Here is a 72,089-nt window from a genome sequence, read left to right on the forward strand (position 1 = left end):
CTTTGCCCACAACAGAAGAATCCACCACAGAATCCCTACATTGCAGAAGGAGGTTGTTCAGCCCATTGCGTTTGCACTGACCCTCCGAAAGAGTACCCTACCTAGACCACTACCCCAATCTATTCCCGCAATCCTGTAACTCCACCTAACTTGCATACCTTTGGACAGTTAGGGGCAATTTAGCGTGGTCAATACATCTAACCTGCACATCCTTGGATTGAGGGAGGAAACCAGAGCACCTCAGGGGGTGGGACTTATACCCCTGGGGTTGTTGATCCTGGGGGAAGGCCCAGTGTTGGCCTTGCAAGTGCCTGAATGGAATAAAATGGAATGGGCCTTCCCTAAAATGGGCAACATAGGTTCTCCAGCTGGTGGGCAAGATCCAACCACTGGTTTCAATCATTCCACATCCTGGAAGGACAGCCTACTGCTGCAATGGCATCAACATCCGAAGCCAGGACATTCATCTTCCATTTCATAATTTAATGCCTATTATTTTTACCCCTCCCCCTCGCTCTGTGTTTGTCTATCTTGTGTATGTTTGGGTAGAGGGTGGGACAGTAAAAGGGGGGAGCAGTAGATTAACTGGCCGATATTCTAATTATTGCATGTCTTGGGCGAAATTCTCCGACCCCCCGCCGGGTCGGAGAATCGCCGGAGGCTGGCGTGAATCCCGCCCCCGCCGGTTGCCGAAGTCTCCGGCACCGGATATTCGGCGGGGGCGGGAATCGCCGGTTGGCCGCTAAAATGCCTGTCCCGCCGGCGTAAATTAAATCACCTACCTTACCGGCGGGACAAGGCGGCGCGGGCGGGTTACGGGATCCTGGGGGGGTCGCAGGGTGATCTGGCCCCGGGGGGTGCCCCCACGGTGGCCTGGCCTGTGATCGGGGCCCACCGATCCGTGGGCGGGCCTGTGCCGTGGGGGCACTCTTTCACTTCTGCCTCCGCCACGGTCACCACCATGGCGGAGGCGGAAGAGACTCCCTCCACTGCGCATGCGCGGGAATGCTGTCAGCGGCCGCTGACGCTCCCGCGCATGCGCCGCCCGGAGATGTCATTCCCGCGCCAGCTGGTGGGGCACCAAAGGCCTTTTCCGCCAGCTGGCAGGGAGGAAATTCGTCCGGCGCCGGCCAAGCCCCTCAATGCGGGGGCTCGGTCCCCAAAGATGCGGAGCATTCCGCACCTTTGGGGCGGCGCGATGCCCGTCTGATTTGCGCCGTTTTGGGCGCCAGTCGGCGGACATCGCGCCGTTTCCGGAGAATTTCGCCCCTTATCTCTATTTGTGTTATAAATAAACAGTTGTTGTGTTTCACTTACAAGGCTGGTGCCTGTAATTCATTGGAGCAGTCAAGGGTCAAAGATCTTAGGAAAATACACAAAATTATTGGTTAATTCACTTGTGTTAGGTCTCCGGGGTCTGTGGGGCTGGAATCGACTGCGCTCTCGCCCAGGGTGTCGTAACAATATGAATGTTTAGTACGAGCCCTGATTTATACAGATTGTGAGGTGGGTCTGGCGCATTAAACAGACACTTCATCCAAATACTTGTGTCTCAACTCCTAGCACTGACCCCCACAACTAGCAGTCCTCACTATTTTCTGATCATGTTCCTTGTGGTCCTCCTACCACTCTGTGGATATAGGGGGCGGGATTCTCTGACCCAGGGGCCGGGTCGGAGAATCGCCGCGACCGGTGCGAACCGCGCCACACCACCCCGACGCCGGGACGCGATTTTCTGCAGAGTGGAGAATCGGCGGCATTGGCGCTGGCGCGGTCGGTGTGGCACCAGCTTGGGGCCATTCTACAGGACCCCCCCCGGCGATTCTCCGCCCGGGATGGGCCGTGCGGTCACAGCGAAAAACCCGAGTCCTGCCGGTGCCGTTCTAACCTGGTCTTCCCCAGCGGGACCTCGGCGTGGAAGGGTCCGGGGATGGCCTGTGGGGGGAAGGTGGGGTCCGACTCCGGGGTGGCCTCTGGTGTGGCCTGGCACACGATCGGGGCCTATCAATCGGCGGGTCGACCTCTTGGGCTGGGGGCCTCCTTTGTTCCACGCCGGCCCCTGTATCCCTACGCCATGTTACATCGGGGCCAGCATGGAGAAGGAAGACACCGCCCATGCGCGGAAATTGCGCCGGTCCCACCGCACATGCGTGGACCGGCGGCGCTCATCTGATGCCGGGATCAGCAGCTGGAGCGGCGTGGGTCGCTCCAGTGCTGTGCTGGCCCCCTGCTGACGGCGTCAACACTTAGCCTTAGGATCAGAGAATCCCGCCCAGGACATTTCTTATCCTTTCCACCTTGTCTACAAAGACCTACCATGCAGGAGCTGAACAAAATCATGGCCACTCTCCCCATTGTTGATTCTTGCACAGTATGCTATTCCCATTGGTCTCAACACCTCCAGCAACCACAATGTACTATTATGAGGTGCAGGCTCAATTAAGTCAGAAGTAACCACATTGGGTCCCCTACTGCTGCATCCAGCACAGTTAGAAAATTAGCAATAATATTAGGAAAATGTAAAACACCACAGGAGCTACTCTTAATGTGTGATACATAAATTTTTCAAGGGAATTCATTGAGCCTGCTATTTGTGTCCTCCCCAAGCTATCTGACCATGTCTGCATCAATGTGTGTGATATTTCATTTCTGTTGAGGTATTGCAATGTCCAGAGGAGCCGAACTGATCACTGGCCTGCAAGGTTTTCTGGATTTATTTCAATGGAAGTGTTAGATGCTATTGCTGTTAGTTCTTGTGTCCACCTTATTATCAGAGGCCAATAACATTGAGTGAGCATAACTACATTGTTTTGCAATTAGCTGCAAGGTCCAATTTTTAAACAAAAGGCATTACACATGAATGCCTTCGCTTACTGTTGACAGAATCAATTCTCGTGAAACAATCTAAGAGTCCTTGAATGCTCATGGGGATGTAGGAGCTGGTCCTGCTCCATCATTGCCAAATTAATTAGAAAGAAACTGAAAATCTTTTCTTGCAGTGTTGTGGATTGGCCAACAATTCGGCCATATATAATCCCAGTTTGGTACCTGACATTCCTAGTGAGGTTGAATGAGGTCTGTCTTCCCTAAACAAGGGAAGACAGCTGTTAATGTTGGGGATGTCTACAACCTAGCCCCAGGGTTACTGGGTGGACCATTGGTGGGCTGGTATTTAGGGTGAAAGTAGATGCTTATGAATGGCAGATGCGGACAGCACTTAAGAGAGATCACTTTCAGGCCCCAGGATCACTGGCCTGGACATCCTGAGGAAAAGAGTATTTTTTATTGCTGTTTGAGATCCTTTTAAAATGGGGGTTATGGAGACACTGGTGACCGCTATCTGGAGAAGGCAGAGCAGCGAACCTTCTCTGGCTTCTTGTCACTTAAAGCCAGGAGGCACCTATGCCTGATATTTGACCTCAAAATACAGGGACCAACAAAACTTCTTAACCATAATCCAGAGAGCACTCCCTACTCCATCATTCCGATATTTTCTCCATTCCAATTGAGCAGCTGTTCCAAACCTCACGAGACCCATGGGGACACCCCAATTGATCGCCCAGTAGACAGAGGCCCGTCAGCCGGGGCTCCTAAACACCGCCTCATAAAAGCCAGCCTGGTGAGACTGGTGAGAGCAATAGTCCTGATTGGGACCTTGGGGCCGTCAGCCACGTTGTGTCATTTACTTTTGTTGTCGAATTAAACTTCTTTTGGATTTAGTTTCACGGACCCCCTGAGCTTTTATAACAGCCGTCCCGAGGCATTCCCAAAACTTTTCTCAATTTAGTTCGGATATCCCAAGTGGATTGATGCTCACTTTTTAGATAGGATCCTTACAGTCAGCAGATCTCATTGTTCTGTGCTACAATGTAAACCTAGGCCTCAAATTTGAGCCCACCCCACTCCACCAAGAGCAGATAGTTTCCAAAAGCAGGCTGAAACAGAATGTGCATTCACTTTACATCAACAAGTAATGCCAGCCAGGATGAACACACTGCTGTTCTGGTGGTGTGTACAATTACTCATGCAATCAATTTGTTGCAGCTAAATAACTACCTCTGCTTTATTCTGAACGTTGAATACAAACTACGTTTTTCTAAAGTATAGTTACTTTGCAGCTAATGTACCCGAGAAGTCCATTAGCCACACAGAGGATAGCTTTACCAAATAGACTGTCACATTGTAAATTATACAGAATTTCATCCCTCACAGGCCAAAGGTCAGTACAATGAGCTATCTTTGTCACTCACAAACGATCCGCTCAAAATGACACGTGTTCAGCAAGTTGATTATTTAATTATAGCCAGAGCCTTTCTCTGTCACATCCAATTTCCCAGCATTGCATGTGGTGATGAGTAGGAAGCTACGCTCTTAGGTGTGATCGACATTGTAATGCATTGGATAGAAACACTAAAATTGAACTTTCAAGCTTATCAGTGAGTTCTCACTTGTCATAACTGTACTCCAAACCAGTGGATGACATTTCTGACCCAGCTTGTTTGAGAGGGGCTGATTCTGCTGCCAGGATTAACCAATCTCACTGAAAATCAATGGACTTTTGGCTGGGCGGCCGAATCTTACGCGGTGAGCCCTTCCAAGGCCGCGCCAGGAAATCTAGGCCTTCGTCATATACTTTAAAAGCTTTCCACATGTGTCTCACAACTTGGTGTGAGAGAAATTGTCTGAGTGGTGGCAAAGTGTGGATCAGCGATACCTTTAATAAAAATGAATGGAATTGGGGCGCTGGATGAAATTCTGCATTCATTGCAATGTGACAGTCTAGTAAAGCAATCCTACGAGGCTAATGGATTCTACTTAAACGGCTTGGACTTGGATTGATCGAGTGACACAGTGAATTGTCACACCCGTTCACTGCAGATAGAAATACCATTTGTACATAGGAAGAGTTCCTAATTTCCGTCCAGTGTCTGGAGTAAGGTTAAGGCTGCCAATTTTAAAATTGAATGGGGATATCATTTGGGCAGAAGGCAGAATCACAATGGTTGCTTCATGAGTACTAGAAATTCATAGAAAACCATATTGACTGGCATCTACATGTTTTTACATTCAGGTGAGCAGGTGGCAAAAGGCTCCCGTCTTCTCCCTCTCCTATTTTGGCTGCTACATTTCTATTCAAAAGGATATATTTGTCAATTCTGTGCATGGTTAACTGTTTATATTGTTAGCGGGAATGAATCCAGAGGAATCACTGAACACTCGGGTATGCTTCAATGACAAATGGTTTATTACGCTAGCGGGGAGCAGTCCGCTGGTCATACCATGCGCCCGTCTGTTGGGCATGAGAATCCATAAACATTTATACAGTTACACAGCCTATGTCGGCTGGACAAAATTCCACAACAAACATTGGTTGCTAGGCAGTGCAAGGCAGTGCAGCCTGTTCAGTAACAGCCGGAATTTTCCCTTCTCAGCTATCCTTGAGTTCCCTTGATACCTATAGACGAGGACTACCCCTTACCTGCATCTCTGTGTTACAATCAACATTCCGTAAGGGCAGCTGCTGATAAAGATTGTCTTGCAGAATAAGTGTGAGTCCATGGGAATAATGATTTACATTTGTTGCCAAACTAGTTGGCTAAAGACCCCATGATGCCTCACAACCTGTTATGTTCTGTTTGGAAGCAGGGTTTAAGATTGTGTATTGCATATATTGATCGTGTATATTTATGGCTCGTGTGTGTATGTGATTACACATATATTAGTATGTATTTATCACAATTATATTTACACTGGTATACATTCAGTACACACACATATATTGCAGGTGTCTCTGCCTCAGGCCCATGCCTATAATATGCTGTGACCATAAAATACATTGCTGTGACAGCTTTCCTTGAATATTTACCAAATGTAATTAAAAGAATGAGAAAGATTTCAACTTTCGCAAACACAAACATTTGGGTTTTTTTGCACACACACACACACACACTACAGAGTAGGGAGTAGATTAAGTAGTTTAGAGTCCAGGAAAATTAAATGAGTATGTGGCTCTTGAAGTTTGTTGATGTGGCTGTCTTCAAGTTGAACTTAGTGGTTCTGCTGCTCTCATTTAGTGGTGCTCCTGCTTTTGGTGTCAAGGCAGTTTGAAGATGTGGATGGACAATTTACATGTTCTTCAAAGACAGTAGTGTCTTTTCAAAATCTCTGTCCTCAGCACCTGGGTTCACAGGTTCATCATACAGTTGGATGAACGAGAGGGAGGGACCTACCCCTATGTCATCGATTGCCACTTAAGTGTTACTGAAAGTTTGGAGCTGCGAGTGTGTTGGTTAATATGGCTTTCAGTCTATCAAATATTGTTTGGAAGTTTTCTGACTCCATGACCTTTGCTTTTTCTGTATCAAGTCTGTCAATGGGCCAGCTGCAGTGCTGAAATTTGGGACACGCTTGTGGTAGCACCCACACATCCCAAAAGTCACATTATTTCCTGTTTGGTTGTGGGGAAATCCATCAATGCCTGAGCCTTCACTGGCCTGTGGGCAGCACACGCCCTTGACACACAACATATTTTGCTTGGTTACCTAAGCTTTAGCAAGCTCATTCTTTGTGTAGTTTATCAGCAGACTATAACCTTAAGAATGCAGCTTCCAGTTGGTTTAGCTAGTCTCTCCAGGAGCCACTGTACTACCAGCAGATCATACAGATATGCTACAGATGTGTGGGCCAATTGCTATCTTGTTCATCAGCCTTTGGAAGATGGCTGGGGCATAACTTGGTTCTGGAATAGGCCACCTGGTGTGACGACAACAGAGATCTCTTTAGCTCAGGTGAGCGGAACGGTAGCACAGTGGTTAGCACTGTTGCTTCACAGCGCCAGGGTCCCGTGTTCAATTCCCGCTTGGGTCACTGCCTGTGCGGAGCCTGCCTGCTCCGGTTTCCTCCCACAATTCCCGAAAGACGTGCTTTGGGTGATTTGGGCATTCTGAATTCTCCCTCTGTGTACCCGAACAGGCGCCGGAGTGTGGCGACTAGGGGATTTTCACAGTAACTTCACTACAGTGTTAATGTAAGTCTGCTTGTGACAATAATAAAGATTATTATTATTCAGAGAACTTGCCAGTATCCTTTTAACAAGTCTATTTTCATTAAGCAAATGGTGTTTCCAGCTCGATGGGTACAGTCTTCCAGACGAGGAATCGGGTAGGAGTTAGCTCTGGCCACTGTATTAACCTTTCTGTAAACAATGATGCAGAGCTTTGTTGAGGCATTGGGCTTTGGTACAAGCACCACTGGGGAACTGCAGCTGCTCTGGATGGGTGCAATCAGGTTGTGCTCTCAAAAGTATTGAATTTCATCCCGAAGCTGGGCCAAGTTTTTGGGACCTAGGCAACAGAGGTATTTCTTTATAGGAGGTGTCTCTTCTACATCCATATCTTATAGGGCTTGGGTCATGCATCATGATTTGTCACTAAAGATCACTTCAAATACTGTGAGCAGCTTTTTCAGATCTCCACTCTCCTCTGCATTTAAATAACAAAGTATGATGTGAAATCTGGGGCGTCATTCTCCGACCCCCCAGCGGGTCAGAGAATGGCCATTGGCCGCCGTGAATCCCGCCCCCGCCGCCCGCCGAAGTCTCCGGTACCGGAGATTGGGCGGGGGCGGGAATCGGGCCGCGCCGGTTGGCGGGCCCCCCCGCTCAATTCTCCGGCTCGGATGGGCCGAAGTCCCGCCGAGAAATTGCCTGTCCCGCCGGCGTAAATTAAAGTAGGTATTTACCGGGATAAGGCGGCGTGGGCGGGCTCCGGGGTCCTGGGGGGGGGGGGGGGGGGGGGCGCGGGGCGATCTGGCCCCAGGGGGTGCCCCCACGGTGGCCTGGCCCGCGATCGGGGCCCACCGATCCGCGGGAGGGCCTGTGCCGTGGGGGCACTCTTTCCCTTCCGCCTCCGCAACAGCCTCCACCATGGCGGAGGCGGAAGAGACTCTCCCCACTGCGCATGCGCGGGAAACTGTCAGCGGCCGCTGACGCTCCCGCGCATGCGCCGCCCCGAATGTCATTTCCGTGCCAGCTGGCGGGGCAACAAATGCCGTTTCCGCCAGCTGGCGGGGCGGAAATCCCTCCGGCGCCGGCCTAGCCCCTCAATGTCGGGGTTATGTGTAAGATTAATGTTGTACAAGTGATTCAGACCACGCAATCAAAAGTAGCAATTTGCTTTTATTGCCTCATAGCAGAGATCAACACATTACTGTGTTTAGGCATTTACAGTACCAGGCAGATCATATATCACCCATAAGGAGGCCTCTGCCTTGTCCTGCTTCTTATTCCTCTACCTCTGTCCTCTTTTCAAATGCAATGCAAGTGTTAGGCTTCAGTCTATTTACTTGTTCAGTCAATGGACCTTGTTCTGTTCCTTCCTATCTCTGCATCATTCATTAGAAATCCACTCTCCCTTATATCTGTGTATTTACCATCTGAGCTGATAAGAATCCAATCATTCTTCCTCTTTCTCAGTTGTACCTCTCTAAGCATACACTTTTCACACTTGCCTGATTCCTAGGATACATAATTCCTGGGCATTCTGTTTTTCTGCCCTTTTGTGCCTTGTGGTCATAGCTGTCAAGTCGAACAGTCACTCATCGTAATGTTGATCAGTTCAGCCGAGCAATTCCTTCATGAGCAATGGCAGCTGTTTATGCAGTTCAGAAGTTTAAATCAATCATGGATCATCAATGCATCTTGAAAAATCACCAACGTGTCTGGATAATGGGTTTTTAATAGCTTTTGTCCAGACAAGCAGTTTTAAACATTAAAAAGAATCACTTGAACATCTGCATTTTAAAAATTACCCAAATCATCAGATTGGAACAGGCATTAAGACAAATGCGAGTTAAATAAGTAAAAGGATTTTTAGTAAGCAAATCAATCCATGATAATCTTACATTTGAACACATGTCCTCTACCATTGAGAGATGGGCAACCCTAATGCGGAGCCAAATGAGGTAGATCACTGAGTGGATTTTGGAGCCATACATTGGCCTCCGTAATGTCACATTTACCTGAAGCAATGATGAGTGCTGAGTTTGCATGATGACCCAGAGTCATTGCAGCCCACTGCCAGGTGGCTCCTCATACGCTGGGGAGTGTAGGTGGGCCAAGAAAGAGCCAGGATGACTGAACGCGATGGGGGCTCTCTGTCCAACGTACCCCTAGCTTATTCAATGACTGCTCAGCTGCTTACGTCCCTTTAGCTGTGACATTGAACGCTGCTTCCAGCGCTGTTGACAGACTGCCCCTCAAGATCACTACAACCTAGAGGTCATCTGCCACGGGCATCTAACACACCACAGCAGTAAGGCCAGCAGGTTGATTCCACACCAGCTCCATGGTGCATTAGTTGTCTAAGGGTGTGGCTTTCTCCCTCATTGGGGAGAGGTGACTGCTACAGGGACTAAAGGGAGTCCCCATTTTGAGTCCTTTGACTCTTCATCAGAACTGGTGGGGTGGGGGGGGGGGGGTGGCGGGGGTTGCATTGAGGCATAACATGTATGGAATATTAAAGAAAAAAGAGGGTTGAAGAGAGGGGAGAAAATTCAAAATCTAAAGTTGCCAATCTTAAAGTTGAGATCTGAGAGCTGCAACGTGCCCAACCAGAAGATGCGATGCTGCTCGTCCAACTCGTGTCGGACTTCACTTGAGCATGGCAGCAGGCCAAGAACGGACATGTGGGCTGAGAGCAAGGTGCTGAGCAAAGGTGTTCTGCAAAGCAGTCACCCAGTCTGGGTTTAGTCTCCCCAATGTAAGGGAGACCACATTGGGAGCAGTGAATACAATAAACCAAATTGAAGGAAGTGGCAGTGAAACACTGCCTAGTCTGAAAGGAGTGTTTGTGGGTACTCTGACACACAGACGAACCAACACGGTTGCGTATGGTACAGAGCAGTTTTATTTCATTGAACTATAAACATAGTAAACTCTGAGTGGCTGGCAGTGAGGTCTGCGCCCTGAGTTCTCTCCTGCTCGAGTGCCCAGGAAGTGTCGTGTTCCCTGCTTTGTACTGTGTATACTCTTGTCCAGGATTGGCTGTCGTGTTGTGTGTGTTGATCGGGCCGTTGATCTGTCCATCATTATGTGTGTGTGTCTGTGCTGTGATGTTCACATGAATATCATGACAGGGGCCTTGAATGGTGAGGAGGGAGGAGGTAAAGGGGCAGGTGTTACACCTTCTGTGATTGCAAGGGAAGATACCCTGGGAAGGGGATTGGGAGTTAGGCATTTTGGAGGAGTGGACCAGGGTGTCACAGAGGGAGTGGCAGGGGGTTGAGGGAAAGATGCATTTTGTTACAGCGTCACGTTGGAGCTGGAGGATGATCCTTTGAATTCGAAGACTAGTGGGGTGAAAAGTGATGATAAGGGGAACCTTATCATGGTTCTGGGAGAGAGGGGAAGTGCAGACGTGAGGGAAATGTGCCCTGATAACCACAGTTGGAGCTCGTATCCACAAGTCCCACGGGGAGATCAATTGGGGTGCCCCCGTGGGTCTCATGAGGGTTATTGCAATGGGTTCAATGTTTTTTTTCTTACTTGTGAGCCTCTATGGTATTTGGCTCTGGGCCTCGTATCTACTTTTCCGTTTATCAACAACAACTGGGGGACTGGGTGATGCATTACTTCTTCATTTCAGATCTGACTTATCTCTCTTTGCTGTCTTTAAGGGCCGATGTTACAGGTTTGAGAAATCTTTTAATTCTCAAGCACAGAGTGATAGTACAGCACTAGCTGCAATTCAAAACTAAATGGGTAATCTCAGTCAGAGGGGATACAGAAGACTGACGTGATACTGACAATGGGAATCTGTCACACTCGTCTTTTTGGATGTACTCATCTGAGCTATATGTTTATTTAATCCCCAGTAACTGGCAAGTGTTTTCTTATTCTCTCTAAACCAGAAAATGTAATTTACTATTACTTTACTAAATTAGTATCTTATATTAGACAAACCAATTAATTGATAAAACTAAAAATAATCGATTACATTAAAATTCATTAATAAACAAATCAATTCATTGAAGATCAGGTAGACATGGCAGGCAAGCGATGTGCTGTAGCAAAGCATGTGGACGTTTGTGGAATACATTGCAGTGCTGGACAATCATAATCACAGTGAGTCTGCACCTCAATCAGCTGGAGTCGCAGATGCAGACATTGGTTGGACATGAGGGAAGTGAAGAATGAAGGGCAGTGATAGAAATTGACTTTCTAGTTAGCTATAGATGATATAGTTAAAAGGTTTAATTGAGAACTCATTAAGAGTGATTAACTAAATCATATTAACCATGAGAGTGAGGAAAGCCGAATAGCTGGGAACATTTTGCAAATTGCTTGAGACTTGCTAGAGACTGAAGGAACAGTGACGTCAGCTGGCTGAAAGGCCCCATTGTGTGAAAGAACAGACAGTTCCATTTCTATGGAAACAGCCAGTCTAGAGAGATACTTCCTTAGGAAAAACTGTGTTTTTCAATAATGTTTAGATGCATTTGTGGATAAGTTGGAAAATTGGCAGGCGATGGTATGGGAAAATTTGTACCAATATATTTAAATACATATCTCTCTTAAATTGACGGACAGACAGTTTGGCCGAATTGAGTGAATTATAAATTAGTTAAAGCCAATCACAGCTGTAAAGAAGGTGAGATCTTAAGATAATAATCTCCTTAAAAATCACTTGTCCGGATGGAAAAATTTATTCCGGAATCAATCTAGCTCTTTCTGAAACGTATTTTCTTTGCTTGCTTTTGCTAAATCGCCATCTTTCTTTTGTTTAAATCACTCAGTCATTTTATCCTGTGTATTATGATTTGAAGAATTACCACGATTTGTAATTGAATGAAAACTCAACTACTGTATTTGCTAAAGACAATCAATCTGACCTAATTTTGTATTGATGTGGAGATGCCGGCGTTGGACTGGGGTGAGCACAGTACGAAGTCTTACAACACCAGGTTAAAGTCCAACAGGTTTGTTTCGATGTCACTAGCTTTCGGAGCGCTGCTCCTTCCTCAGGTGAATGAAGAGGTCTGTTCCAGAAACATATACAGACAAATTCAAAGATGCCAAACAATGCTTGGAATGCGAGCATTAGCAGGTGATTAAATCTTTACAGATCCAGAGATGGGGTAACCCCAGGTTAAAGAGGTGTGAATTGTACCAAGCCAGGACAGTTGGTAGGATTTCGCAGGCCAGATGGTGGGGGATGAATGTAATGCGACATGAATCCCAGGTCCCCGTTGAGGCCGCACTCATTTGTGCGGAACTTGGCTATAAGTTTCTGCTCGGCGATTCGCCGAGAATCGCCGAGCAGAAACTTATAGCCAAGTTCCGCACACATGAGTGCGGCCTCAACCGGGACCTGGGATTCATGTTGCATTACATTCATCCCCCACCATCTGGCCTGCGAAATCCTACCAACTGTCCTGGCTTGGTACAATTCACACCTCTTTAACCTGGGGTTACCCCATCTCTGGATCTGTAAAGATTTAATCACCTGCTAATGCTCGCATTCCAAGCATTGTTTGGCATCTTTGAATTTGTCTGTATATGTTTCTGGAACAGACCTCTTCATTCACCTGAGGAAGGAGCAGCGCTCCGAAAGCTAGTGACATCGAAACAAACCTGTTGGACTTTAACCTGGTGTTGTAAGACTTCGTACTAATTTTGTATTGACAAATAAAGTTTACCAGTGGCACAAGCTGACAAATAAAGTTCAATTGAACTTTGCCAAAAAGCACAGACCTGACCTCTATTATTTGGGAACTAAGAAGTGATAACGGATATCCAGGGTTCTGAATAGACACAGAAATCCATCAGCTAGCACGGTGTGGCACAGAGGTTAGCACAGCTGCCTCACAGCATTAGGGTCCCAGGTTCAGTTCCAGCCTTGGATGACTGTCTGTGTAGAGTTTGCACGTTCTCCCTGTGTCTGCATGGGTTTCCCCTGGGTGCTCCGGTTTCTTCCCGTAGTCCAAAGATGTGCAGGTTTGGTGGATTGGCCATGCTAAATTGTGTCTAAGGATGTGCAGGTTGGATGTGGTTACCAGGATAGGGTAGAGGAGTGGACTGAGGTAAGGTGCTCTTTCAGAGGGTTGGTGCAGACTCTTGTTTTTATTCTTAAAATTTAAAAAAAAAATTTTGAGTACACAATTAATTTTTTCCAATATATGGGGCAATTTAGCGTGGCCAATCCACCTACCCTGCACATCTTTGGGTTGTGGCGGCGAAACCCACACAAAAATGGGGAGAATGTGCAAACTCCACACGGACAGTGACCCAGAGCCGGGATCGAACGTGGGACCTCAGGGCCGTGAGGCAACAGGGCTAACCCACTGCGCCACCGTGCTGCAGGGTCGGTGCAGACTCGATAGGTCAAATGGCCTCCTTCTGCACTGTAGGGATTCCATAATTCTACTTAGACGCTTTGTTCCAGAAGGCAGTCACACCCCTGAAGTTAGGTAGAACTTTGGAGTTGGTCGATGGTCGGGACAGGAGACTGATGCAAGGGCTTCAACCTTTCTTTCATTCTTTCACGGAATGTGAGTATCGCTGGTTAGGCCAGAATTTTATTACCCATCCGTCATCTCCCGTGATGGAGTGGTGGTGAGCTGCCTTCTTGAACTGCTGCTGTCCATGTGGTGTAGGTACACCCACAGTGCTGTTGGGGAGGGAGTTCCAAGAATTTACCCAGTGGTAGTGAATGAATGGTGACATAGTTCAATTCAGGGTGAAGTATGGCTTGGAGGAGTATTGAAGGTACTGGTGTTCTGATATGTCTGCTGCCCTTGTCCTTCCAGGTGGTAGAAGCTACGGGTTTGGAAGATGCTGTGCATCTACCAGATGGTGTATACTGCTGCCACAGGCCAAGGAGGAAGGGGTGCAAAAGTGATACCACATGAGGCCCCGTGTGAACCGGCAGCGCCTGTCGCTCGAGGACCTGCCGGACCGAACGTGCCGTCAAAGACTGCAGCTGAGCAGGGGGTAATGCGACATATCTGCCAGATCATGGCGTACTTGGCACCACAGGGGATTGGGGGAAGGACACTTACTCCTGATGGCTGCCAAGGTGACGGTCATCCTAAACCTCCAGGCGCCGAGTGGAGATATGTTCGAAATCTCACAGAACTCGAGGCACAGGTGCATCCGCGCCGTCACGAAGGCCCTATCACCGATCACCACAATGCGGCCCGGCAGGATGCCTGGGCAGCAGGGTTCGCCATCATCACCGAAATGCCCGAGGTCCAGGGGGTGATCGACGGGATGCATGTCGCCCTACGAGCACGGCCCACGATGGACCAATTTCGCAAACCAAAGAGGGTTCCACTCGATGAACATGCAGCTGCTGTGTGACCATGAGTTCACACCGAGCCCACCAGGAAACCCGGGAAGTGTGCACCACACCTTTATCCTGGCACATTCAACGGTTCCTGATCATTTCGAGCCCCCCCACCCCCCCCCCACCCCCTGGCCCGGCTGAGGTGTTGGCTCCTGGGCGGCAGGGCTATCCACTGCGGTTGTGGTTGATGCCGCCTAGCCGGAGGCACCAGACCAAAGTGGAGACCCGCTACAATGATGCCCATACAGCGACCAGGGCGTGATCGAGCAATGCTTCAGCCTCCTGAAGATGCGGTTCAGGTGCCTGGCCCACTCTGGAGGGGCCCTCAAGCATAGCGCTAGGGTGGCTTCCCACATCGTGGTGGACTGCTGTGTCCTCCAACAACATCGAGCAGCAGAGGGGCGATGTGTTGGAGGAGGGAGATAAACGCCAGTCCTCGTCCAATGAGGAGGATGCAGGGAAGGGCAAGGATAGGGGATGGGCGGGTCATGGCGCCCAGGCAGGCACGGAAGGCCTCACAATGTCTGAGCCAGAGCCGCTGTTCACGGAACACTCTCATCACCTCCAGGTTCACCAACTAGGGGGACTTGCCAGCGGCAAGGACATCCCATTCCGCCCACCCACCCCGGCTGACAACCCCCTCCCATAAACACCCTCCCTGCGCAAACCCCCACCCCACCTAGCAACCCCTTCCATGATTCCTACCTGCCTCACTATGGGGTGCGGGCCCTGGGTTGGCAGTAACAGTGGGCCTGGTTCATGGGATGGAAGATGATGACAACCTGCTTTGCGATGAGCTCTGGTGCTCCACATCGTTTGACAACCTTTCCACGGTAGCACTTTCACCTGGGTGATCCCTGCATGCGAGCTGGCCATTCCATCACATGGTCCCATTGAATTCCTGGGATGTCGGAGGTGGGGACGGTGGTGGTGGGGTTTGCCGGGGTGGGGGGTTTGTGACACTGGAGCGCCAAACCCCTGGGCCAAGCCCACCTGTTTCCGCCGCCCCCCCCACCCCCACCCCCCACCATCTGCAGCCCGCCCAGACCAGCCCATCCCAAACACCTTTCTGACAGAGCACCGAGGCAGGATGTAACATTATACACAGGTGTTTAATGTGAAAACATATATACAGGTTTGTGCCCTAGTCCCTAACGCTACACTGTGCCCTGCACCGATGTCTACATTTCTGGCCTTACGGGCCCTGATGGTACGCCTGGGTGTACCCCCGGGGTGTATCCCCAGGTGGTATATGAGGAGTGGAGACGGCCTTCTGCGATTACTGCCCTATGACCTGGGTCCCCTTTGGCGGCGTCTTCTGGGGCCTCTGGGCCTGGATGAGCCCAGCTGTAACGCGGGTTTCCCAGGTGGCATGGTGCCACCCTGCTCTGCCCGCTGCCTACCAGATGGCCCAGGGCCAGGAAGGCGTGGGGGATGTCCGAGGGGCTGTGCACCTCCCCTGCGGGAGTCACTGGCACAGGCCCTATCACCTCCTCCTCCCTCGGGGTGACCAATGACCCCGAGCTACTCATTGGGATGGAGGTGCGAGTGGAGCAATCCCCTGAGGCTCCCCCGCCACCTGCCATTGTTAGTCTTGGAGACCCACGCCCACCCTGACCAGGGTCTCTCTGCTCGCAGCCATGGAGCACAGGGAGTGGGCCATCTACCTCTGGGATTGCGCCACATCACGCTGCAACTGTATCACCAACTTCTTGATCGGTGCCATATCAGACAGTCACTGCGCCATCCCCCTCTGGGTCTGTGCACCATTGGCCAGTGCCTGGGCAATGCCGCTGACATCCTCAGCCATTGGCCGCTGTGACTGGGCCACGGTCAGCATCACCGCTGCAAAGTCCAGGTGGCCCTGGCTCATGGCTGCTTGTGAAAGGGCAGTCTTGTCCTGGGCCTCAGCCAGCACCCACACAGAGTGCCCTGGACCTTGAACATCTTGTTCCATGGCTGAAAGTTCATTCCCCAGGGCCTCCACCGCGCTCGCCACCCTTGCTGTGTTGCCTGGGTGGCACGCATGGTTTGCAACATCTCCTGCTCTTGTAGGTGGCTTGACTCCTCCAAATGCACATGCAGGTGCTGGATGGTTGCCAAAACTCCTGCATGTAGTCGCAGGCTCTGTGACTGCATCTCCACTATCAATGGGGCCACCCTTTCCAGAATCCCAAATCCATCCGGACTGCAGCTAGTCCCTGGGTTCAGGCCGCCCTCCAACTATCTGTCTCCTCGGGGGTTCCTGCCTCCACCTGCTGTACCATGACATGTGTGTGGTGCGCACTGGATAGTGTGCCAAGGGCCTCTTCACTAAATTGCCCAACTGAGGCGAGTGTCTCTGGGATGGTGGAGGGTATTGGAGACAGCTGTGATGGAAAGTCAGTGACGTTCCCATCCCAGCGCGTCCCGGGCTGCGGGTCAGGGGCTCGCGTTCATGTCTGCATTATCCTCCAACTTCTCGCTGCCCCCCTCTTGGGGCTTAGGTTGTGGTTGGGGTCAGGGGACACTAGAAGGGCCTGCGACATTGCCTGGAGATGCTACAAAGCACATGGCAAGACGCATGATTGGACCACGGGTTGCGGTGGCGGGTGGTTGTGGACAGGGAGGTGTGGGGGTGGGGGTGTTGGGGGTGGAGGGCACAGTGTAAGGGGGTGTAGTGTTGGTAGAGGGGGCATAGGTTGTGGGGGTGTGGAGAGGTGGTGGTGGGTGTGGGGGGTGTTGGATGTGGAGAGTGCAGTGTAGGGGGGTGTAGTGTTGGTAGAGGGGGCATGGGTTGTGGGGGTGTGGAGAGGTGGTGGTGGGTGTGGGGGGTGTTGGGTGTGGAGGGTGCAGTGTAGGGGGGTGTAGTGTTGGTAGAGGGGGCATGGGTTGTGGGGGTGTGGAGAGGTGGTGGTGGGTGTGGGGGGTGTTGGGTGTGGAGGGTGCAGTGTAGGGGGGTGTAGTGTTGGTAGAGGGGGCATGGGTTGTGGGGATTGTGGAGAGGTGGTGGTGGGTGTGGGGGTGTGTTGGGTGTGGAGGGTGCAGTGTCAGGGGGTGTAGTGTTGGTGGAGGGGACAGTGGGTTGTGGGGGTGTGGAGAGGTGGTGGTGGGTGTGGGGGGTGTTGTGTGTGGAGGGTGCAATGTAGGGGGTGTAGTGTTGGTGGAGGGGACAGTGGGTTGTGGGGGTGTGGAGAGGTGGTGGTGGGTGTGGGGGGTGGTGACACAGGTGCCATGGAAAACTGTGACTCTGCAGGGTCTCACTTGCTCACCCGATGCCAACCTCCACCTCCGTGATTGACCACTCCCCGGGCCCTGTCTGATCAGGTCCAGAACCCGCTTCTCTGCTGCGGTGAGGGGCTGCAGGTCTGGCGGTCCCCCTCCAGTTTTCTCCCGCTCCTGGCCGTTGTGTGCCGCCTTCTCCTGAGGGGGAGGGGGACAGGGAGAGACAGAAAATGCAGTATTAGACAGTAGGATGCATGCAGCACAGGGAGTGGGTGACCAGAGCACCCAGCCATAGTGGTCGATACGGGTGCTGGCAGGTGGTGCAGGGTGGGGGTTCAGTTGCCCTCTGGTGGGGGAAGAGAGGTGGGGTTATGAGTGTGTGGATGGGGTTAGCGCCAGGGGCACAGTGTAGCCTATTCATCCTGGCTGCCCTCAGTAGGTCGCGCAGTTTCTTGTGGCACTGCTGGCCGGTCCTGGCGGTGTTGCCCACCCTCGCCCAACTGCGCTCAGGCCCGGTACATGGCGGCAGGTGGCAATCACCTCCCCATCCCAGGTACAGGGTGGCCCGCCTCTCCTCCACTGCAACTCTAGGGTGTCCATCTCGGCATTGGTGAACGACGGTGCCGTTCTCCTTGCGGCCATCTTGTTGGCTGGGATGAGTGTGTGTGGGGAACAGAGTGCTTATACGTAGCTGCAGCTTGTCAGCCTCTCGAGGGCCAATCCCAAATCCGACAAATCAGACACCATTTTCTCTTTGAATCAGTTGTGCTCCATGTGGTGCCGACGCTAGCTCCTTAATGTTCGGTGGATTTGACAAAACATAAATTTCTTTACCCGTCAGTCTGGCCTCAATAAAAGTCGAGATGGATTTGTAGGCACAGCATTAGTTATTTTATTTGACTTGCAAGCCTGACTCAGTTCACAGCGGTACAAAGCACATCTTGCTTTCTGTACCTCCGGAATCAAGTGAGTCTGTAGGACAAAGGAATCTCTACTGATACACACAAATGGCATCAAGTTTCACATACACGATTCCCATAGGTCATCCTATACCCCTCCTGACCTGGCCATACATCCTAATTGGCTCACATCCAATTTCTTCCTCTGGCCCCCTATTACCCAGCATCCTTTTCCCCTCCGTAGCTGGACACACCTCCTCCTTGCTTTGCCATGCGTTCTGAAATCCTTTGTCTGTGAACTCACCAAAATGAGACTGGCCTATCTCTACATTACAGTAACTAATATCTCTAAAACAATTATTTTATATCGTATTCGTCAGCTTGATCCGGAAACGGTGCCAATTTTGCTACCGTAGAACACCACCAATTCCGTCCCAGTGTCAACACTTAGTTTCTAGTGGGGCGAATTCCGCCAGACGTACTTGCTGCCTGTATGGATGAGAATAAAGACGGTAAGGTGGATAAGCTAATCACTTGGTACCAAGTTGCAGGAGGTCATTCAAGCGGGGAGTAAAATGGAATGTGGTAGTGCTAGAGGACAGTACAGTCAGTGTCAGGGCCCTTCCCGCTGATTCCCTTATTTCTTATACTCTGTCATTATCGTCTTTTTGATTGGGTATCAGATTGGATCCTGCCAGCGGGGTTGTTTTCAGAGAACCCAGCAGAAAGGTCCTGAACGCTGAGGGGAGAGGTTGTGTCTTGCTCTCTCTCTTTCTTTCTTTCTCCCAAATGTTTCCTTTCTGCTGGTTCTGTGTTTGCAGTCAGGTTTTGAGATGCCTGATGAAAACATTACAGACTGAAAGCGGACATCCAACTAAAGGTCAGACTGAAGAAAAATCCAGCTGGAAGGCATCCATCTGAAAGAGAAACTTTTATCCTTTTACTTTTAATATTTTATTTACACCCCTCTTTCCCCTCTGTGTTTGTCTGCCTTGTGAGTGTGTGTGTATAGAGGGTGGGGTGAGTTAAAATGGGGAGGGGGGTTAGAAATTAGATAATAGTGAACCAGTTTATTTGCTGTTTATTTAATTATAGTTATTATTCAGAAAACTTGATAGGGAGGCACGGTGATGCAGTGGTTAGCACTGCTGCCTCACGGCGCCGTGGACCCGGGTTTGATCCTGGGCCCAGGTCACTGTACGTGAAGAATTTGCACATTCTCTCCATGTCTGCGTGGGTCTCACCCCAACAAGATGTGCAGGGTAGGTGGATTGGCCATGCTAAATTGCTCATGAATTGGAAAAAAAAAATGAATTGGGTACGTTAAATTTATTTTAAAAAAATTATTAAAAATTGATTGCATTTAAATTTATAATCCTGGTGACTAGTTTTTGGGCAGCCAAAGACTGTGGATATTTTGAAAAACTAAGAATTATTTTCAACTATGTTGCGACTCTGGATCAGGTGGGGCTGGAATTGACCACACACTAGCCCAGGGTGTTGTAACATCAGGGAAATAAATGCAGTTCTCTATAGACATGAGCAATGATTTCAAAACTTATGTTACCTGCCCAGTGCCAGTGTAAAATATATCGCCTCTTAGAACTTGAAGAACTTGAGAGTGGAAGGGGGATGATCCAGCTGTCATGGCTCACCTGAGAAACAAAGACATAGGAAGAACAAGGAATGATCTAATGAGAGAGAATCATAGAATTTACAATGCAGAAAGAGGCCATTCGGCCCATCGAGTCTGCAGCGGCCCTTGGAAAGAGGCCCACATCTCCACCCTATCCCTGCAACCCATTAACCCCATCTAACCTTTTTGGACACCAAGGGCAATTTAGCATGGCCAGTCCACCTAACCTGCACGTCTTTGGACTGTGGGAAGAAACCGGAGCACCCGGAGGAAACCCACGCAGACACAAGGAGAACGTGCAGACTCCACACAGACAGTGACTCAAGCTGGGAATCGAACCTGAGACCCTGGAGCTGTGAAGCGACAGCGCTAACTACAGTGCCATCGTGCCGTTTAGGAGTTAGGATCCAAATTAAAAAGCAGAACCTCAAAGAGAGATATGTTTGACTCCCTCTGTGGGATTCTCCCTCGGCGGGATCCTCCACTTCGCCAGCAGCAGACCCATGCCCATGGGTTTCCCGACGGCTGTTACCTGAGACATATACCAATTGGCGTAGGGCTAAACAGATTAGAAGGTTCAATGTGTGAGTGGAAAAATGGTATGGGAGCCAGGGTTTTCACTTCATGGACCACTGGCAGTAGCACTCGGAAAAGGGAGAACTGTTCCATCGGAACAGGCTCCACTAAACTAGCCTGGTACTTGTGCCACGGAAGATCGAATAGCTCAAGCAGTAGACAGGACTTTTAAACAAATGAAGGGGAGGTGATGAGCGGATTCAGGAAAGGGTAAATTTAAAAGCAGCAAAGGAAATGTCAAGATTCTAACAGAGCAGCAATTTGAGTGGAAATCAGCAGAAAGGGTCAGGAAGGGCAAGTGGGAGTTACAAAGATATGAGGGCATTCGAGACTCGGATAGTGTCACGGGACGATTAGAAAAATGTCAAAGCTAACAGCCTATATCTGAATGGTGAAACATTCACAACAAATTAGGTGAACTAGAATTTTATAGGCGTGGAGTTTAAGCTCACTTTAACACAAGAGTTCAGGTAAACAGCACAATGACTGTATATGAATTGCCGTAAAGTCTGTTCCACATATGCGAGCCACTTCAAATTCAAGACAGAGATCAAACAAGCAAAAACCTTTGTTGAGTGCTTCCCTTATATTGATTATCTTCCCTACATATTTGACTGGATAGCAACACTATCAAGTAAAAACAGAAAGGAAGTCTCTTAGCAAGTATTGGAAAAGTTAAGGCACTACCAGGATTGGGATCACAGCCAGTCCCACTTTGTATTTCAATTCGAGGTCACACAAAACAAAGTTCAAAGTCAGGGGGCGGATTCTCTGTCCCGCCAGCACCGTTTTCTGGCGCGCCCCTCGCCAGCAGTGGGATGCTCCGTTCCAGCTGCCAGCCACATGGGATTTCCTATTGTGACCATCCCACGCCATCTGGAAACCCTCAGGCGTGGGTGCGCTGCTGCCGAAGCGGAGGATCCCGCCGATGGAGAGTCCCGCAGAGGGAGCCAAACAAATCTCAGGTTGCTCACCAGGTAGTGATCTGTTTACCTCTAAGGCACTTAAATGGCCCCTTTACCTCTGCATGCACTTATACAGCTGTTTATGCCCCTTCTTCTTTCACAACATTTGAAAAGGCTTGATATCCCCAGAGATCCTTTGAAATGTTTAGCATTTGTTCAATTTCACAGTGCAGTACCTTTAACTTGCCTTTGATTAACAGCTTAATGGTTTAATCACAGCTTCCAAGAAGTTTGTTTATCTTTTCCTTCACATTTAAATTCATCTGGAGTATCCCCCAATGATCCTGACCATAATGTTTTAAACATTCTTGTTATGATTGACAACTTCTGGCCACTTCAAAGCAGCTAAGTGGTTTCACTTCCTCTTTTCTGACTGCAGACAGCCCTTAGTGGTTTCAAAAGAATAGGGATAAGGGAGCAGATGTGAGGAAAGAGAAATTGTCCCAGGCCTGGTGTTGGAGGGAAGAAAAACCTCAAAGTCTGTTCCGGACCGTGTGGTGTTGGTAAAACTTTGTTTAATTCGGAATAGGTGTGTGCACACAGAAGAGGCAAGTTCTGCTCCTAGCTTTAGCTCGCAAAAGTCAGCTCTGCCTGCCCTCAGAATTACATGCGTATATATTTAAAGTTCTTCGGAGTCACAAGCAGGTATTGACATCACTGAATCATTCGGAACAATACAAAGTGATCAGTATGCATATTTTCTGGTCCTCGTAATGGGAAAATGATTAAAGAATACAATGTTTCCTTACAATCTCATGGGTTTGTGCTTAACATATTTAACTTCTAGAAGAGGTGCGAATGTGTTGGCCAATGGATCCCTTAGACTTACTGGGGCCTCCTGTGTTTCCCTTTTCATATTCAAATGCTCTGTGAGATGATTAGATCATTTCCAATGTGGGTGACCTTAACCCCTTGCTTGCTGGTTTTCCCTTGGTATATATTTAACCCCTTGCCTGCTGGTTTGCCCTTGACCTGTGCTATTACAATACTTTGAGACATCATTATTATACCAATCCTGACACGTATAGCAATTTCTTCCGCTAACACTCCCCCCTGATGGCTCTTGGTAATATACATACCCAAGAAAGCCATATAAACACTCCCTTCTCTCTGTGTGCTTCCTTTGGTTGAAAACATATTTTATAGCTATCTTGTGGATTTATCATGCCTGCTCGCCCATGGGTGACTTCCTACCATTTTACTTATTTGTTGAAGACACCGACCGCACCTGATCCCACCGGGTGGCCAGCCCTCCGGTTCCACGGAATGTGTCCTAAACAACATGGCTGTAAATTCCAGCCACTCCTTTCTCCTCCCCTCCCCCATCTCGGACGAATGCCATTGGGATGTACTGAGGGGCAATTGACCTTTCCCCTGCCTTTCTTTGCTTGCAGCTTGCAAAGAAATTGTAAGAGAAGTCCCAGTCGTAGATAATGGTAGAATTCAAGCGATCTTTGTTTTCCAGTACAATGTCCAGGGTTTCCTTGGAAATCATGGGTGAGCGATTATGGGTAAGAAGGTTCACATAATTAAACAAATCTTCCATGACCTCACAGAACACCATCATGTTCTTTGTGGAGGTTGGAGACCGCAATCCTGGCAGCCCATATTAGTACAGCACATGTCCCCAGGGTTATCCCTAACCTCACTGTCTCCCATATGCCTTCTGGACGACCCCCTCCGAATATGTCCCACCAGTGGTGTGCCCCTGAGAGTCCTATCCTGATGGCGGTCTGGAGCGCTAAGTTCACCTGAATTATCCCCTTGCTAGTTTGTTCTGCAGACTGCCTGGTATAATCCTGGGCTAATTCTGTGGCGCGTTTCATTGCCTCACGAATTATACTGCCCGGTGTCTTGTCAATGTACAGGGAATCGACCCACCAGGCTCCGAATAAATACCCTGATGTGCTCCCTGGCAGGTGAAATTTTCCCTCTGTCAATGAGTCTGTGACTTGCAAAAAAGAAGCTATGGCTGCCACCACAGAGTAAACCCCCTGAGATGATCTCCGTCTCCAGCGTTGTGAGCACCACTGTATCGGCCCCACCTGTATAGCTTTGAAGGCTTCCCGTAAAGGCAGTATGTTGACCATCACTTTCCTGCTTTTAGACAGGGGCTCGAGGGTTTTACATGCACACACGATATAATGCAGCACGGTAGCCTTGTGGATAGCACAATTGCTTCACAGCTCCAGGGTCCCAGGTTCGATTCCCGGCTTGGGTCACTGTCTGTGTGGAGTCTGCACATCCTCCCCGTGTGTGCGTGGGTTTCCTCCGGGTGCTCCGGTTTCCTCCCACAGTCCAAAGATGTGCAGGTTAGGTGGATTGGCCATGGTAAATTGCCCTTAGTGTCCAAAATTGCCCTTAGTGTTGGGTGGGGTTACTGGGTTATGAGGATGGGGTGGCGGTGTTGACCTTGGGTAGGGTGCTCTTTCTAAGAGCCGGTGCAGACTCGATGGGCCGAATGGCCTCCTTCTGCACTGTAAATTCTATGATAATCTATGATGAATGTATTGATTCTGAACAGCACTTCGCGGTGCTTATGCATGCCAAACCTTCGCTGTGTGCAATGTATCCCCTGGAACCAGTTTGATAGACCCAGCCCTTCTGCACTGTCCCCAGGGATTCGAACCTGTAACTGTCCTCAAAGGTGCCCTTTGTTAGACTTTCCTGAGGGACCTCCGACAGCCTGGTGACCACAAGCTCATGCCTGTCCCTATGTAAATCTAAGAGATTTAGCATGTGTAGGGAGGCGAACATATGCCGCGGGATGGTTCCAAATCGTAAGTCTGTGATGTCAGCTTTGATACCGTCAATTGCATCCCTTGCCAATGTATCGCAAGCCCTGCTTTTCGCTTGCTCTTCTGTGGTGTTAATTATTCCTGCTGATAGCATATCTAAAACTCGCACTAGCCCTTCTCCTTGTAGGTTTACGGCAGTCAGTGCATATTCAGTCCCATAAGCTCCGTCTTGCAGCCCCTTTCCTACTTCGACACTGCTACCCAGGAGGCATAACTGTTGGCCTCCGCTAACTGTGCTGAATCCATAACAGCTGCCAAACAACCCACCAACGTCCCCGAGGATACTGCGTTTGCTGCGCCTGTATAACTTTGATTCTGGGGCGATCCTGTAGGTATAGTCGTCTATGGCTCCCTGCAGTCTGGTCTCTGCCCAAATTATAGCACTAGGGTGATCATAACATTTGGAGCGCAAAACGTCCAATAACCTTGTAACGTTATATGTGACTTCTAGCGATACCATGGTGACATGTAGTAGTAATTTTGGCTGCCCATTCCTAACTAACCCATCCGGGGGAAGTTTAACCATATGGGGGCATTTTGTGGGCTTTTGATATCCACAAGTGCTGAGATGTAGCATCTTACATCTTTACATCCTAATCTGTCTATGTGTGCAATATTCCTGACAGTACAACCCTCCAAGGCCAGGCTTCCACACAAAGGGGGCAGACTGGCCCATCCGGCTGTTACATTTAAAAACAGACCAAATACCCAGGCTTCCCCTTGTGATCCTGTTACATTGCATGTATATCCCCACATTCCCAAACCCGTGTGTACATCATAAATCCCCTTTATGAGCAAATGTCCTTCAATGTCCAGTTCAGTTTTTAGTCCCAAGTTGGAAGGGGTGGCAAACCACCTTCCTCCCGCCCGTGTCTTCAGAAAGTGCCATCCTGTGGGTCACTTAATGCTGTTTGTCCCCCAGTTGGCGTTGGCCCAGTCACAGCCTGGATCTTTCAGTCTGATGGGTGTACCTGGTCTTTCAAGGGGCATCAAGACTGTGCGCTCTGCCACCATCCTTCCCCATACGATCGTGATCACTTGGGTTCGATGGCTCTCCGGTGTGACCCTCTTCTCCGAGATCCACATGGTCAGTTTCTTCATCCATTCCCCCGTTCCTTCTGTGGGGAGTTGCACATATTGCCCCGGGTGCAAGCATGTGTGGTCCTGATGAATACGGTGGGTGCTTCCCAGGTCTGTCCTAGGCGTATCCATGGAAGCAGGAATCTGTAACAAAAGATGGTATGAACCCCTCATAACCGGGGGAAGTTAAACCTCCTTTGGTTCCTTGTGCATTTTAATTTGAGCATAAAGCTTCCACTTCAGCGTGCCTTTCATTTCAATTAAGGCACATGTATCCCCTGCAACAATCACTCCATGCGGTCCCAACCATCTGGGCTGTAAGCCTGCCCTTTCTGGAAGTACCTTAATCATGACTCTGTCCCAGCCTTTGGGGTCTGGCTGCGGATGCAATCCCATTCTTTTTCCCAATCTCTCGCTCTCTGCGTGTCTATCACTTCTCCCTTTAAACTGTGCAGCTGCTCCACTAGGAGCCTGATAAATTTACACACTCTCCCTTGCAATACAGCTCTCTGCGCGCCCTGTTACTATGTCCTCTGGGAGTGCCATAGCTTTCCCGGTCATTAATTTGAATGGCGTCAGTCCTGTCCCCCTTGCTCTTGTGGCCCACATTTTCATGAGTACGGCGGGTAAAATCTTTACCCAACCCTGTCCTGTGTCTACTAAAGCTTTTGTCAGACCGTTCTTTCACTCATGCTGGAACTCTGGGGGTGATACGGGACGTGAAATCGCTGTTTGATTCCTGGCAGGGCACAAGCCTGCTTCATTAACTTGCCCATGAAATGAGTGCCCTGATCTGAATCTAGTTGCAGTGGGACTCCCCAAAGTGGAATTACTTCTTCTGCCAATATCCTGGCCACTGTCCCTGCTGTACAATCCCTGCAGGGGAATGCCTCCACCCACCAGGTGAATCTGTCTATAATAACTAAGCAGTATCTTTTATTTTTTGACTACGGGAGTGGTCCGGTGAAATCTATCTGCAGTTGCTCCCATGGCCCCTGCGGTCTGGGCTGAAACCTCATTCTTATTTTTGGGGATTTCCCTGGTTCGCATTGGGCGCAGACTATACACTGCTGGCAGTGTATTGCTATCTCTCTACCCATCTCTTTCCACCACCAGCACCTATACATTTGTTCAATCATTTTGTCCCTACCAATGTGAGCTATTCCATGGTAAACCTTTAATAATGTCTGCCCCTCCTTTCTCCAGATTCATCTGGATCGTGTTTTTGCCACACCTCGCTTCCCCTCCTCTTTCTCTTCCTCCCCCGTTGTTGCCTGTAACCTTCCCATGCTGTCTGGGTCTGGTTCAGGCGCTGCAATGGCTGACACTACTTCCCCTGGTTCCTCGGGGATCTGCTGGGTAAGGGCCTTTGCTGCCCTATAGGCTTAATCATTGCCTTACTGTTGTGGGGTTTGTATCTTTTTATGGGCGGCTACTTTGATGATGGCAGCTTCTGCTGGGGCTCTGGCTGCTTCTACCAGGTCTAGTATGTGCTGTTCATGGTGCACGTGCCCCCCTGATGAAGTTATGTAACTTCGCCTAGCCCAAGCTACCATATAGTCATGAATCACTCCGAAAGCATACCGACTGTCTGTATATATGTTCACCTTCTTTCCTGTTGCTAATCTTAAGGCTTCTGTGAGGGCAATTAATTCTGCTACCTGAGCTGACCAAGTGTCCGGAATCTGGCTTCCCCTTAGTACCGTGCCTGTTTTATTCACTACTGCCCATGCGGTGCGGGGCACCCCCTCATGATATTTCCGGGACCCGTCCACAAATAATTCCCATACATCTTCCCCTCCCAGGGCTTCCTCTGCTTCCCACCACTCTCGCTCTGATCGACCTCCTCCACACAATTATGCTCCGTACCTTCTTTAACCATCATGGACGCAGGGTTAAGGGTTGAATCTTTAACTTTCTGGATTCTTTTGTCTGCCGGGAGTAAAATGCTTTCCCATTTAGCTCGGCGACTATCTGAAAATGTCCTTAATTTCCCTGCTTCTAATAGCTGTACTATGGAATGAGGGGAGTGAAGGATAACGGATTCTTCGAGAGTCACTGCTTCTGCTGCCTCTATCGCCCAGGGCCTGTGCACATCGATGTAAGCCTGCCACCACGGGACCCCATCCACATGAGTAATAGGCTACTGGTCTCATCTTGTCCCCGTGTTTCTGACCTACCACCGCTGTATAATGTCCCCCCGATTGTCACAGTAGAGGTGAAAAGGTTTAGTTGAATCTGGCAACCCGAGGGCTGGGGCTAAAGTGAGGGACTGCTTTAATTTGTTAAAGGCTGTTTCTTGCTCTGGGCCCCACTCGACTCGCTCCCGGGACTGTCTCCCTCCCCTGGTCAATCCTTGCAATAGCTCCGCAAGCTCGGAGTAATTCTCGATAAAGTTCCTACAGTAGTTGAATAGCCCCAATGCATGCCTAATCCTCTTTTGGTCTGGGGGCATTTTGTGGGCTAAACTAGTAACCAGGGGACACTAGTTTTCCCGCTCTCTGGGGGGATGCAGACTCTGAGACAGTCAGAGCCTGTGAGCAACAACTAGAACATACACCATGTGGTAGTAAGATAGTCTGGTCAGGTTAGCCTCAGGTCTCCAGTCAACTCAGCATAGTGTCAACACACAGTTCAAGCATGTTTAATAGTTAAGAATTTAATAAAATAGAGTTGCATTTCTTCAAGTGTTGGAAGCCTGTCTCTCTCTCTGCTACAGTAAACACAGTCCTCGCAGACCCAGCTTACCCAACACATCATGGTACCAGTGAGTCATGCTCGAGTTTGACGGACCCACCTTGAGATAGTCTGCCTTTGACCAGCGATCAGCCATCCGGGAACATGGACAGCGACCGCCCTCCCCCGCAGCTCCGCATCGCCGGCAACCTCGGTGCTAACTGGAAAATTTTTAAGCAGAAGTTTCAGCTGTATCTTGAGGCCATCGACTTTGAGGCTGCATCGGATAACAGAAAGATTGCCCTCTTCCTCTCGGCAGCCGGGGACCACGCTATCCACATTTTTAACTCCCTCACCTTTGCTGAAGGTGAGGACAAGCTAAAGTTCAAAACAGTCCTGCTGAAGTTCGACAGCCACTGTGACATCGAAGTCAACGAGAGCTTTGAACGCTATGCGTTCCAGCAGAGGCTTCAGGGTAAGGATGAACCTTTTCAGTCCTTCTTAACCCATCCCCGTACCCTTGCACAATCCTGCAACTACGGCTCCACTTCCGACTCCATGATCCGCGGCCAGATCATTTTCAGGGTCCATTCCAATGCCCTTCGCCAGCAACTCCTCAAAGTTAAGCAGCTCACCCTCACCATCGCCATCGAAACCTGCGTCCTACATGAGCACGCTAATGACCAGTACTCCCATATCAAGGCGGCAGAGAAGGCGGTGTAGACCAGGTCAAAATCATAGCGTCGGAGTATGAGGAGGATACGCTGTAGGCGTGGCGTCATATCCAGTCGAATGCTCTGCACTTTTAACACCCCATTTGGTCGTTACTGTTACAACCGGATGCCCTTTGGCATCATCTCCGCCTCGGAAGGTGTTCCACCGAATAATGGAGCAAATGATGGAGGGCATCGAGGGGGTGCGAGTGTACGTCGATGACATAATTGTCTGGTCCACAACTCCTCAGGAACACATCGATCACCTCAAGCGTGTGTTCCATAGGATCCACGAGCATGGCCTCCGACTCAACAGAGTCAAGTGCTCATTCGGTCAAGCAGAACTAAAGTTCCTCGGCGACCATATTTCGCAGTTCGGTGTGCAGCCAGACGCACATAAGGTGTCGGCGATCAATGCTATGAAGACACCGGAGGACAAGAAGGCGGTCCTCCGCTTCCTAGGGATGGTCAACTTCCTTGGGAAGTTTATCCCCAACCTCGCATCTCACACCACAGCTCTCCGCAATCTTGTAAAAAAAACCACCGACTTCAAGTGGCTCCCCTCTCCTTAGGGCGAAACTCACCAAGGCCCCGGTCCTGGCGTTCTTCGACCCTGCCAAGGAGACAAAGATCTCCACCGACGCGAGCCAGGCTGGCATTGGGGCAGTACTCCTCCAGCGTGACGAATCCTCCTCCTGGGCACCAGTCGCATATGCCTCTAGAGCCATGACACCTACTGAGCAGCGATATGCTCAAATCGAGAAAGAGTGCCTGGGGCTCCTCACGGGGATTGACAAATTCCATGATTACGTGTATGGACTCCCCATGTTTATGGTCGAAACGGACCACAGGCCACTGGTTCACATCATCCAGAAGGACCTCATCAATATGACGCCACGCCTACAGCGTATCCTCCTCAAACTCCGGCGCTATGATTTTGACCTGGTCTCCACCCCCGGGCAAGGAGCTCATTGTGGCCGATGCACTCTCTCGCTCCATCACCACGCCGTGCGTGCAGTCGGACCTTGCCTGCCAGATCGACACCCATGTTGAGTTCTGCGCATCCAACTTTCCGGCCACTGACGAAAGGGTCGTGCAGATTCGTCAAGAGAAGGCCAGGGGTCCTTTACTCCAATGGGTCATGCACCATCTCACAAATGGTTGGCAGAAGGGCCAGTGCCCACAGTTCTACAATATAAAAGACGACCTGGCAGTGGTCAATGGCATATTAATGAAACTGGACAGGGTAGTAATACCACAGAGTATGCGAGAGCTCGTCCTCGGCCAACTCCACGAGGGTCACCTGGGGGTGGAAAAGTGTCGCCAGCGAGCCCGAGTGGCAGTATATTGGCCTGGCATCAATGACCATATCGCCAACACTGTCCTAAATTGCCCAACGTGCCAACGGTTCCAGCCGGCCCAGCCGAAAGAGACTTTGCAGCCGCATGAACTGGTGTCGTCCCCATGGACCAAGGTTGGCATTGATCTCTTCCAAGCAAAAGGCCGGGACTACGTCCTCCGCGTGGACTATTTTTCAAATTACCCCGAGGTAGTCAGACTGAATGACCTCACATCAGCAACAGTCATCAGGGCGTGCAAAGAGACCTTTGCCCATCATGGCATTCCACTTATGATCATGACAAATAATGGCCCATGCTTCTTCAGTCAGGAGTGGACGGATTTTGCCCGACGATACAATTTCACACACGTCACTTCAAGCCCCCACTACCCCCAGTGAAATGGGAAAGCAGAAAAGGGGGTCCACATTGTAAAACGACAGATGTGTAGAGCTGCTGATTCGGGTTCAGATTTTCACCTGGCACTGCTAACCTACAGGGCGACTCCTCTGTCCGCTGGCCTGTCCCCAGCACAGCTGCTAATGAACCGCACACTACGGACGATGGTGCCAGCTATCCACGTCCCGGACCTTGACAATTTTCCAGTCCTGCAAAGAATGCAACTGTCTCGGGCCCAATGCAAGTCGGCATATGATGCCCCTGCCACAGATCTCCCTGCTCTGGTCCCTGCTGACCGAGTTCGTGTTCAGCTACCTGACGGTGGCTGGTCTGCCACAGCTGTAGCGGTCAAGCAAGTGGCCCCCAGATCATTTCTCGTTCGCATGCATGATGGCTCTTTTCTTCGCCGTAATAGGCGGGCACTGCGGCTGCTTTCACGCTTGCCACCTGAATGTGATGTGCCGCCTCGCCTGCTGATTCCTCAGGACACACCCTTCCAAGAGGTCACCGATCTGCCGTTTCTTTTGCCACCGTCTACGTTGGACGCAGCTCCGCCCATTCCGCCCATTCTAGTGCAGGCGGCCCCTGACCCACCCTTGAGGCGGTCAACCAGAATTCATCGCCCGCCACAGAGACTGAACTTATAGGCTGAATATGGCATTGCCTTGTGCTTCGTTTACACATCTGTACATATTGTTTCTTCCTAATTTGTTGTATGCACTCTATCTGCACTAGACACCTTCCCATCTAAATACGTTCACGTATTTTGTATATAGTTCAGCTCCTACTCATGTAAATACGCTCACATACTTTGTACATCGACAGGCTCATACACACACACACTATTTATTGAAAGGGGGGAGATGTCATAATATACACACAAGTATATGCTGGTGCACAGACAGTGAGTGACACAAAGGATGACCAATGAACATACAGAACACAGCAGCCAATCACCAGACAGGACACGGCCACTATATAACCAGGGGGCACTAGTTTTCCCGCTCTTTCGGGATGCAGCCTCTGAGACAGTCAGAGCCTGTGAGCAACAACTAGAACATCCACCATGTGGTAGTAAGATAGTCTGGTCAGGTTAGCCTCAGGTCTCCAGTCAACTCAGCATCGTGTCAACCCACAGTTCAAGCATGTTTAATAGTTAAGAGTTTAATAAAATCGAGTTCACATTTCTTCAAGTGTTGGAAGCCTGTCTCTCTCTCTGCTACAGTAAACGCAGTCCTCGCAGACCCAGCTTACCCAACACATCACATTGTAATTAATTTACTATTGTGGGTTACAATCATCTGCACGATCGATCCCTCGGGCCCCAATCTATCTTTCTCTACCTTGCTCTTGCTGCCTGTTTTAATCTGATCCGGCCATCCAAGCCATTCAGTCTCACACACACACATACCACTCCTGCGGGGTTCCTCCTCCGTGGCTCTACCCTCTCGCGGTTACTCCTGCGGCTACTCCTTTCTCACACTAGGTGAGATCCTTCTACTCTTTTTCCCGTGGTATTGCGTCCTACGGGTTTTTACTTTTGACCAGGCACTTCAATCTCCAAAGAAAGTTCCTTAACAGGTTTTCCTTAACTTAACTACCCGACCCCACACCCCGGTTTCCCCCAACGATTTTTACCTCACCACACGCGGTCAGACTCTTCCTCCGTTTTGTTCTTTAAGATCGCAACTTACGGCCGGCCAACGACTAACGTGGAATTGCTCCCTAACTATGGGTGTTAAATTAAAAGACACTCACCCGATTTGGAGCCACATAGTCGGTGGTTGTCCTGTGTTGATCTCCTGCCCTAACTACGCCAACAGTTGGAGGGAAGAAAAACCTCAAAGTCGGTTCTCGACCGCGTAGTGTTGGTAAAACTTTGTTTAATTCGGAATAGCTGTGTGCACACAGGAGAGGCAAGTTCTGCTGCTAGCTTTAGCTCGCAAAAGCCAGCTCTGCCTGCCCTCAGAATTACATGCATATATATTTAAAGTTCTTCGGAGTCACAAGCAGGTATTGACATCACTGAATCATTCGCAACAATACAAAGTGATCAGTATGCATATTTTCTGGCACCCGTAATGGGAAAACATAGAACATAGAACATAGAAAATACAGCACAGAACAGGCCCTTCGGCCCACGATGTCCTGCCGAACCTTTGTCCTAGATTAATCATAGATTATCATTGACTTTATAGTGCAGAAGGAGGCCATTCGGCCCTTTGAGTCTGCACCAGCTCTTGGAAAGAGCACCCGACCCAAACTCAACACCTCCACCCAACACCAAGGGCAATTTGGACATTAAGGGCAATTTATCATTGGCCAATTCACCTAACCCGCACATCTTTGGTCTGTGGGAGGAAACCGGAGCACCCGGAGGAAACCCACGCAGACACGGGGAGGACGTGCAGACTCCGCACAGACAATGACCCAAGCCGGAATCGAACCTGGGACCATGGAGCTGTGAAGCAATTGTGCTATCCACAATGCTACCGTGCTGCCCTTAAGAACAAATAAATCTACACTATATCATTTTACCGTAATCCATGTACCTATCCAATAGCTGCTTGAAGGTCCCTAATGTTTCCGACTCAACTACTTCCACAGGCAGTGCATTCCATGCCCCCACTACTCTCTGGGTAAAGAACCTACCTCTGATATCCCTCCTATATATTCCACCTTTCACCTTAAATTTATGTCCCCTTGTAATGGTTTGTTCCACCCGGGGAAAAAGTATCTGACTGTCTACTCTATCTATTCCCCTGATCATCTTATAAACCTCTATCAAGTCGCCCCTCATCCTTCTCCGCTCTAATGAGAAAAGGCCTAGCACCCTCAACCTTTCCTCGTAAGACCTACTCTCCATTCCAGGCAACATCCTGGTAAATCTTCTTTGCACCTTTTCCAGAGCTTCCACATCCTTCCTAAAATGAGGCGACCAGAACTGTACACAGTACTCCAAATGTGGCCTTACCAAAGTTTTGTACAGCTGCATCATCACCTCACGGCTCTTAAATTCAATCCCTCTGTTAATGAACGCGAGCACACCATAGGCCTTCTTCACAGCTCTATCCACTTGAGTGGCAACTTTCAAAGATGTATGAACATAGACCCCAAGATCTCTCTGCTCCTCCACATTGCCAAGAACTCTACCGTTAACCCTGTATTCCGCATTCATATTAGTCCTTCCAAAATGGATAATCACACACTTTTCAGGGTTAAACTCCATCTGCCACTTCTCAGCCCAGCTCTGCATCCTATCTATGTCTCTTTGCAGCCAACAACAGCCCTCCTTACTATCCACAACTCCACCAATCTTCGTATCGTCTGCAAATTTACTGACCCACCCTTCAACTCCCTCATCCAAGTCATTAATGAAAATCACAAACAGCAGAGGACCCAGAACTGATCCCTGCGGTACGCCACTGGTAACTGGGATCCAGCCACTGGTAACTGGGATCCAGGCTGAATATTTGCCATCCACCACCACTCTCTGACTTCTATCGGTTAGCCAGTTCGTTATCCAACTGGCCAAATTTCCCACTATCCCATGCCTCCTTACTTTCTTCATAAGCCTACCATGGGGAACTTTATCAAATGCCTTACTAAAATCCATGTACACTACATCCACTGCTTTACCTTCATCCACATGCTTGGTTACCTCCTCAAAGAATTCAATAAGATTTGTAAGGCAAGACCTACCCCTCACAAATCCGTGCTGGCTATCCCTAATCAAGCAGTGTCTTTCCAGATGCTCAGAAATCCTATCCTTCAGTACCCTTTCCATTACTTTGCCTACCACCGAAGTAAGACTAACTGGCCTGTAATTCCCAGGGTTATCCCTAGTTCCTTTTTTGAACAGGGGCACGACATTCGCCACTCTCCAATCCCCTGGTACCACCCCTATTGACAGTGAGGACGAAAAGATCATTGCCAACGGCTCTGCAATTTCATCTCTTGCGATAAAACGATTAAAGAATACGATGTTTCCTTACAATCTCATGGGTTTGTGCTTAACATATTTAACTTCTAGAAGAAGTGCGAATGTGTTGGCCAATGGATCCCTTAGACTTACTGGGGCCTCCTGTGTTTCCCTTTTCATATTCAAATACTCTGTGAGATGGTTAAATCATTTCCAATGTGGGTGACTTTAACCCCTTGCTTGCTGGTTTTCCCTTGGTGTATGTTTAACCCCTTGCCTGCTGGTTTGCCCTTGACCTGTGCTATTACAATACTTTGAGACATCTTTATTATATCCTGACACATATAGCAATTTCTTCCGCTAACACTTGGTTCTTCACTGAACTGTCTGATCTGCTCATCAGCTGTCAGGCAGAGCTGTTCAGAGTGAGAAGGCCACTTGAGAGTTCAAACCGGTCAGACCAGGATGAAGACCTTGAACAGAAGGCTGCCTGAGATCACCATGCCAAGAGTGATCTTCATGTTGCCCAGGACTGTAATGGGCAGTCAAGGCATGGGACCCCCATCCCGGGGGAGGGTCCTGGGTTCAACCTCTTATCCGCAACCCAAGTCCACCCAACATCCAGGACCTTTGGGGCACCCAACCTCTGCAACCTGGAAGTGGCGTAGGGGCAAATGAGCAATGGGCTGACTCCCTTGACCCCACTCAGAGTCTATCAGGTCAAGCTAGGATGTCAGTGCTATGGTACCGGGGCAATGGACCATTGCAATGCCCAGTGCAGGGACTGAAGAGCCGGGAGGGGGGACTGAAGAAGGTGGTCTGGGGGGTGGGTGGCGGGTGGCTGAAGGAGGGGTATGGCTGAAGGGGGAGGTGGCTGAGGGGGGTGGGGGTAGCTGAAAGGGAGTGCTGAAAGGGAAGATGAGGGGGAGTTGGAGGGCTGGGGGAAACTGGGGGATTGAGGGGGGCTGAAAGGGGTGCTGAGGGGGTCGAGTTGGGAGATCGTATCATCCTCATGTGTGCATTGTGTGTGTGGGGGGGTGACCTGTTATTTCCAGGATGGGGGGGATGTCCTTCCTTGATGAGGTGCTCCCCCTGTCAGCAGGGGGTCAACATTTGCATTGTCGGGGTGGGGAGGGGTTCTGTCCCTAAATGTTGTAACCCAGTAATTGCAGGGAAAGAAGTGTGTTTGGCACCATAGAAAGTTTTGCATAATCAAGCCATCAGAATCCCACTCCGACAACGCTCCCCGTGCCAGTGGGACACAATCCCGACTCCCCGCTGGCGGAAGCACTTTGACTCCGGAACCGAGAATCCCAGCCATATGACTCTGACAAAAGTTGAGCAAGTACATTCAATTCAGTGGTGTACCTCTTCACCTATGTCAGCTTTTGAAGGTTAAATAGCTTCCAAGCTATTGGTCTGACCGGTTTGAACTCTGAAGTGGCCTTCTCACTCTGAACTGCTCTGCCTGACAGCTGATGAGCAGATCAGACAGTTCAGTGATTGACATTTTCCAATGTTTCACCATGAATCTCAGTTCAATGCATTGGATTTGATACATTTGGCGTAGGTGGGTAGAGGACTTTGGTTTTTCTGGTGATTAGGGCAAGTCATATGCTCTCCTAGGATTTGGTGAATATATCAATTATCTATTCTAGTTCTTCTTTATAATGAACACTAATTTATGCATCAGCAGCCTACTGTGGTTCTGTTACAGAAGTTGTTGGTGTCTTGGTTTTGGCCTTCAGTCTGTTGCGCTTGAGCTGCATGGTCAGGAGAATTGCCTGTAAACTTTGTGGTCCAGAGTTGGTATGGGTAATCCAGAATACTTTGGTGGACTGCCAGGAATCAAAGGCAATGCGGTGGGAGCCTGAAATATGTTGAATAATTCTATTTTGGTCTGAAGAATGGGCAGCGGCAATATAAACTAAAGGGTACAATTCTAAAGGAGGTTCACGAGCAAGGGAGCTGGGGGCACATGTGCATCAACCATTGATGGTGATGGGGCAGGTTGAGAAAGTAGCTTAGAAAGCTTCTGGGACCTTGGGTCTTTTATACAGGGGCATCGAGTGCAAAAGCAAGGAGGTTATGATAAATCTGTTTGAAACACTGGCCCGGCCTTAGCTGGAGAATGACACCCAGAGCTGGGTGTAACCTTCGGCAGGTTGTAAAGCCAGAAGAAAGGGTGCAGAAAATATTCATGAGAATGGTTTCAGGGAAGAGGAACTTCCGTTACCTCGGCAATTTTGGAGAAACTGGATTATTCTCCCTGGAGAGGCGGAAGTTGAAAGCGGATTTGATAGAAATGTTCAAAATCATGAGGTTTCCAGCCAGAGTAGATGGGAAGAAACTGTTCCCATCGTGGGAAGGATCAAGAACAGGAGGACAGCGGTTTAAGGTGGTTGGCAAAAGAAGCCATGCTGGCGACATGGAGGAAAATATTATTTTTTTTCGAAAAAATTTGGAGCACCCAATTCATTTTTTCCAATTAAGGGGCAATTTAGCACGGCCAATCCACCTAACCTGCACATCTTTTGGGTTGTGGGGACGAAACCCACGCAAACACGGGGAGAATGTGCAAACTCCACACGGACAGTGACCCAGAGCCTGGATCGAACCTGGGACCTCGGCGCCGTGAGGCAGCAGGCTAACCCACTGCGCCACCGTGCTGCCCTAGGAAAATATTTTTTAACGTGGTGAGTGGTTCGGACCTGGAAGGCACTACCTGAGAGTGTGATGGAGGCAAATTCGGCCATGGCTTTGAAAAGAGAATTCGGTAATTACCTGAAGAGAAAATTAAATTCGCGCTTTAGGGAAAGAGCAGGGGAGAGGCACAGGGCGAACTGCAGAGTGCAGGCAGAGAAAAAACAGGCAGAATGGCCTCCTTCTGTGCTGCAACTGCTCTGTGATTCTATGATTCTCCAGTCGTAACATCCCCCATCAAGATGAGCAAAAAGGAGACAAAGGAAGATTGAGCATTCATTATCCCTTGGGAAGCATTGCACATCAATAAGCACTGAGATCAGTAATTGCTGTCAAATGACATGTTTATCAATCAATGAGATAATCACACTAACTAGAATTACTCAGAAAGAAAAGAAGGCCAGGGAGTAGACTTGCTACAGCTTCAGGAAGATAGATATTACTGAAGAGAAAACTGGTTAAAATTCATTTTCTGCAACTGTGCAAAAATGTAATCGTTTTAATGTATTGCATTCTTGGAGGACAACTGGAAGACACAGGAGCAAATACAAAAGAAGTCGGCACAGAAGGCAGGAAAGTGGATGAGAAAGATTGGCTCAGACACAAGACGTGCAGGGAAAGCCCAAAAATCTGGGAAGGACAAAGCTGGAAAAGAAACTGGAAAACAGGTGAAGATGCGGAGAAAGCGGGAAAATGTTTTACTAAAGCAAAGGTTCCTAAGAAAATGTATTCAAAATGAGCAGAGGACTGTGTCGTACAGATTAATTCAGCATCTACCCATTAATATCTCCAGCAGTCATTCCTGGGCACATACCTTTCAGGAAAATCTATAAATATTTATTAGTGAGAATAAATTGTTAGAAATGCAGAACTTGTGTACACATTATTAGTGCTCTTGGCAGATTTCAAACCAGGTGAATTTAAAATATTGTGCATTTAATAATAAGAGAACGATAAGAACTGTCGGCAGTGATGCACTCCTCTGGGCCCTAGACTGTTTCGATTACCCGTACAAAGGGCATAAACAAAAGGAAGGGCTTCAGGCTGCTCCAGGACATTGTTAAAATTAACAAAGAATGTTACCTATTGTAGAGGTCAATTCAACCTTACCTCACAGCTGTCTGCCTTTCTCATAGAGTCATAAGGTAGCATTTTTCCAGACATTCCCGCCATCGGGATCTTCTAGTCCCATCAATGGCAGCCCCTGCCGCCAGGCTGTGAACAACAGGAAACCCCTGTTGACAGTGGCGGGACAATAAGATCCCACCACCGGCCAATGATCCGCCACAAAACACGTTGGCAAAACTTCGGTGGCAAGGTACGCCTTGTCTTGATGATCAAAGAGCTTGAGCTCCAACTTCTGCCATGGTCAATGTGCAAAATTGGATAGTGTCAGGGGTTCCTTGGGTGTCTGGTTGTTAGTGTGGCAGGTGAGACCGGATAGGATGAAATCTTGAAAAGCCTGTGTGATGCCTGGCCACCATACAGATTGCAGTGCTCATACTCAACACTTGGCAATGCCGAGTGGCTTCCATGGTGGATGTGGAAGATCTCCTCTCACATGGAATGAGGAATGAGCAACCGATTGCCATTCATCCGATGCCAGTGCTTATGTAGTTACATTGTATCTGTTGTGTTGCCCTATTATGTATTTTCTTTTATTCCCTTTTCTTCTCATGTACTTAGTGATCTGTTGAGCTGCTTGCAGAAAAATACTTTTCACTGTACCTCGGTACACGTGACAATAAACAAATCCAATCCAATCCAACCGGTGATCAGAAACTAAGGGGTCCTCCATTGTGGTCAAGTGACTGCATTCCCGTACTGGCTGAGGTCATCTATGAAGGCCCGTATTCTCAAACCTGCCCCTCGCCTGAAGACTGGTGATCCTCAGGTTAAATCAGCACCAGTCAGCTCACCCCCTCAAAGGGGGAAACAGCCCATGGTGTTCATGGCATTGAAGGATAAGCCGGTCTGCATGACCGTGGGTAATGTGGGGGTTATAGTGTACCAGGACATCTAAAGAGACTAGAATGTCTTTACTATATTGAAAGGCATTGTGTTGTTCAACATCCAAGAACCATTGCTGGCCTTTCCGTAAGTGACCTTACAGGGGTTCTGTGTGTTTACCATCTTGAGAAACTGACACCTTGTTTGCCCTCAAGGATTGGGGACATGGTGCATTGGAATATTTCAGGGGCTGATGAGATGACATAAAGAAAGTGATTAAAACAGTATGATAGGGAGGCACGGTGACACAGTGGTTAGCACTTCTGCCTCACAGCACCGGGGACCTGGTTTCGATTCCGGCCTTGGGTCACTGTCTGTGCGGAGTCTGCACATTCTCCCCGTGTCTGCCTGGGTTTCCTCCGGTTGCTCCGGTTTCCTCCCACAATCCAAAGATGCGAGAGTTAGGTGGCTTGGCCGTGCTAAATTGCCCCTTTGTGCAGGTTAAGTTACAGGGGCGTGGTGGATGGGGGAGTGGACCTGGGTGGAGTGATCTTTCTTGGCGCAGACTCGATGGGCCAAGTGGCCTCCTTCTGCACTAAATATTCTATGATTCTATAAGGCTATCAGCAGTCTGGACACCTGGTCAAGAGGTATTTGCCAAAACCCACTATTGGTTTTGGGTTTGGTGAAAAATATGTCATTGGCAAACTTTGCCAGGTTGTCGTCCACAGGTGCTATTAGGTCAGCTTCCCTCTGGGTTTTTTAATTTCATTGTGTGTGGCCTTGCAGAGCATGAGGTGAACATTGGGTTTGAGAACTGTAACCACTATGGAATGTCACTGTATGTGACCAACGAAATGACATCCCCGTTCAGCAGACGGTCATGTTACTCTTTGTCCTTTGGTAGTAGAGGATGTGCTACCCTCCTGTGGGGGGCGAGGGGAGGGCAGTGCACTGGCCAGGCACATTACCATGGTCCCTGGGGGCAGTGAAATGTCATGTTTGTTTTTCAGCTCATCCTGTTCCTGTTGTGCAAATTCCTAGCGAAATTCAGTCCTGGCTTCCAGCGGGAGGACCTCATCCAGTTTCTGTAGGAGGCCCAATCGTCTGCACACATTGCTGCTGAGTTAAGAGACATTTTGATTATGCAGAATACAGAGAGTCTCTGTGATCTGTCGTCACTTGTGGCATAGTACCCTTGTTCTGACCCTTGATATGGAGACTTATTCCCCCCAGACCTTGAAATTTAATATTTGAAGGCTAGACAGGAACTGTGTTGAGTCCATAAGACCAGGAGTAGGCCATTCGGCCCATCGAGTCTGCTTCCCCCATTCAATGAGATCAAGACTGATCTGATCTGATAATCCTCAACTCCGCTTTCCTACCTTATCCTCGTAACCCTTGACACACTTGCTGATTACAATTTGTCTATCTCAGCCTTGAAAACAGTCAACAACCCAGCCTCTACAGCTCTCAGCGGTAAAGAATTCCACAGATTCATTACGTTCTGAGAGAAGAAATTCCTCCTCAACTCTGAGATTATTCTGGCCCCAGGCTCTCCCACAAGGGGAAACAACCTCTCAGCATCCAGCTGTGCTCAATGATCTGCCAGCATGGATATCCCTGAATCTGTATCGAGCTTAAAGCAGATCAGAAGCCCTTTGGCCTCTTAGGCGACCAACCAGATGTTTTGGCAATGATCTTGCACTTCTCCGAGGAAGCCTGGGGTGGCTTTTGTCTGTTTATGGTGTATATTCTGGCAGAGCTGGGAGCTGCAGGAATTCTGTTCTTTTCCCTGCTTCCTGATGGTTTTAAATGAACAGAAGCCTATGCAAATCCCCTGGCCTCCCACGTCTGAAGCACTTTGCATGCCCTGCTGGCCAGTCTTGCTGCCTGCGTTGCCTATTTGCTGCAACACAAACATTTCAAGGTGGCGACAGCAGGGGTTCCCGCCATTTTGACCAGTCTGGCGGGCTTTGTTATGTGTGGGGCTACCCCATTCGGGCCTACAGGATGAGTGGACCGAGGTGACGCCTCAGTGTTTTGTGGGAGTGATAGGCCAAATTTGGATGCTTGGGGAAGCCTGATTAGTGCTATGAGATGGTCAAGACTGTCTGCCGCGGGCTCCTGTTGGTGAGGCCGAGCTACTGGCCATGAAGTGGTCAGAAGCAATTTGATGACTTCCTGTGGTTTGCGGAAGGTGTGGTTGCAGCTTGTTCGCCCTGCAGCGGTAATCTGGGATGAAGCGAAAAACGCGTTGAAGGCTTTTAACACAACCTCAAAACCTGCAGAGGTTTTATCGAGCCTCTGAGTGCGAGGGATGTGGTCGGCAGCTGGCCGATCAAATTCAAGAGATGAACTGACTGGAGTTGCTGTGCTAAGGTAGGGAGGCCCGAGGTTACTCTGTGCTTCAAGACGTTATCACACCATATCTTCCAACAGCGGACTCTGCAGCTCCTTCAGACTTACAAATGACAGGTCAGGTTGCTCTTCACTTAACTTATTTGTAAATTCTTTCATGGGTTGTGGGGATGGCTAATTGCCCTTGAGAAGGTGGTGGTGAGCTGCCTTCTTGACCGATGCAGTCCATCTGGTGCAGGTACACGCACACTGCTGGGAGGAAGGGAGTTCCAGGATTTTGACCCAGCGACAGCGAAGGAATGGCGATATATTTTCAAGTCAGGATGGTATGTGGCTTGAAGGGGAACATGCAGGTGGTGGTGTTCCCACGTATCTGCTACCCTCACCCTCCTAGGTGTTAGAGGTTGTGAGTTTGGAAGGTGCTTTTGAAGGCGGCTTGGTGAGTTGCTGCAGTGCATCCTGTATATAATACATACTGCTGCTTCTATGCGTCAGTGATGGAGAGAGTGAATGTTTAATGGATGGGGTGTCAATCAGGCAGGCTGCTTTGTCCTGGATGGTGTCCAGCTTCTTGAGTGTTATCGGCTCTGCACTCATCCAGGCAAGCAGAGAGTATTCCATCACACTCCTGACATGTGGCTGGTAGATGGCATTAAGGCTTTTGGGGAGTCGGGAGGTGAGTTACTCGAAGAGACATTGGAAATTGTATCTTTTTCTTTTTAAAAAGCACATCCTTGTAACAATCTGGATAACATTCAGGCTTGGACTGTTAAGTGACAAGTAACAATCGCACCACACAAGTGCCAGGCAATAATCATCACCAACAAGAGAAAATGTAACCATCTCTTCTTGACATTCAATATCATTACCATCACGGAACTTGCAACATCTGGGTGGTACCATTGACCACAAACTGAACTGGAAACATTGTGATTACCTGAGCAGGTCAGAAGCAGCGAATTGTTGTTGGTGATGGCTATTGCCTGGTTATACGCACCCCCCCCCTCCTCTAATGCCACCCCAACTCATCCTCCCACTTGGCCTTAATCCCCACCAGAGATGTAGTATTCTCCGCCATTATCCTCCCATAAATACCCGAGGTACTCCCCTCTTTCATCCCCCCCCCCCGCGAGCGTCAAAACTCTTTCCAACAGTGAGGATGGCGGTGCTACCGGAAACGACAGGAAAACCTTCCTCGCAAAGTCCCTCAACTGCAGATATCTAAAGCTTTCCGCCTGCGAAAACCCGGATTTGTCTGACACTCCTCCAGGCTCACGAACCACCTCTCCTGAAATAAGTCTCCCATGCCATCCACCCCCCTTATCCACCCAGCCCCGAAATCTGGCATAGTCTTGCTGGCTTGATTACCACAAATCAGCGCCTGCTTTAACATCCTACCTAATTTAAAATACTGCTAAAATTGACACCAGATTTTCTATATTTTTTTTAAATTTAGAATATCCAATTCATTTTTTCCAATTAAGGGGCGATTTAGCGTGTCCAATCCACTTCGCCTGCACATCTTTGGGTTGTGGGGGCGAAACCCATGCAAACACGGGGAGAACGTGCAAACTCCACACGGACAGTGATCCAGAGCTGGGATCGAACCTGGGACCTCGGCACCATGAGGCAGCAGGGCTAACCCACTGTGCCACCGTGCTGCCACGACGCCAGATTTTCAACGTCGCAACCACCACCGGAGTCCCTGAATATTTCCTTGGAGAGGACCGCAGCGAGACCATCGACAGCACCTGCAGCCCAGGCCCCTTACAAGAGCCTGACTCCACCCTCACCCACACTGCCTCCTGATCCCCACACCAACCCATCACCTTCTCCGCATTCGCCGCCCAATAGTAGGAGATAAATATTGGCAACGCCAAACCCACTGCCTGCCGGTCCCTTTGCAGGGAATCTTAGCAACCTTACCCGCCCAAATAAAGGTCAAAATTAACCTTTCCACTCCCGTAAAAAACATCTTTGGCAAAAAAAACGGCAAGCATTGGAATAGGAACAGGAAACATGGCAAAATGTTCATCTTCACAGACTGCACCTCTATAGGTCCGCCTTAACCCTGACCACCAGACTCATACAGTTTAATTTACAAAGCTGAGCCCAATCCCGCTCTACCTGCATCCCTAAATTCATAAATTGAGTGCTCGCCAAACCAAATGGCAACACCCCCAAATTTGCTCCCTTCTCCGGCGGGGAAACCAGAAACACTCACACTTCTCCAAGTTTAACACATACCCAGAGAATGCACCAAACCGCTTCAACAGCGGCATTATGCCCCCCCCCCACTGTAGGGGCCGGGTCTGAAATGTATAATAACAGATCATCAGCAGACAGAGACAATTATGTTCCATCCCCCCTCACTCACTATCCCCCTGCACTCACTCGAATTCCTCAACTCTATGGCCAAAGGCACTATTGCCAATGCAAATAAAAGTGTGGACACAGGGCACCCCTGTCTAGTTCCCTTATACAGCTTGAAATACTTCAAGATCATATTATTAGGCGAACACTAGCCTTAGCTTCCTTGTATAAGTCTCACCCATGACACAAACTTGGGCCCAATCCCGAACCACTCCAAAACCGCAAACAGATACTTCCACTCTATCCTGTCGAAGGCCTTTTCTGCATCTAACGCCACAATGACCTCCTGCTCGCATCCCCCCCCCAATGGCGGGCATAGGATCACATTCACCAGGCGCCACATATGAAAGGACAACCGCCTACACTTAACAAACCCTGTTTGATGCTCCTCAATAATGCTTGGGAGGCACTCCTCCAATCTGAGTGGCAGCAACTTTGCCAGGGCCTTTGCAGCTGTGTTCAATAATTAAATTGGCCAATACGACCCGAATTCCGGTTGCTTTCTGAACTTTCTCCGCCCCCAGTGACTACTTCCCGATCCTCCTCCTCCAACCCCTCCAAAAACTCCCCCATGCCCAACTCATCCTCTGTTGGTTCTGACCTACATAGCCTCTTATAGAAAGCATCAAATGCCTCAAACTCACCTTCTTGGGCACAGCGATCAGCCCACCTCACATATCCCGCACCTGAATGATCTCTCGGGAAGCTGCCTGCCGTTTCAACTGGCCAACCAATAAGGGGCTGGTCTTCTCCCCATACATCGTCCCTTTGCGTGCTGCAGCAGGCACATTGTCTTATCCGTGGTTGCCAGGTTAAACTGTGTCTGCAATACCTTCCTCCTAGCCAATAGCTCCGGGGTGGGACTCTCCATATATTTACTGTCAATCTCCAGAATCTCATCCACCAGCCGCTGGCTTGGTCCCCAGTATCATTATCCACCTGCGCCTTTCAATGTAATAATCATAGATCACAGAATTTGCAGTGCAGAAGGAGGCCATTCAGCCCATCGAGTCTGCCTTGGAAAGAGCACCCTATTTAAGCCCACGCCTCAACCTTATCCCCATAACCCAGTAACCCCACCTCACTTTTTGGACATCAAGAGTCAATTTAGCATGGCCAATCCATCTAACCTGCACATCTTTGGACTGTGGAAGGAAACTGGAGCACCTGAAGGAAACCCACACAGACACGGGGAGAACATGCAGACTCCGTACAGAACATAGAACATAGAACATAGAACATAGAACATACAGTGCAGAAGGAGGCCATCCGGCCCATCGAGTCTGCACCGACCCACTTACGCCCTCACTTCCCCCCTATCCCTGTAACCCAATAACCCCTCCTAACCCTTTTGCTCACTAAGGGCAATTTATCATGGGCAATCGACCTAACCTGCACGTCTTTGGACTGTGGGAGGAAACCGGAGCACCCGGAGGAAACCCTCGCAGACACGGGGAGAACGTGCAGACTCCACACAGACAGTGACCCAGCGGGGAATCGAACCTGGGACCCTGGAGCTGTGAAGCTGCAGTGCTATCCACTTGTGCTACCGTGCTGCCCACAGACAGTGACCCAAGCCGGCAATTGAACCCAGGAGCTGTGAGACAGCAATGTTAACCACTATGCCACCATGCCGCCCAGGAATGATCTCTCCTCTCACCACTGTCTTCACCGCCTCCCATAACACCGACAGCGAGACCGTCCCATTTTTATTAAACCCGACATAATCATCGATCGGCCTTGACACCCTCACACAAAACCCCAGATCCATCTAAGCTCCAGGCCAGCCGTTGGGCCGGGTCCCTCTCCAACCCGACATTTACCAGATGAGGGGCATGATCTGAAATTACAATTGCCGAATATTCCACTCTCTGCACCCCAGGCAACAGGGATCTCCCGATAATTTTAAAAATCAATACGTTAATGGATCTCATGGAGCGGCGAGGACTCCTCACCCCCTGGGTGTAGAAACCTCACGGGTCTGCCCCACCCATCTCCCTCATAAACTCTGCCCCCTTCGCCCCCACCCCCTACCCCTGAAGGGCTTGGCTTTGGCTTGGAACGGTCCACTTTCGGATCCAAGACCAGATTCTAATCCCCCCAGGATCAACTGACGTGTGTCCATATCCGGGATAGTCGACATCACCCTATTAATGAAATCTACATTGTCCCAATTTGGAGCGTACACATTCACCAACACTACGGACCTGCCCTCCAACACCCCCCAAACCATAACATATCTTCCCCCTGAACTGCCACCACCTTCTGAACCGGACTCTTTTATTGATCAGGATTGCCACCCCCTGGCGCTCTACTGTCAAACCCCAAATGAAACCCCTGGCTTACCCAGCCCTTTCGAAACCTTACCTCGTCCTTCACCCGCAAGTGAGTCTCCTGCAACAGCACCACATCGGCCCACAAGTTCTTCAGATGAGCAAAAACAGTTGCCTGTTTTACCGGGCCCCCCAACCCCTGCACATACCATATCGGGGGTCTCTCCCCCCATCACCCCAACAGGGGATGCACCCAATGCCCGAACATTACCCAACCAGCAGTCCCAGCCCAAGTGGCACCTGGCCTCACTCATTGGATGGAGCCAAAAAACAACCCCAGTCACCATCAACAAACTACCCCTCCCCCTCCCCCTCCCATAAATCCGCAGATCACTTCCTCTCAAAACCGCACTTAACTCCCACATCCGCCCACCATTCACACCCCCTCGGCAAGCCAAAACCTGCCCAAACAGGATCAGCAGGCCGCAGCCCCTCTCCACATCTACGCCCAGAAAGACAACTTAACAAAACGGACGCAATGTGAAATCACTGCATCAAGACCAACCAAAGCACATTTAATCATTTATTTCTTTGTTTGTGAGGCACGATCAATTTGACTGGAGACGAAGTTGAATCCAAACTGAGGCTTTATTAGTATCAGATGTGTGGCCTCCCACAGCAGCTGGCGAAATGGCTGGAGGCAAGATCAAAAATGATAAAATCTTGCGTTGGAGGACACACATATTTATACCCCGCCTCCTGGGCGGAGCTATCAGGCAGGGGCCACAGGCGAACCTGTAGTACAGGTTCTACCGTACAACCTCTAATATCAGAACACAGTGGTTTACCACATTCACCCCCTGTTAAACTTGAGTCCGGCGGGGTTGGTGGATAACTATATACAATCAGAAATTTTAATATTTACAGAGCAGCAAAAAAAAAAATGTCTCTTGGCATCCGGCGGGCCGGTCAGAGGTTCAGCCGGTCCGGTGCCTTGATGGTCCTTTGAGATCGGCGAAGTGGCGACGGCGATGTTGGCGCAGACGTGGTCGAAGTTGACTCCTGGAGCGTGCCAAAATACTGTTCATCGACGGGAGTGGGCAGGGGGAGGACGGACGGTCCTAGGGGGGGTGGTGATGGGAGCGACGGGGGAGGGGAGGGTGGTGCCGGGGGCGACGGGGGTGGTGTGGGGGTGGAACCTGCTGGTGCTAGGTCCCTGAGGGAGACGGTAACCTGGCGGCTGTCGGGGAACGCCACGTAGGCGTACTGTGGGTTTGCATGGAGCAAGTGCACCCTCTCCACCAATGGGTCCGCCTTGTGGAGCCGCACATGTTTACGGAGAAGCATGGTTCCCGGAGCTGTGAGCTATGTCGGGAGCGATACCCCAGATGTGGACTTCCTGGGGAAGGCAAAAAGACGTTCATGCGGTGTATTGTTAGTGGCAGTGCAGAGTAATGAGCGAATGGAATGTAGTGCATCAGGGAGGACCTCTTGCCAGCGGGAGACCGGGAGATTTCTGGACCGTAGGGCCAGCTGGACGGCCCTCCATACCATCCCATTCTCCTTTTCTACCTGTCCATTTCCCCAGGGGTTGTAGCTTGTCGTTCTGCTGGAGGCGATACCCCTGCTGAGCAGGAACTGACGTAGCTCATCACTCATGAATGAGGATCCCCTGTCACTGTGGATGTAGGCGGGGATGCCAAACAGAGTGAAGATGGAATTAAGGGCTTTAATGACGGTGGCAGACGTCATGTCGGGGCAAGGGATGGCGAAGGGAGACCGGGAGTATTCATCGATCACACTGAGGAAATATGTGTGTCGATCGGTGGACAGGAGGGGGCCTTTGAAATCCACGCTGAGGCGTTCAAAGCGGCGGGAGGCCTTCACCAGGCGCGCGCTGTCCGGCTGGTGGAAGTGCGGCTTGCACTCCGCACAGACTTGGCAGTCCCTGGTGATTGTCCTTACTTCCTCGACTGAGTAGGGCAAATTTTGTGCCTCAATGAAATGGTACAACCGTGTGACCCCTGGGTGACAAAGGCTGTCGTGCAGGGTCCGGAGTCGGTCTAACTGTGCGCTGGCACATGTACCTCGGGAGAGGGCGTCTGGGGGCTCATTGAGTTTGCCAGGGCGATACTTAGTCTTGTAATTATAGGTGGAGAGCTCGATTCTCCACCTCAAGATTTTGTCATTTTTGATCTTGCCTCGCTGTGTATTGTTGAACATGAAGGCTACCGACCGTTGGTCAGTGAGGAGAGTGAATCTCCTGCCAGCCAGGTAATGCCTCCAATGCCGCACAGCATCAACGATAGCCTGGGCCTCTTTCTCGATGGACGAGTGCCGAATTTCAGAGGCATGGAGGGTGCGGGAAAAGAATGCCACGGGTCTGCCTGCCTGATTGAGGGTGGCGGCAAGGGCGATATCCGATGCGTCGCTTTCTACTTGGAAGGGCAGTGTTTCATCTATAGCGTGCATCCCAGCTTTGGCAATATCAGCTCTGATCCGGGCGAAGGCCTGTTGTACCTTGGCCATCAGGGGGAAGTGAGTGGACTGTATGAGTGGGCGGGCCTTGTCCGCATTGTTTGGGACCCACTGCGCGTAATATGAAAAGAACCCCAGGCAATGTTTGAGGGCCTTGGGGCAGTGGGGAAGGGAGCTCCATGAGGGGGCGCATGCGGTCGGGATCAGGCCCCAGAACTCTGTTCTGGACCACGTAGCCGAGGATGGCTAAGCGGTTTGTGCGGAACACACACTTCTCCTTGTTATATGTGAGGTTGAGGACAGTGGCGGTGCGGAGAAATTTAGCAAGGTTGGCGTCGTGGTCCTGCTGATCATGGCCGCAGATGGTGACATTGTCTAGGTACGGAAACGTGGCCCGCAAACCGTACCGGTCGACCATTCGGTCCATCTCCCTTTGGAAGACCAAGACCCAAAGGCACTTCCTTAGTGACGCAGAAGGGTACCCTAAGGAATTGCCATAGACGGCCGTCTGCCTCAAAGGCGGTGTATGGACGGTCCGATTTATGGATGGGGAGCTGGTGGTAGGCGGGTTTCAGGTCCACCGTTGAGAAGACCCGATACTGTGCAATCTGGTTAACCATGTCAGAAATGCGTGGGAGGGGGTACGCGTCAAGCTGCGTGTACCGGTTGATGGTCTGGCTGTAGTCCACGACCATTCGTTTTTTCTCCCCAGATTTAACCACTACCACTTGAGCTTTCCAGGTTCTGTTGCTGGCCTTGATGATACCTTCCCGAAGCAACCGCTGGACCTCGGACCTGATGAAGACCTTATCCTGGGTGCTGTACCGTCTGCTCCTGGTGGCGACGGGTTTGCAATCTGGAATTAGATTGGCAAAGAGGGAAGGTGGGTCGACCTTTAGGGTCGCGAGGCCACACACAGTGAGGGGTGATAAGGGTCCGCCGAATTTAAGGGTCAGGCTCTGGAGGTTGCACTGGATGTCCAGGCCGAGGATAAGTGCAGCGCAGAGGTTAGGGAGGACGTAGCGGCGGAAACCGTGGAACTCTACCCCTTGGACCGTGAGCGTGACCGAACAGTACCCCCGGATCGCTACGTGATGGGATCCGGAGGCCAGGGAGATTTTTTGATTGGCGGGGTGTACCTTAAGGGAGCAGCGCCTTACTGTATTCGGGTGTATAAAGTTCCCGGTGCTCCCGGAGTCCAGTAGACAGGAGGTCACATGGCCGTCGATTTTCATGCTGGTGGATGCGTTGGTCAGGTTATGCGGGCGAGACTGGTCGAGTGATATGGAGGTGAGCCTTGGTTGGTCGTCGGGTAATGGAGCAGCCGTTGAGTTCAGGTCCTGGAACGCTGTTGGTGTCCATGTGCTGAGGGATAGACAAGATGGCGGCGCCCGGAGATGCTGGGGGTTACAAAATGGCAGCGCCCATGGAACGCACGTTGCGGGGGTGGAGCAAGATGGCGGCGCCCACGAAATGCACGTATTGTGCGGCGGAGAAGATGGCGGGCCCACTGGTCGCATATGGCCTGTGGAGGAGGGGAGGATGGCAGCGCCCATTGCCCGTGACTGGGGGGTGTGGGGGCGACCGCGGCCACTGAGCGGACCTGGCACACTGCAGCGAAGTGGCCCTTCTTCCCGCAAGCCTTACAAAGGGCAGAGCGGGCCGGGCAGCGTTGGCGAGGGTGTTTTTTCTGGCCGCAAAAGTAGCATCAGGGTGGCTGCCTGTGGGGCCCATGAAGCGTAGGAGGAGTGGGCCGCGTGACTGGGGGCGTAGGACTGAACATTGCACAGGGCGACCGTCATAGAGAGCGCTCGCGTTTTAGTGTCTGAGAGGTCGCGCGTGGCCCCTTGTAGGAGCCGTTGCCGGATAATATCAGACCCAATCCCAGTCACAAAAGCGTCCCACATAAGGAGATCTGAGTGCTCCTTAGCTGTAATGTCCTGGCAGTCACAGTCCCGAACTAGTGGGATTAGGGCCATACAGAAGTCTTCGATGGACTCACCAGGTAGTTGAGCACGAGTTGCGAGCGCGTGCCTGGCGAAAAGCGTGTTTGTCTTCTGCTCGTAATTATCCTAGAGTTGAGTCATTACTTTGTCGTAGTTTGGCGCATCCTGGATCAGCGGGAAGACTTTGGAGCTGAGCCTGGAGTATAAGATCTGGATCTTCTGAGCCTCTGGAACAGGGGTCGGCGCCGCGTTGATATACTCTTCAAAACAAGCTAGCCAGTGCTGAAAGTCCTTTCTGGCGTCGCTTGCGTGTGGATCCAGCTGCAGTCGATCTGGTTTAATCCGGAGGTCCATCTTCTGAATCTGATACTAATAAATTGAGGCACGATCAATTTGGCTGGAGACGAAGTTGAATCCAAACTGAGGCTTTATTAGTATCAGATGTGTGGCCTCCCACAGCAGCTGGCGAAATGGCTGCGAGCTGGAGGACACGCATATTTATACCCCGCCTCCTGGGCGGAGCTATCAGGCAGGGGACACAGGCGAACCTGTAGTGCAGGTTCTACCGTACAACCTCTAATATCAGAACACAGTGGTTTACCACAGTTTGTTTCAGAAAGAACAAAGGAAAGTACAGCACAGGAACTGGCCCTTCGGCCCTCCAAGCCTCCGCCGACCATGCTGCCCGTCTAACCTAAACCCTTCTACCCTTCCGGGTTCTGTATCTCTCTATTCCATCCTATTCATGTATTTGTCAAGATGCCGTTTAAACGTCACTGTCGTACCTGCTTCCACCACCTCCTCCAGCAGCGAGTTCCAGGCACCCACTACCCTCTGTGTAAAAAACTTCCCTCGCACATCTCCTCTAAACCTTGCCCCTCGCACCTTAAACCGTTGTCCCCTAGTAATTGACTCTTACACCCTGCGAAAAAGCTTCTGACTATCTAATCTGTCCATGCCCCTCATAATTTTGAAGACTTCGATTAGGTCGCCCCTCAACCTCCATCGTTCAAGTGAGAACAAACTGAGTTTATCCAACCTCTCCTCATAGCTAATGCCCACCATACCACGCAACATTCCGGTGATGCTCCGCCCCCGATGGGCCGAGTTCCCGACAGAAATCCACGTGTGGGCCCAGTGGTCGGGAACCCGGCGTGCCGGCTGTGGAATGAGGCCAGAGCCGCCACAATCAGCTGGGATCTGTGCCGCTGGCCTGGACGGGGCTCCTGCTCGGGCTGCGGGGACTGGTGGGGGTGGTCACTGGGTGGGCTGTGGGATCGCGGATGGCGGGTTGGCTTCATGCAGGGCTGGCGCCATGTTGTATGTCGCGACGTCTGCAGATCGTCAGCCGTGCGCAAGCGCAGCCTGGGACCCAGCCATTCTCCAGCCGTTTTTGCCACTGGAGGCGGGAGTTCAGTCGGCGCCGGTGTGAGCCCCTCATCGGTGAGGGTTTCACGCCAATTCTTTGGTCGTGAAAGACCACACATGCTTCACTGGCATCAGCACTTAGTCTCAAGAACAGAGAATCCAGCCCGATATTTTTAGAGTTGCTCCTCCTTTCAACATGGGTCGCACGATGGCAAGGTGGTTCGCACTGTTGCCTCACAGCACCTGGGACCTGGGTTTGTTTCCGATCTCGGGTTACTGTGTGGAGTCTGCACGTTCTCCCTGTGTCTCTGGGGGTTTCCTCCTGGTGCTCCGGTTTCCTTCCACAGCCTAAAGATGTGCAGATTAGGTAGATTGGCCACGCTAAATTGCCCCTAAGTGACCAAAGATTAGGTGGGGTTACGGGAATAGATCGAGGGAGTGGGCCTCGGTAGGCTGCTCTTTCGCAGTGTCTTGTTATCTCGGGCGAAATTCTCCGGAAACGGCGCGATGTCCGCCGACTGGCGCCCAAAACGGCGCAAATCAGACGGGCATCGCGCCGCCCCAAAGGTGCGGAATGCTCCGCATCTTTGGGGGCCGAGCCCCAACATTGAGGGGCTAGGTCGGCGCCGGAGGAATTTCCGTCCCGCCAGCTGGCGGAAAAGGCCTTTGGTGCCCCGCCAGCTTGCGCGGAAATGACATCTCCGGGCGGCGCATGCATGGGAAGCTGTCAGCAGCCGCTGACGGTATTCCCGCGCATGCGCAGTGGAGGGAGTCTCTTCTGCCTCCGCCATGGTGGAGACTGTGGCGGAGGCGGAAGGGAAAGAGTGCCCCCACGGCACAGGCCCGCCCGCGGATTGGTGGGCCCCGATCGCGGGCCAGGCCACCATGGGGGCACCCCCCGGGGCCAGATCGCCCCACGCCCCCCCACCAGGACCCCGGAGCCCGCCCACGCCTCCTTGTCCCGCCGGTAAGGTAGGTGATTTAATTTACGCCGGCGGGACAGGCATTTTAGCGGCGGGACTTCGGCCCATTCGGGCCGGAGAATCGAGCGGGAAGGCCAGCCAACCGGCGCGGCGCGATTCCCGCCCCCGCCGAATATCCGATGCCGGAGACTCCGGCAACCGGCGGGGGCGGGATTCACACCAGCCCCCGGCAATTCTCCGACCCGGCGAGGGGTCGGAGAATTTCGCCCCAAGTCTATGGTCAGTCCTAGACTTGGACTAAAAGATTAGATTGTGAAGACGGGTAGCACGGATTCTCTGACCTCCCAGCCACATGATAGGCGGTGCACAGTTCGCTGGCGGCAGGATTCGCTGCTCCCTCTGCTGCCAATGGGATTTCCCTCTGAAGCCACCCCACGTCGCGTGGCAGTGCACTGCCAGTGGGATCAGAGAATCCCGCCACTAGCGAATGGCCAGAGAATTCCAGCCTAGGTTTATGTACTCCTGAGCAAGGAAAATTAAGGGATGATCTCATTGGATGTTCTAGGATAGATTGGGGGGGGGACAATTTCCTCTGGTGAGACACTTCAGAAACTTAAGATTAGAACAAGACCATTCAGGGGTGAAGTACTTCTTCATGCGAAGAGTAGTGGAAATCTGGAACTCTTCTTCCCTAAAATAAACCTGTCAATTGAAAATTTCAAAACTCAAATTGATGGATTTTTTTGGTGCAAGCTTATGAAGCGATATGGAACCTTACTAGTGGGTGCTGGTACATAAAATTAAAATGTAGTTCAGCATTATCTAATTTAATGGTGGAACAAATCTGAGGGGCTGAATGGCTTACAACTGTTCCTAATGTATTGAATTTCATCTGGTACCATTTCACTCACTTATAATAATAATCACTTATTGTCACAAGTAGGCTTCCATGAAGTTACTATGAAAAGCCCCTAGTCGCCACATTCCGGCCCTGGGAATTGAACCCACGCTGCTGGCATTGTTCTGCATTACAAGCCAGCTGGTTAGCCCACTGTGCTTAGATTTTGTCCAGCTTAATTCACTTGTTCTGTCTATGTTATTGGCTCAGGTGTGCCATAGTTTAGCAGTATGCAGAAACGCAACCAATTTGCATTCAGCTTGGGTTCAAGCCAATGCTAAAGATGCAAAATAACGGTGCTCAGAATACTCAGAGGTGCTTTACTCGGTACTATCCCCTTCAAAAATATGTGGGCGGGATTCTCCGAAAACTGGCGCGATGTCCGGGACCCGGCACCAAAAACGGCGTGGATCACTCCGGCGTCGGCCCCCCCCAAACAACGCAAATTCTCCGGCCCCAAATGGGCTAGCAGCGACGTGACGCCATTCGCGATGGCGCCACCCGACGTGGACGGTGACGCCGTGCGGCGGCTCAAAAGACGCGCCCCCCCCCCACCCCGGAAGACCCGACAAGATGGCCGCCCGCCGCGCAGCCCCGAGGTTCCAGGACCACGACATCGAGGCGCTCCTGGATGCAATGGAGGAGAGGAGGGAGTCCCTGTACCCCGGACACAGCCGCAGGGTCGCCCCACGCCTCAGCCGGCGTCTGTGGAGGCAGTTAGCAGAGGCCGTCAGCGCTGTGGCTCTAACACCACGGACAGGCACCCAGTGCCACAAAAAGGTGAACGACCTTGTCAGAGCAGGCAGGGTGAGTCCCTCCCTCTCCCTGCCCGATGTGCGGCACACCCTCAGGTGAAACCAACCTTAACCCTAACCTCTGTGCGATACGCGCAACCGATGGCGTGCATTCATTTCCTGTCTAACACTGTTGCCCTTTACCCCTGCCACCCACCCGCCCCCCACAGGAGAAGCGCGCACACAACAATAGGGAGCATGAGAGGACTGGAGGGGGCCCAGCTGATGAGAGGCCACTCACCTTATATGAGGAAAGGGCCCTGGAACTGGCTGGCGGACCTGAGGACCGGGAGGTTGCCGATGCAGAGGTCGGGGGCCCACCAGCAAGTGAGCCACCGACAGCCCGTCCCCATATCCTCCCTCCCCCATATCCCCCATATCCCCCCTCCCCCATATCCCCCTTCCCCATATCGCCTGATCACTGCCTGATGTCTAACCAGGCATGCTTCATTGTGTATTGCAGGAGCAAACGCGAGGCATCCATCCCCGCAGATGCTGACCACCCACAGGATGCCCCAGGGTGACCACGGGATACGGAGATATCCGGACCCTCTGGCACGCAACGCCCGCAGGATGCCCCAGGGCGACCACGGGATACAGAGATACCCGAGCCCTCTGGCACGCGACGCCCTCAGGATGCCCCAGGGCGACGACGGGATACGGAGAGACCCGGACGCTCTGGCACATGACGTCCGCAGGATGCCCCACGGCGACCACGGGAGACGGAGAGACCTGGAGCAATAGGGAGATGACACCCCAGTCTCGTGCGGGTGCAGCGACGCAAGCGTGTGCCACCCAGTGACGAGGGGGGCAGCCACAGGACCCCGTCGCAGCCGAGCCAGGACACCACTACCCAGGACAGCCCTACCCACGACACCACTACCCAGGACAGCCCTACCCAGGACACCCTTACCCAGGAGACCCCTACCCAGGACACCCCTACCCAGGAAACCGAAATGCAGGACAGTGACACAGAGTGGATGGGTGGAGACGAACCCCCACCCCAAAGTGCCATGGACTCAGAGTGGGACGAAGAGCACGACACAACGCCACTGCTGTCACCAACACCCTCCACCATCGCAGAAACACTCACCTCGGTTGGGCACTTTAGTGCTGAGGCGTCTGGTACACTCACTAGTGCGCACAACACAGCTGTACAGGGACAGCAGGTGAAGGTAGGAGCAGCAGAGGGGCCGGGAGGTCGGAGGGCATCCTGGCGCAAGCGAACATCTGCCGCCCAGATGGATCCCGGGTTCCTGGAGTTACCACACCCACCCATAGCCCCGATGCAACCACCGAACCGGAGACGTGCGAAGAGGGTGACGGCCGGCTTGCGGCGGCTGCAGTCGCAGGTGGAGGAGTCCACCCGCGTCCAGGAGCTGGGAGTGGTGCCGGTCATGCGTGCCACCCAGGCCGACACCGCACGGGTGGCGTCCGCGGTGGAGGCAAAGGGTGCGACGGTGTCAGACATGGGGAGCAGTATGCGAGGCCTGGGGCTTTCCGTGCAGGCGGCGTCTGTGGCCCAGGACATGGCTGCCCTCTCACAGGATGCCATGAGCCAGCACCAGAGGCAGATGGCAGAGGGGCTCAACGCCATGGCCCAGTCTCAGCAGACAATGGCCCAATCTCTGCAGGCCATGGCCCAGTCTGATCAGGCCATCGCTGAGGGCATCGGCGCCATTGCCCATGTGCTAGCCGGCGTCGCACAGTTACAGACAGGGGTGGCCAACTCCCTGAGCTCTATGGCTGCAAACCTGCAGACCCGTGTCGATACCAGCGCAGGCCTCCAGGACTGGCAGCGCCAGGTGACGGAGGGGCATCGGATGGCCGGTCCGTTCACACCCCTGACCCATGTCGAGGCCTGGGGGCCATTGGGCACCCCGAGGGAGGAGGAGTTGCTGGCGCCCGTCCCTGGTCCCCCTGACAGGGAGGTCCAAGAACACTGCAGCACCTCGAATCCTCCCCCTTCCGTCCCAGGTGCATCGGGTGGCAACGGACAGGATAGGCTGGCAGCTCACCATCCCAGTCGCCCGGGCCGCAGCCTGGCCCATCTAGGCCAGGACGCCCCAGGAAACGGCCGCCAAAGGGATCCCGAGTCAGAGGGCAGGAATTGCAGGAGTCCACCTCCAGTTCTGCTGTACCGTCTGGGGAACCACCTAGGCGTAGTCAAAGAGCCCGTAAAGCCAGACAATTAGACACTGAGTAAGTTGGCACGGGTGCAGGGCACAGACGGGTTTTAGGGGCTAGGGCACGTGTATGCGCTGTTTGTTATTAAAATCACTTTAACACCTACAGAAGCTGCCTTTGTGCTCTGTCCGAAGCGTGCGGGGGTGTCATGTACGTTGAGCGCCAGTGTGTGTGTGAGGGATGGTCTTACGTCGGCCTCAGGTGAGTCTGCCCCCTTCCCCCTGGGCCGCCCTCATCATCCGCACGGGCAGAGGACGGGACCGTGCGCTGCAGTGTCACAGCCGCATGCAGGGATGGTCCGGGTGGATGGTGGTACTATGGCCATGGGTCAGATATTGTCCAACGATGTGGAGCCAGGAGCTCACCGCAGGGCGGGATGTCATCATCCTCCATGGCCTGCAATAGACACGCTTCCACCGGCGCCCGTGAGAGCCCGCCCGTCGTGCCGCAGGTGGATCGGCAATGGGGAGGGGTGGTGTGCATGCAGGTGGGGTGGGTGTGGTTGGGGGGGAGGGTGAGGGTGCTGGATAGATGGATGGGTGGGAGGGGTGAGGGTGTTCGGGTGTTGCCATGGTGTGCGGTATGTGGCCATACTCGCCGATTCCCACGCCCATCTAGTCAGTGAAGCGGGCGGCTATCAGCCTGTCCCGTGCCCGCTGGCCAGCCGGTAACGGTGGACAGCCACCCGCCCATGTCTAGCCCGTCTGCCCTGACCATTGCCCCCATCCCCCTCATCTGGGGAGGACTGCGCCTCTTCCTGCTGCTCCTCCACTCCGCCGTCCTCTGCCTGCGGAATATCGCCCCTCTGCTGGGCTATGTTGTGCAGGACGCAGCACACCACAATGATGCGGCCGACCCTATCTGACGGATACTGGAGGGTGCCCCCAGAGAGGTCCAGGAACCTGAAACGCATTTTGAGCACACCAAAGCACCTCTCTGTCACTCCCCTTGTCGCTGCATTGGCATCATTGTAGCTGTTATCCGCGTCATTCTATGGCCTCCGTATAGGCGTCATCAGCCACGACCGCAACGGGTAACCCCTGTCGCCCAGCAACCAGCCCCTCAGCCGGGGGTGGCGTCCCTCGTACATGTCGGGGATGTAAGACCGCGACAACACGTATGAGTCATGTACACTTCCCAGGTACCGGGTGCAGAAGTGCAGGATAATCATGCGGTGGTCGCAGGCCACCTGGATGTTCATGGAATAGGTCCCCTTCCTATTAGTGAACACGGCCCTGTTATTTGCAGCTAGCCGCACGGCGACATGTATCCCATCGATCGCGCCCTGGACCATGGGAAACCCGGCCACGGCAGAGAAGCCCACGGCCCGGGCATCCTGGCTGGCCCGGTCCACAGGGAAGCGGATGTAGTGGTTCGCAATGGCATATAGGGCGTCTGTCACTGCCCGGATGCACCGGTGCTCCGATGCCTGCGAGATGCCGGACAGGTCCCCACCTGGCGTCTGGAATGACCCCGTGGCGTAAAAGTTCAGGGCCATCGTAACCCTGACGGACACGGGGAGTGTGTGTCACCCCCAGTGCCACGCGGTGCCAGGTGTGCCAGCAGGTGGCAGATGTGTGCCACGGTTTCCCGGCTCATCCGGAGTCTCCTCCTGCATTCCCGGTCCGTGAGGTCCTTGGTACGACAACCGGGGCCGGTACACACGGGGCCTCCTCGGGCGCCTCCGTTGCTGTGGCGCCGCGAAGTCCTCCACCCCCTCCTCGTGTTCCTCTTCCACTACGTGCTCCCCCTGCTCCTCCTCCTCGTCCTGTCGGGCGGGTGTCCCTCCAGTCTGGGCAGCTGCCGCCTACCCCTCTGCGGCATGCTCCTCTGCGGCAGCCTGCACCGCCTCTCTGGCACGCTCTTCCTCCTCCTCCAGGGCAACATGGAGAATAGCGTATGCCGCCACGGCGGCGAACATCGCTGGCTGATCAGAAAACAGGACAGCCTGCGGGGGAGGGGGGGAAACAACGACATGTCATCATTGCCCGTACCCCCCCCTCCCCCCAGCCAGCTGGCATGGGCTGCATGGGCGCGACTGTTGGAGGTTGGCACCTGGCCAGGCGGACAAACTCCCTTGCCCTCGCATTCCCCTCCCCGGCACTCACCCCCCCGTCCCCGGCACTCAACCCCCGTCCCCCTCCCCGGCACTCACCCCCCCCGGCACTCAACCGCGTCACTCTCGCTGGCACTCACTCCCCCCGTCCCCGGGACTCATCCCCCCCCCCGTACCCGGCATTCATCTCCCTGTCCCCGGCACTCACCCCCCGTCCCCGGCACTCACCCCCCGTCCTCGGCACTCACCCCCCATCCCCGGCACAACCCCCCCCCCCCCCCGTACCCGGCAGTCATCCCCCCGTCCCCCTCGCCGGCACTCACCCCCCCGTACACGGCACTCACCCCCCGCCCCCGGCACTCACCCCCCCCGGCACTCACCCCCCCGTCCCCGGCACTCACCCCCCCGTCCCCCCCGCCGGCACTCACCCCCCCCCCTATCTGGCACTCACCACCCCGTCCCCGGCACTCACCCCCCCCTCCCCCGGCACTCACCTCCCCATCCCCCTCACCGGCACTCACCCCCCCCGTCCCCGGCACTCACCCCCCCCCCGTCCTCGGCACTCACCCCCCCCCCGTCCCCGGCACTCATCCCCCCGTCCCCCTCGCCGGCACTCACCCCCCCGCAACCGGCACTCATCTCCCCGTCCCCCGGCACTCACCTCCCCATCCCCCTCACCGGCACTCACCCCCCCCCCTCCGGCACTCACCCCCCCCCCCCCCTCCGGCACTCACCGCCCCCCCCCCGTCCCCGGAACTCATCCCCCCCGTCCCCCTCGCCGGCACTCATCCCCCCGCAACCGGCACTCATCTCCCCGTCCCCGGCACTCACCCCCCCGTCCTCGGCACTCACCCCCCATCCCCGGCACAACCCCCCCCCCCCGTGCCCGGCACTCATTCCCCCCCCGTGCCCCTCGCCGGCACTCACCCCCCCCGTACCCGGCACTGACCCCCCGCCCGCGGCACTCACCCCCCGTCCCCGGCACTCACCCCTCCCCCCAGGCACTCAACCCCCGTCCCCCCCGCCGGCACTCACCCCCCCTATCTGGCACTCACCCACCCTGTCCCGGCACTCACCCCCCCGTCCCCAGCACTCATCCCCCCGTACCCGGCACTCACCCCCCCGTATCCGGCACTCAGCCCCCATCCCCGGCACAACACCCCCCCCCCCCACCGTACCTGGCACTCATCCCCCCCCGTCCCCCTCACCGGCACTCACCCCCCCTACCTGGCACTCACCCCCCGTCCCCAGCACTCATCCCCCCGTCCCCGGCACTCATCCCCCCCGTCCCCCTCACCGGCACTCACCCCCCCGTACCCGGCACTCATCTCCCCGTCCCCGGCACTCACCCCCCCATCCCCGGCACTCACCCCCCGTCCTCGGCACTCACCCCCCATCCCCGGCACAACCCCCCCCCCCCGTGCCCGGCACTCATTCCCCCCCCGTGCCCCTCGCCGGCACTCACCCCCCCCGTACCCGGCACTGACCCCCCGCCCGCGGCACTCACCCCCCGTCCCCGGCACTCACCCCTCCCCCCAGGCACTCAACCCCCGTCCCCCCCGCCGGCACTCACCCCCCCTATCTGGCACTCACCCACCCTGTCCCGGCACTCACCCCCCCGTCCCCAGCACTCATCCCCCCGTACCCGGCACTCACCCCCCCGTATCCGGCACTCAGCCCCCATCCCCGGCACAACACCCCCCCCCCCCCACCGTACCTGGCACTCATCCCCCCCCGTCCCCCTCACCGGCACTCACCCCCCCTACCTGGCACTCACCCCCCGTCCCCAGCACTCATCCCCCCGTCCCCGGCACTCATCCCCCCCGTCCCCCTCACCGGCACTCACCCCCCCCGTACCCGGCACTCATCTCCCCGTCCCCGGCACTCACCCCCCCATCCCCGGCACTCACCCCCCGTCCTCGGCACTCACCCCCCATCCCCGGCACAACCCCTCCCGTACCCGGCACTCACCCCCCCCCATCCCCCTCACCGGCACTCACCCCCCCCCCGTCCCCGGCACTCATCTCCCCGTCCCCGGCACTCACCCCCCCCTATCTGGCACTCACTCCCACAGTCCCCGGCACTCACCCCCCCCCCCCCCCGTCCCCAGCACTCATCCCCCCGTCCCCGGCACTCATCCCTCCCGTCCCCCTCACCGGCACTCACCCCCCCCGTACCCGGCACTCATCTCCCCGTCCCCGGCACTCACCCCCCCATCCCCGGCACTCACCCCCCGTCCTCGGCACTCACCCCCCATCCCCGGCACAACCCCTCCCGTACCCGGCACTCACCCCCCCCCGTCCCCCTCACCGGCACTCACCCCCCCCCCCGTCCCCGGCACTCATCTCCCCGTCCCCCGGCACTCACCTCCCCATCCCCCTCACCGGCACTCACCCCCCCCCCTCCGGCACTCACCCCCCCCCCCCTCCGGCACTCACCCCCCCCCCCGTCCCCGGAACTCATCCCCCCCGTCCCCCTCGCCGGCACTCATCCCCCCGCAACCGGCACTCATCTCCCCGTCCCCGGCACTCACCCCCCCGTCCTCGGCACTCACCCCCCATCCCCGGCACAACCCCCCCCCCCGTGCCCGGCACTCATTCCCCCCCCCGTGCCCCTCGCCGGCACTCACCCCCCCCGTACCCGGCACTGACCCCCCGCCCGCGGCACTCACCCCCCGTCCCCGGCACTCACCCCTCCCCCCCGGCACTCAACCCCCGTCCCCCCCGCCGGCACTCACCCCCCCTATCTGGCACTCACCCACCCTGTCCCGGCACTCACCCCCCCGTCCCCAGCACTCATCCCCCCGTACCCGGCACTCACCCCCCCGTATCCGGCACTCAGCCCCCATCCCCGGCACAACACCCCCCCCCCCACCGTACCTGGCACTCATCCCCCCCGTCCCCCTCACCGGCACTCACCCCCCCTACCTGGCACTCACCCCCCGCCCCCGGCACTCACCCCCCGTCCCCGGCACTCACCCCGTCCCCGTCCCCGGCACTCACCCCCCCGTCCCCGGCACTCACCCCCCCCATCCCCCCACGCCGGCACTCACCTCCCCCTATCTGGCACTCACCCCCCCGTCCCTGGCACTCAATCCCCCCGTCCCCGGCAATCACTTCCCCGTTCCCAGCACTCATCCCCCCGTCCCCGGAACTCATCCCCCCCATCCCCCTCACCGGCACTCACCCCTGTCCCCGGCACTTACCCCCCCATACCCGGCACTCATCTCCCCGTCCCCGGCACTCACCCCCCCCCCCCCGTCCCCGGCACTCACCCCCCCCCGTCCTCGGCATTCACCCCCCATCCCCGCCCCCCCCCCCCCCCCCCCGTACCCGGCACTCATCCCCCCCGTCCCCCTCACCGGCACTCACCCCCCCATTCCCCCCGGCCGGCACTCACCCCCCCCCTTATCTGGCACCCCCCCCCCGTACCGGCACTCAACCCCCGCTCGCGGCACTCACCCCCCCCGTCCCCGGCACTCAACACCCCGCCCCCCCCCCCGCCGGCACTCACCCCCACCTATCTGGCACTCACTCCCACAGTCCCCGGCACTCACCCCCCCCCCCCCCCGTCCCCAGCACTCATCCCCCCGTCCCCGGCACTCATCCCCCCCGTCCCCCTCACCGGCACTCACCCCCCCCGTACCCGGCACTCATCTCCCCGTCCCCGGCACTCACCCCCCCATCCCCGGCACTCACCCCCCGTCCTCGGCACTCACCCCCCATCCCCGGCACAACCCCTCCCGTACCCGGCACTCACCCCCCCCGTCACCCTCACCGGCACTCACCCCCCCCCCGTCCCCGGCACTCATCTCCCCGTCCCCGGCACTCACCCCCCCCATCCCCGGCACTCACCCCCCGTCCTCGGCACTCACCCCCCATCCCCGGCACAACCCCTCCCGTACCCGGCACTCACCCCCCCCGTCCCCCCCGCCGGCACTCACCCCCCCTATCTGGCACTCACCACCCCCGTACCCGGCACTCACCCCCCGCCCGCGGCACTCACCCCCCCATCCCCGGCACTCACCCCCCCGTCCCCTCCGCCGGCACTCACCCCCCCTATCTGGCACTCACCCCCCCAGCCCCCGGCACTCACCCCCCCCGTCCCCAGCACTCATCCCCCCGTCCCCGGCACTCATCCCCCCGTCCCCCTCACCGGCACTCACCCCCCCCCGTACCCGGCACTCACCCCCCCGTACCCGGCACTCACCCCCCCATCCCCGGCACTCACCCCCCCGTCCCCCTCGCCGGCACTCACCCCCCCTTCCCCGGCACTCCCCCGAAGCCCACCCCACCGCACCAACCCGCCGCACACAACACACCCACACACACCTCTCCCCCACACACACAGACTGCGGCCACGCCATCACCTCTCCTGCGGCCACCCCCCAGGACGTGACCTACCTCCACGCTGGACGGCGTCAACCATCAGCACTGGTTGACGCCGTTAAAAAGGTGTTTTGATTTACGCCAACGGCCCAGCCGGCTGGGAGAATATGGGCAGCCCCGGAGTCCATTGTCTCGCGCCCGCCCCTGCCATTCTCCGAGGCGGACGGCGCGATTGACGCCCCGCCGACTTTTCACCCTTCGGAGAATTCGGCGGGCGGCAGGGGCGGGATTTACGGCGCCCCCAGCGATTCTCCGACCCGGAGTGGGGTCGGAGAATTCCGCCCATGTTATCAGCTCCACTGGAACAATGGACAGAGTTAAATGTTCACCCACCAATATCATCAACAGCAATTCCTCTGTGTATTCTTGCAAGTTAGAGTCATAAAGATCAATAATTCTCCCACAGTCAGGAACATCTTCTGTGTGCTGAAACTGCAGTTGGCTACCTGCTTCTGGGCTCAGCAACAACCTGATTTACAACTGATTCAAGCCAGCAACTGCTTTTGATAACTAATAGATTTATTGGAATGCAGGGATTTTGACCAAAGCATTCTTTCTTGTCGAAAATTAATGCGCTTGAAAATTGTGATGGCTTCACTGAGGGATTCATCCATCTTGCCTAAGGTTAGGTTAGCACAGCCTATCAGATAATGGAATGGAAATGGTACATTAAAAATTCATTGGGATTAAATTGAGTTTATCTCTCTCTCCCTCTCTGTTTGGCCTTTTCTTGTCTAAACACATTAAATAATACAGAGCATGCTTTTCTTGTCCAACTGATGTGTGTACAAGAATTGCTACAGCTCCGCTGGAGATTAGAGTGACAGAATGAGGACCACTTGACTGTAAATATTTAAGAGAGAAAAGAAAGAAGTGGAGAGAACATGAAAAGGCTCAAAGCAGGGAACTGACATTGCAAACCAAATTACCTGATTTCTCCATCCAGATACTATCTAGTATCTAGATACATCTAGTATCTTTGCTTCTTATGTAATAACATTATCTTCTTATAAAGATCAGAATAGATGAGAAAATACACTTTCACCATTTCTCACTGCACAGCACCTGACTGTCTCACAGGAACAGCTGGAGGCCATTCAACCCCTCCAACTCCCTTCTGCTGTTCTGTTAGATCATGATTGATCTGTGCCTCAGCAACAATCCACCACAGCTCCTCATTCCCTGGTATCCCTACCTAACAAAAACCTATCAATACCAGCCTTTAAAGTTCCAAAAGTCCAACAGTCACATAATTTTGGGAGGAAGTATTTCAGATTTTGGCTGCTACCCCTCTGTCCAGTCAAGATGGCTGTGATTTAATTCCTGAATGACTAGATTTAAATTTAAGATCAAACCCCGTCTCCCTTGTTCTTGATTTCCGCCATCAGAGGAAATAGTTTCTCCATATCTATCCTAACAGGGCAGCACGGTAGCATGGTGGTTAGCACAATTGCTTCACAGCTCCAGGGTCCCAGGTTCGATTCCCGGCTTGGGTCACTGTCTGTGCGGAGTCTGCACATCCTCCCCATGTGTGCCTGGGTTTCCTCCGGGTGCTCCGGTTTCCTCCCACAGTCCAAAGATGAGCGGGTTAGGTGGATTGGCCATGCTAAATTGCCCTTAGTGTCTAAAATTGCCCTTAGTGTTGGGTGGTTATGACTGGGTTATGGGGATAGGGTGGAGGTGTGGGCTTGTGTAGGGTGCTCTTTCAAAGAGCCGGTGCAGACTCGATGGGCCGAATGGCCTTCTTCTGCACTGTAAATTCTATGATTCGAACGAACCCTTTTAACATATTGAGCACCTCAATCAGATAACCCCTCAATCTTCTAAATTTGAGGGCATAATAAGACAACTTTGTGCAACATGTTCTCAAAATGTAACCCTCTAAACCCCAGGATCATTCTTTGTGCTGCACCTTCTCCCAGGTCACTGTATCCTTCCGGAAGATCCCTCTTGACCCATCAGGAGGTATTTGCCCAACCAATTTTCACTGTGCCTTGTGCCTTCCACAATGTGACAATGTGACTGCACCCAGATGTATAGATGTCCAATCGACTGCCAGAAACTCATAAGAGCCATCTTTGGAGACTGACAAGATGATTTCTCATCATCTATGCAGTACTATTTGGGTTTCGGGAGCATACCACTATTCTCAGATGGGAATCTGCATGGTTTTAATTGTTTGAAATCCAACAGTAGCTGTGCATATGTCTGGTGAACCTTGACTCTTTGCTCCATATGCTCAAGTGAGTAAGGTGCGTGCCTACATACACTGAGCGTATGCACCCTGTATGAGGGGCTCTCTGTGCAATTTCTCAAGCTTGACTTGGAGACATTTGCCCATAATGATAGATGTTGCTTAAGCCAGACATCCCAGAAACCTATGAATCAAACAGACGATTGCTGTTGTTTCATCATTGTCCTAAATAACTCAGTGAACACCATAAGGAGAATTTTAATAAAAGTCAAATTGAATGTAAAAGGACACATATCATAGCCTCTTCCAGGTGAGATCCAGGCTTGGCAAGTGACCAACCTTGGTGTCTACCTATAGAGGCTGAAAGGGTGATGGTTGTAGGGGAACACTTTAGATTCATCACAGAGTCTCCTCCTCTAAATCCTTCTTTCCCAGGATAATCACAGTGGGAATTCCAGTCTACCGGTTTTTAAAATCAAAGTATAGTATTGTGTATTACATTCCTAATGTTTTCCACTGAGTATTTTCTTGGCCCTTGTCTGGGATTCTCAATTTAAAAAAATGTTAAATTCTGACTTTTATTAGTTGGATGCATCTGAAATGAGAAATAAATGATTTTATTCATGTAAAGCAGACACTTTTATGGGTGTTGGTGAAATGTTGTAGTAATTCTCAATCTAAACAAAGGGGAGAGACAATTCAAAGCCCCAAAAGAGTCCCGTTTTAGGCGTGTATATCAGGTTGTACCTGCAGCACTGAGAATGACCCGCTATCAAATGGGACTTTTCTTTGACTTCAGTGAGGAACACCCCACTGAGGCCGCACTTACCCATTTCCTGCACTGACGAGCTGAGCCTTACTGCTCACTTAAATATGTAAATCTGAATCTCACCCAGCGAGGGCGAGATCCAGATCGCAACGTCTCAGAAGATCTCGTCAGACCTCGCGAGGCGTTCCGAGCGCGCAAATCCCGGGGAAAGTCTTTTGCGAGATTTAACGGCCTTGCCGTGCCACTGAGTCGGGCACAATGAGGCTTTTCGATTGCACCCAATATCTAACACTAAGGGGCGGGATTCTCCGCCCCCCCCACCCCCCCCCCCGCCGGGTTGGAGAATCGGTGGGGGGGGCGGTGTGAATCCCGCCCCCGCCGGCTGCCGAATTCACCGGCGCCGGGGATTTGGCGGGGGCGGGAATCACGCCGCGCCAGTCGGCGGCCTCTGGCAGCGGGCCCCCCAGCGATTCTCCGGCCTGCGATGGGCCGAGCGGCCGCCCGTTTTCGGTCGGTCCTGCCGACGTAAATTAGAGTAGGCACTTACCGGCGGGACCTGGCTGCGTGGGTGGCCTCCGTGGTCCTCAGGAGGGGGGGGGGCGGGGGGGATCTGGCCCCGGGAGGTGCCCCCACGGTGGCTTGGCCCGCGATCGGGGCCCACCGATCCGTGGGTGGGCCTGTGCCGTGGAAGCAATCTATTCCTCCGCGTCGGCTGTTGTAAAAGTCCGTGATGGTCGACGCGGAGATGAACCCCCCCCTGCGCATGCGCTGGGATAACACCAGCACACGCTGACGCCCCCGTACATGCACCAACTCACACCGGCCAGCGGAGGCCCTTCTGCGCCGGTTGGCATGGCGCCAAGCCCCTTCTGCGCCGGCCCGCAGGGCACAAACCACTCCGGCGCCGGCCTAGCCCCTGAAGGAGGATTCCGCACCTTTGGGGCGGCCCGATGCCGGAGTACCACTCCTCGGCGCCAGGACCGCCCGCCCCGCCGGGTAGGGGAGAATCCCGTCCAAGGTCTTTGAGGCCTCACTTGCATGCATTTGATATGTCGAGTAGGTTTGGTTTAACAATTCCGATAGCCTATGAATGTTGATGCATTAGGATTATATACCCAGTCCCTGTTTGTTTACGTTTTTCATCAATGTGTTCACTGGCAAACAACTCAAACGCAAGGTACTGAGTGAGCGAGGCAGAGATGTGAAAGCTGCTAATGTTTGCAATTAAGCCAGCAACATTATTTCTCTGTTCCTATGTCCTTGAGAGCAATGAAAATGTAATTGTAATGTGTGTGCAAATAGCATTGTTATAAGCAGTTAATTTCTAGCAAGGGTAAAGAGTTCCTCCAGTGTAATTTGATTTAGCTTTCGAAGGCAAAATAGTTGACACAGATAGATGTCAATTTGTGAAGGTAAGCTAAATAAAGTGTAAAGAACAAACAAATAATTTTTAAAAGAGTATTCACCGTACTAATGGAGGAAACACGGCAGCCAGTTTGCGCACATTATGGCTCCATAGGCAGCAGTCAGGTAATGAAGAGATCATCTGCTTTTCTGATTTTGGTAAAGGGAGGTGTATGTCAGCTAGGACAACTGTGCAGTTAAAGTCTTTTAAGTAATATAAGGGCAACTTTACCTCAAGAGTATAAGCACCTGGCAAGAAAGATACTCCATGTCAGGGTAACCTTGAACATTATCTGTTGTGTAACATTCATAACATCATAGTCAGCTGGGATCATCCACATTGTTAACAATAACTGGCCTATTGCCAACTAAGGGCTTGGGCTGTTATAATCAAACTAAAACATTCGTGATTTGATATTTGAAAAATATCTTTTTAAAAAATAAATTTAGAGTACCCAATTCTTTTTTTTTTCAATTTAACCCAATTTAGTGTGGCCATTTCACCTGCCTTGCACATTATTTTTGGGTTGTGGGGGTGAGGCCCAGGGAGAATGTGCAAACGCCACACGGGCAATGACCCGGGGGCGGGATCGAACCGGGGTCCTCGGCGTCATCATGAGGCAGCAGTGCTAACCTCTGCACCACCATGCTGCCCCTGAGAAACACCTGGGGCGAAATTCTCCCCCAACGGCGCGATGTCCGCCGACTGGCGCCCAAACCGGCGCCAATCAGACGGGCATCGCGCCGCCCCAAAGGTGCGGAATGCTCCGCATCTTTGGGGGCCGAGCCCCAACATTGAGGGGCTAGGCCGACGCCGGAGGGATTTCCGCCCCGCCAGCTGGCGGAAACGGCGTTTGTTGCCCCGCCAGCTGGCATGGAAATGACATCCCCGGGCGGCGCATGCGCGGGAGTGTCAGCGGCCGCTGACAGTGGGGAGAGTCTCTTCCGCCTCCGCCATGGTGGAGGCCGTTGCGGAGGCGGAAGGGAAAGAGTGCCCCCACGGCACAGGCCCGCCCGCGGATCGGTGGGCCCTGATCGTGGGCCAGGCCACCGCGGGGGCACCCCCCCCGGGGTCAGATCGCCCCGCGCCCCCCCCCAGGACCCCGGAGCCCGCCCACGCCGCCTTGTCCCGCCGGTAAATACCTACTTTAATTTACGCCGGCGGGGCAGGCAATTTCTCGGCGGGACTTCGGCCCATCCGGGCCGGAGAATTGAGCGGGGGGACCCGCCAACCGGTGCGGCCCGATTCCCGCCCCCGCCCAATCTCCGGTACCGGAGACCTCGGCAACCGGCGGGGGCGGGATTCACGGCGGCCAAAGGCCATTCTCCGACCCGCTGGGGGGTCGGAGAATGACGCCCCTTGTTGTGCATTTGGGGTGAGTTTCCAGTAATGTTTCACCCAAATGTTCTCTTTTTTTAAAGGATAGGGGTAGCTCTCTGATATGTCCAATCCAGTTAGGAACAAGTAACGTTTCGTTTAAAGTTGACAAAGTTTGAAATCCCAGGTACTTACTAAGAGAAAAATGTCACAAGATTCTAAATAAACAAAAGAATAAATCCAAACATGTGCAGATTAGGGGATAGGGTGCGGAGTGGACCATGGTAGGGTGCTCTTTCAGAGGATCGGTGGGCTGAATGGCCTCCTTCTGCACTGAAGAAATGCTATGATTGCATGAAACTTTATTACACAAAGTCATAAGAGTAAAACAATGTGCAATATCTATTTGACAGTCTAACGTTCAGAATTAATGTGAGATAAATAAAAATTTACAAATCACGGGCGTCATTCTCCGACCCCCCAGCGGGTCGGAGAATGGCCGTTGGCCGCCGTGAATCCCGCCCCCGCCGGTTGCCGAAGTCTCCGGTACCGGAGATTGGGCGGGGGCGGGAATCGGGCCGCGCCGGTTGGCGGGCCCCCCCGCTCAATTCTCCGGCCCGAATGGGCCGAAGTCCCGCCGAGAAATTGCCTGTCCCGCCGGCGTAAATTAAAGTAGGTATTTACCGGAGGGACAAGGAGGCGTGGGCAGGCTCCGGGGTCCTGGGGGGGTGCCCCCACAGTGGCCTGGCCAGCGATCCGGGTCCACCGATCCGCGGGCGGGCCTGTGCCGTGGGGGCACTCTTTCCCTTCCGCCTCTGCAATGGCCTCCACCATGGCGGAGGCGGAAGAGACTCTCCCCACTGCGCATGCGCGGGAAACTGTCAGCGGCCGCTGACACTCCCGCTCATGAGCCGCCCGGGGATGTCATTTCCGCGCCAGCTGGCGGGGCAACAAACGCCGTTTCCGCCAGCTGGCGCGGCGGAAATCCCTCCGGCGCCGGCCTAGCCCCTCAATGTCGGGGCTCGGCCCCCAAAGATGCGGAGCATTCCGCACCTTTGGGGCGGCGCGATGCCTGTCTGATTGGCGCCGTTTTGGGCACCAGTCGGCGGACATCGCGCCGTTGGGGGAGAATTTTGCCCCATGCCTCTGAATTCCCTCTAAAGCTGCTCCAAATCAGACTTCCTCAATGAGTGTCTTCTCCTGAGACTGCCTTCCATAGGATTCACTAAACTGTGCTTCAGCATCTAATTACTGCCACCATTTCTGCTCTTTAGCAGATCACTAGTTTAATTGAGCTGGCACTGCCACTGCGTTTCTTTGAACTCCAGTGTCCCAGCTGCACTGAGCTATAAATGGCTCCCAGGGCTTCTCCTGAGCCTATACCATTTCCAACATGGATCCAGTAATTTTCTTCTATCTTCTCAACTCCCCAAACGTCTGCCAATACCTCAACAACTGGACCCTGCCAACAGCAGCACTTTTTTATGCCTTCAGCTTCTTCTCCTGTCCCACATAAATCATCTTGTGCTTCTTTTTTGATTAAGAGTGGCAATTCTACCTAATTAGGAGGTGTTTTTATGCTATGGACCCTGGCCTTCAAGATCTAAGTTGAATAATTTGAGGATGCTGTTTCACGTTTAAAAGGTCATCAGCCAGTATATAATCAGGCCTATACTAGCAGGGTCTCTGAGTTTCATTCTGAAAGAATGTGCTGCTGCCACCTTACCCCTTACCACTACCTGGATGTGCACTCCCACCGCATTGAGTGCATCATCTCATGTTGCCACATTTAAGCCCCAAAGGGAAGATTGGTTTGGAGACCCTCCCTGGCGGAGCGAAGGAGGTGGTTGAACCGTCAGCATCACTGCGCCATGGTTCATGAGTGGAGGAGGGGAGGGTGACCACGCAGCTGCAATCTCCATTCAGGCTTGCTACATCAGGCAGGATGGTCTCTTTGTGCTGTCCCTTAGGAAGAGGACATCCTGCCTTGCCATTGCAACCGGCGAGGCATCTGCAGGGAAGCATCGCTGAACTGTACGGCCACTCAGTGTCTTCCGCCTGACATTCTGGCAGCAGCTCAAAATCCACTCCTTAGTTCTTCAGCCAGCGGAGTCTTCAGCATTGCTACTGAGACAATCCTGACAAATAAGACACACAGCGTGAAGAGCTTGCAGTCCTTTAGAAGTGATGCCCAGATCTACCTTTCAGTCAGGTGATATTGTCATTGACGCCTTGTTGCCCAACCCCGTTCATCACCCGCATCTTTGTTAATTGGCCAGCTGCCACCCCGAGCACATTCAACAGGCCGCATGCCACTCATGTGAAGATGGCAACTGCCTCCAGTGTCGTTGATGTGACCACTGCTGTCCCAATAAAAGTAAGCCCACCGAGTGCATGTTTGAACCATTTCGAACACACCGCTGATCGGTTCCTCCCATTGGATTTCCAACATGGAAGAGTGTCTAGTTTTCCCTTCGAGCATAGTCTGTTAGTATTACACCAGTGACAAAAAAAGCTCTCCCTCTACAGGGTCAACATGGCTTTAGATGCCATTGAAAGCTCAAAAAAATCATACTTCAAAGCTGAACCAGGAGAAATGCTCTAAAAGTTGAGACCTGTTCTGGGCCATTGTTAATGGTTGGTTGCACTTTGATCACACACCAATATCCCCCCTGTAGCTCACACAAGCAACATTTGGAAGATATCCTTTTTTAAATTTGTTAATGTGATGTGGATATCACTGGCTGGGCCAGCGTTGAGGACATCCCTGAGGACAATTAACCACATTGCTGTGGGTCTGGACCTGACCAGGTAAGGATGGCAGATTTCCTTCCCTCAAGGACAGTAGTGGACCAGATGGGTTTTTATGGCAATCGACATTGGTTTTGAGGTGATCATTCCACTTTTAGTTCCAGATTTTTATTGAATTCAAATTTCACCATCTGCCATGGTGGGTTTTGAAACCAGGGGCGTCATTCTCCGACCCCCCGCTGGGTCGGAGAATGGCCGTTGGCCGCCGTGAATCCCGCCCCCGCCGAAGTCTCCGGTACCGGAGATTGGGCGGGGGCGGGAATCGGGCCGCGCCAGTTGGCGGGACCCCCCGCTCAATTCTCTGGCCCGGATGGGCCGAAGTCCCGCCCAGAAATTGCCTGTCCT

Source organism: Scyliorhinus torazame, chromosome 12 (genome assembly GCF_047496885.1).
Source record: "Scyliorhinus torazame isolate Kashiwa2021f chromosome 12, sScyTor2.1, whole genome shotgun sequence".
NCBI lineage: Eukaryota > Metazoa > Chordata > Chondrichthyes > Carcharhiniformes > Scyliorhinidae > Scyliorhinus > Scyliorhinus torazame.